Genomic DNA, 71315 nt, shown 5'->3' with positions numbered 1-71315 from the left:
GTCATAGAACTTCAGCTGAGCTATTTAAAATCTTAAAAGAGGATGTTGTTAAAGTGCTGCACTCATTATGCCAGCAAATTTGGAAAATTCAGCAGTGGTTGAAAAGGGCCAGTTTTCATTCCAATCCCAAAGAAAGGCAATGCCAAAGAATGTTCAAACTACAGCACAATTACACTCATTTTACATGCTAGCAAGGTAATGCTCAAAATCTTCCAAGCTAAGCTTCAACAACACGTGAACTGAGAACTTCCAGATGTACTAGCTAGACTTAGAAAAGGCAGAGGAACCAGAGATCAAACTGCCAATATCCGTTGGATCACAGAAAAAGCAAGGGAATTCCAGAAGAACATCTACTTCTGCTTCATTGACTACACTAAAGCCTTTGACTGTGTGGAGCATAACAACCTGCGGAAAATTCTTAAAGAGATGGGAATACCAGACCATCTTACTTGCCTCCTGAGAAATCTGTATGCAGGTCAAGGAGCAACAGTTAGAACCAGACATGGAACAATGGACTGGTTCAAATTGGGAAAGGAGTATGTCAAGGCTGTATATTGTCACCCTGCTTATTTAATTTATATGCAGAGTATATCATGCAAAATGCTGGACTGAATGAATCCCAGGGTGGAATCAAGATTGCCAGGAGAAATATCAACAACCTCAGATATGCAGATGACACCACCCTAATGACAGAAAGCAAAGAAGAACTAACAAGCCTTTTGATGAAAGTGAAAGAGGAGAGTGAAAAAGGTGGCTTAAAACTCAACATTCAAAAAATGAAGATCATGGCTCCCGGTCCCATCACCGCATGGCAAATAGTTGGGGAAAAACTGGATAGGGTGAAAGGTTTTATTTTCTTGGGCTCCAAAATCACAGCCATGAAATTAAAAGACACTTTCTCCTTGGAAAAAAAGCTATGACAAACCTAGACAATGTATTAAAAAGCAGAGACATTACTTTGCCAACAAAGGTTCGTCTAGTCAAAGCTATGGTTTTTCCAGTGGTCATGTATAGAGGTGAGAAATCGACCAGAAAGAAGGCTGGGCACTGAAGAATTTATGCTTTTTGAACTGTGGTGTTGGAGAAGACTCTTAAGAGTTCCTTGGACAGCAAGGAGATCAAACCAGTCAATCCTAAAGGAAATCAACCCTGAATATTTATTGGAAGGACTGATGCTGAAGCTGAAGCTGCAATGCTTTGGCCACCTGTTGGGAAGAGCTGACTCATTAGAAAATACCCTGATGCTGGGAAAGATCGAGGGCAAGAGGAGAAGGGGGTGACAGAGGATGAGATAGTTGGATGGCATCACTGACTCAATGGACATGAGTTTGAGCAAACTCTGGGAGATAGTGAAGTACAGGGAGCCTGGTGTGCTGTAGTCCATGGGGTCACAAAGAGTTAGACACAACTTAGCGACTGAACAACAACAACTTACCTCAGTATGTATGGTACACACACACACACATATATATATTTTTAAATTGGGATCTTGCTGTACTTTCCATTTAAAGCTTTACCATTGTTCACTTATTTAAAATGATACTTTAAGCAATTTCCTACAGCCTTAAATATAGTATTAATAGCTGAATATATTTAAATATAAATCGAAATTGAAAATATTACTTTACATTGAATAGCTACATTCCCATCATTTAGATACACCGTACTTTATTTAGCCAGGCACCTATGTGGGATGTTTTTTAGTCAGTTTTCACTAGGTGTAGCTGCAGTAACAACATATTCCCACATCTCAGGGACTCATAATCATCAAGGCTCATTTCTTGTCCTTCTTATATTTCCTTCACAGCGTAGTTGAGGCTTCGCCTCCTATGGGCTGGGTCGGCTGTGGCTCTAATTCTCTGTACAAGCCACAGGAACAGCCCCCGGGGACACGTCAGTTTTGTGGCAGAAGACAGAAGCGAGTGAGCAGGTGGAAATAAGCAATGGCTCTTAAAGTCTCTGCCGCAAGTTTTGACCCCACACAGGCCATTTGCAAAGGCAGTCATGGGGTCAAGGCCAAGGTCAAGGCCAAGTAGTGGGCGAGGCCACTACTCCTGCCAGAGAAGGCGCCACAGGTCACACGCAGTGGGTGGGGCTGTATAATCCTCTTCAGGAAGGGAGGGTGAATAATTGGGAACAATAATACAATTGTCTGCAGAGGTTCCCTGTTGAAACTATTAAAGCGCTTTTGAACTCTCTCTTTTTTTTTAATGATATTAAATCTCATGCAACTTTTGAAATTAAAATTTTATTTTAAACAAGGTCACACAGGTACATGTTTTTTTCAAAGTAAGCATGTACCTGTGTGACCTTGTTTTAATTTCAAAAGTTGCATAAGATTTAATATCATTTAAAAAAAAAAGGTTTGTAAAACAACCCCCCCCACCCCAAACAGCAGCTTCCTTTAGCCAAATTCCCACACCTCAATCAACCGAAAAAGAACTTTTCCCCAGTCTTACCACGTGCCAGGAATTGTGCTAAACAACTTACCCAGGGTATCTCAAGTTACCACAACCTCAGAAGGTAAATATTATTATTTATCTTCCTAGTGGAGAAGAAATTTAAGCTTGAGAAGTGATTTCTTCGGCCTGAGCAGCCACTTACCAGCAGAGGGCAGATTTGCGATTGGAACCCAGGTTACCGAACATCTGCAGCCGCGGTCCTGGAAGAACGGTCCTGGCCCGCAGCATCCGCCTCACCTGGGACCCTGTTAGAAACACTGGTTCCTTGGGCCCCACGCCAGCCCTGCGGGCTTAGAAACTCAGGGGTTACAATCGGCAGTTCGGTGACTCGGACACAGGAAGGGGCGTGTGCCCTGACCACCCCCGCAACGCCGGCTTCAGTGATGTGGGGGCCATTAAAAACACGACTTGGGAGCCGGACATAGGTGCCCCTGGCCCCCGTAGTCCTCCCCACTGCCCCCCACGCCCCCACCTCAGCCGGACGGCCGCGGATCTGAGCGAAGGGGCCGCTCCTCTTGCCCGGTTGAGGGGCGAGCGTGTCCAAGCCGGGCTGGGGGCCTGGCTGGTTGCCCTGGGAGGTCTCTGCAGCCCTGGCCCCGGGCCGGAGTTGCCTGAAGTCTGGTCTGGAACCGGAGCCCTTCGCATCTAGGAAGTAAATGGAGGGGGCGGGGGGTGGCGGGGAGAGGGGAAAGCCTACTAATGTCAGAAATTTCCAAATCAAGTTCATGGCTGAGCTTTATAGAGGGTATAAAGCTGAGCTTGCTTGCCTGGTTTCAGCTCCTCACCCCAACGCTGACGGGCTTCAGCTCATCCCTTCCCTGCCCCACACTCTTCCCACTCCACGCCTCACCCCCAGCCCATGCCACAGAGCTGGGGGGGCGGTGGGGGTGGAGAGCTGAGGGTCGTGGGTCAAGAACCCACCCTGTGGCTGCAAGGCTCCTCCTGTCTCTGTGGAACCCCGGAGGGTGGCTGCTCCCACAGTGGGGGCTGCGCTTGAGCTGGGGCTGCTACCTAATACCACCCTGGGCCCCTCATCCTGGGGGCACATAGCTAGTGCCCTCCCTCTCTTGGTCCTGCTGCTCCCCAGGGGCACTGCCAGGACACAGGAGATGGGTCCCTCTGCCCTCAGACCCACGGGTCTCCTCTCTCCCTTCCCCTTTCTGCCTGTCTCCCCCCCCCGCCCTCTGATGGTGGAGGGGGTACCTTGCCCTCCTTGGAGCCATTACTCTGCCCTTCTTCCTTTTCACTTCCTCAGCAAACCCTCCCAGGTTCTTCTAAGAAGGACCTTCAAGGGGAGAAAGGGCTCTGCCTGAGTAGGGACGCCGGGATTGGAATGGAAGGCAAATGTGGGAGATAGTCTGAAGGCTGAATCAACAGGACCTGGTGGCTGATGGATGTTGAAGACAGGGAGAAGTCAAAACCCAGGCAGCTGGGATAACAGGCCTCGTGCCCAGAGCCGGAGATGTGAAAAGTTTGTTCATATTCAAGGTGATGGGAGGACTCCAGCCAGTGGACAGGTCCAGAAGGCCATTGGGAAGAGCTGAGCCTGGATGCTGTTCATGGAAGAGATTAGGGAGCACTGGTGAGGACCACTCCTGGGGAGTGAGCGGATGAGCCTGCAGGGGGCAGGCAGAGGCTCAGGTCACAAGGTGGAGACGGCCCCACCTAAATAAATGGGACTGAGGCCGAGGAGGAGCAGGCAGGGAGGCTGGCATGCTTATAAATAGCTAGTGGGGACCAGCTGGCCCACAGCCCCATGCAGGCTGAGCAGGGCTTTCATCCGGAAAGGGATGCAGGCAGGCCTGGGAATCAGGCATCCATGTATCCAGGGAATCTGGTACATAATAGGTGCTCAGTGTGTGTGTTTCTAACTGTGAGGAACACATGAAAGACTGCAGTGTGTTAGTTTCCTGTGGCTGCCATAGCAGAGTAGCACAGGCTGGGTGGCTTAAACAACAGAAATTAACTTTCTTGCAGTTCTGAAAGCCGGAAGAGCGAAATCAAGTTGTCATCACGTTTGGTTGCTTCTGAGGCCTTCCCTCTCGGCTTGCAGATGGCCATCTCACTGTGTCTCTGCGTGGTCTTTCCTCTGTGTGCTAATCTTATCTTCTCATAACACCAGTCATATTGGATTAGGGCCTCCCGGTGACCTCATTGAAGCTTAACCATCTCTTCAAAGATCCTATCTCCACGTCTAGTCATGCTAACTGGGGGTTAGGATTTCAACAGGTGAAGTTTGTGGGGACACAATGCAGCCTGTAACAGGGAACAGTGCACATAGTTGGGGGCTTTCCAGGTGGTAAAGAAGCTGCTTGCCAGTGCAGGAGGCAATAGGAGACGCGGGTTCAATCCCTGGGTTGGGAAGATTCCCCTGGAGAAGGGAATGGCTACCCACTCCAGTATTCTTGCCTGGAGAATCCCATGGATAGAAGAGCCTGTCAGGGTGCAGTCCATAGGGTTGCAAAGAGTCAGACACAACTGAAGCAACTTAGCACGCCTGCACGGGGAGATAAAATATACACACTGAAGTAATTTTAAGAAATGGTGCACAGTTAATTGTTAAACTGTGTGCTAAAGAGAAACAAGAAAGTAAGACTGTATATAAAAAATGATTACACATGGAGATGCTGAATAAAAGGAAGTGGAATTCCCTGGTGGTCCAGTGGGTAGGACCCTACATGTCTACTGCAGGGGACCTGGGTTTGATCCCCTGCTGCTAAGTCACTTCAGTCGTGTCCGACTCTGTGCGACCCCATGGACAGCAGCCCACCAGGCTCCCCCGTCCCTGGGATTCTCCAGGCAAGAACACTGGAGTGGGTTGCCATTTCCTTCTCCAATGCATGAAAATGAAAAGTGAAAGTGAAGTTGCTCAGTAGTGTCCAACTCTTAGCGACCCCATGGACTGCAGCCTTCCAGGCTCCTCCGTCCATGGGAGTTTCCAAGCAAGAGTACTGGAGTGGGGTGCCAGGGCCTTCTCTAGTGCTAAAATCCCACATGCTTTGAAGTGCAGCCAAAAAAAAAGGTGGAGGAGATTTTCTCATGAGTCTCACTCAACAACTTCTCCTCAAGAGTAGCTCCTGTTTGGGAAATGTCATCATTTAGCTGGTCACTTGAGGGACTTCCCTGGTGGTCTAGGGGTTAGGACTCTGTGTTCCCATTGCAGGGGGCCTGGGTTTGATCCCCAGTAAGGGAATTAGATCGCACAAGCTGCAGTAAGAACCGGCCTGCCGCATCGAAGGTCCTGCACATGGCAACAGAGATCCCGCGTGCCGCAACTCAGACCTGGTGTAGCCAAAAAAGAAAAAGTTAAAAAACAAGGTCATTGGAAAAGCAAAGAATCCAGGGTCTGCGAGTGAGGAAAGAGGGGAAAAGAAGAAAGTATATGAAGTGGGCAGTCCGAGTCTCTGTCGCAGGTCCCAACCCAAATCCCTTCTGTCTCTTCCAGTCCAGACTCCACCTAGCAGCCAGAGTGATTGCTTAAATTTTAAGGCACTTCCTTTACAGAGTGGGAAAAAAAAAAAATCTAGCAGTGTAGCTGATAATATAGTGAAAAATAAGTCTCCCTCTAACTCCTACTTCCCACCCGCTCAGCCCAGAAATAATCTCTGGACTTGCCACCTGTGAAGCAGACCGCAGCGTTTTCCTGCTGAAGACGCCTCCCCGGGTCCCAGAGTCTGCTTTTGGACCCTGCCGTCCTTTCTGCCCTCGGTTCACTCTGCTGTCCTCCTGGCTCATAGGGGAGCCTTTCTGGCTTCCACTCAGTTACTGAGGGCAGTGCTCTATGGCCCTTCCCCTGCTGTTCTCTCTGCCTGGAATACTCTTCAGGGCTCAGTTCAGTTCCATCTTGTTCAGCAGCAAGTCTTTCTTTTTAAGTCCAACCCTGTTCACAGTATCAAGCCCTCCACCCTCCAGTCAGGGACCCAAACCCCTGCACCACTGAATTCCACCACTCTACTGTCAACCCCCAAGGACCCGATGGGGTCAGCCCCCTGTCAGAAGGTGTGAAGGGCTCCTGCCCGAACATGGATGAGCTTAGAAGCTGAGGGATCATTCATTTCTTGACTATGTATCAGGGGAATTCCCTGATGGTCCAGTGGTTAGGATGCTATGCTTCTACTACAAGGCCACCTGAGGTGAAGAGCCAACTCATTGCAAAACACCCTGATGCTGGGAAACATTGAAGGCAAAAGGAAAGAGGGGTGGCAGAGGATAAGATGGTTAGACAGCATCATTGATTCAATGAATATCCATTTGAACAAACTCCGGGAGACAGTGAAAGACAGAGAAGCCTGGTATGCTGCAGTCCATGGGGTCGCAAAGAGTCGGACACAACTGTGTGAGTGAACGAAACCAAACAAAACAAAACTGCAAGGGGCATGAGTTTGATCACTGATCAGGGAAATAAAATCCTGTAAAACAGGAGGCTGTATATTGTCACCCTGTTTATTTAACTTATATGCAGAGTACATCATGAGAAACGCTGGACTGGAAGAAGCACAAGCTGGAATCAAGATTGCCGGGAGAAATATCAATAACCTCAGATATGCAGATGATACCACCCTTACGGCAGAAAGTGAAGAGGAACTCAAAAGCCTCTTGATGAAAGTGAAAGTGGAGAGTGAAAAAGTTGGCTTAAAGCTCAATATTCAGAAAACGAAGATCATGGCATCCGGTCCCATCAGTTCATGGGAAATAGATGGGTAAACAGTGGAAACAGTGTCAGACTTTATTTTTGGGGGCTCCAAAATCACTGCAGATGGTGACTGCAGCCATGAAATTAATAGACGCTTACTCCTTGGAAGGAAAGTTATGACCAACCTAGATAGCATATTCAAAAGCAAAGACATTACTTTGCCAACAAAGGTTCGTCTAGTCAAGGCTATGGTTTTTCCTGTGGTCATGTATGGATGTCAGAGTTGGATGTGAAGAAAGCTGAGTGCCAAAGAATTGATGCTTTGGAACTGTGGTGTTGGAGAAGACTCTTGAGAGTCCTTTGGACTGCAAGGAGATCCAACCAGTCCATTCTGAAGGAGATCAGCCCTGGGATTTCTTTGGAAGGAATGATGCTAAAGCTGAAAGTCCAGTACTTTGGCCACCTCATGCGAAGAGTTGACTCATTGGAAAAGGCTCTGATGCTGGGAGGGATTGGGGGCAAGAGGAGAAGGGGACGACAGAGGATGAGATGGCTGGATAGCATCACTGACTCAATGAATGTGAGTCTGGGTGAACTCTGGGAGTTGGTGATGGACAAGGAGGCCTGGTGTGCTGCGATTCATGGGGTCGCAAAGGGTTGGACATGACTGAGTGACTGAACTGAACTGAAGACAGGAGGCACGACCAAAAAAAAATCAATATCAGATGCTGTCTCCTATGACCTGGTATCAGAAAGATACAAGAGAATGAGATCATCATGTTCTTCTGGAACCTGCAGACCAGATTGAGGAGATAGGCAATGAACAAGAAAACGAACCAATAAGATTATTCCAGGCTGCAGTTCCATGAAGGGCATAAATAGGGGATATAGCAGAAGGTTTGGGAGTGGAGGAGGGCATGCCAGAATGTGTGGTCAGGGAAGCCATCTCAGAGCCCTGAAAGATAAGAAGGTGCCAGGGAAGGAACCAGGGAGAGAAAGTTCTAGTAGAACAAACAGCATGTGCAAAGGCCCTAAGGTCTCAGAGAGTGGTCCAGCCAAGCACAGGGAAGGAAAAGGTGAACACAGCTGAGCGAAGCTGAGCTGCATGCTGACTTAAGCTGGGGTTTATTCTAAGAGCCTTAGGAGGATTTTCAGCAGGACAGTGGCGTGATCTGGTTTGATTTATGAGGAAGCCGGCTATGGGACCTGAACTTTGTGAGTCCTTTGAGTGGTTTCTGTAATTTTCCATTTGCAGTGTTGTCTTGGGATAGTGTTATTTTTGGTTTTCTGGCCAACTTCGTTAAACCAACAGCGGGATTTATTTTATGCATGTAGAGTAGCCGAGCAAGTCTCAGCAAATTTCCTACCTGCTTCTCTATGACCTTGGGGGTTGTATCTTCCAGGAGAGACACTTATACCCCCTGAATGGTAGACCCTTCATCCTTGACATTGCGCCATTCAGCACCTCTCCAACTTGCCTTCCACTGACAGCAGATGCATCAATCAGGGCTCTCCAGGAAAACAGAACCAACAGGAAATAAGTGATAGATAGGGAGGGAGGTGGATGGATGGATAGATGAGAGAGAGAAATAGAATGATAATGAAACCTTTAAGCCAGCCTGGACTCTTGCTCTGGGCAACTCTGTGTGTTTTGGGAGTACCAACTATCTTTTGCTTGAAAATGAAGGCATTTGACTGACACTGAGCAGGTCTGAATTTGGGAAAGAAGAAAATTCCAGGCACCCGTTTCCCAATCCAGGCCTAGAGGCTGGTGTGAGAAGGCGGATGGAGCCTGGACCTCTCCCTTCTGCTGTCTGACCCTCAGCATGTGCTCGGCGACTATCAGTGAGGTTCACGACCAAAGTGACCTGTGGGCCTCACAGGGCAGGAGATGCCGCACCACGTTGGTCCCTTTGGCTGTGGGGCCTCTAGAGGAGTTACTGGCTCCCTAGTTGCAAGTCTTGGCTGTGCAATCTTGGCTTTTTCCTAATCAGGTACTATAAGATCACAGTGAAGGGTCTGACTCTTCCCACAGAGTCTGCTGAACTCTGACCCCACAGCCCTTCATAACCTCCTGCTTCTCTGTCTTGGTGGTTTGTGTGGGCAGATGACACCCAGCCACAGAGACAGGCAAAATAAGCCCCAGGGGAAACAAAGACTCCCACACATCCTGCCTCGAATAAAGGGCAGAGGGAGGCCCTGCTTGTTGAATGGTCTCACCACTGTTCCCAGGCCTCAAAGTATGTGTGTGTGTTAGCATGTGTGTAAATCACAACAGGTTCATGCTAAGCATGCTGGGGGTTTGAAAGCCAGCTCTGTGACTAGTCTGGACTTTGGTTCAAGCCTGTGCCCTGGACAGTCAGTCAGGGGGCAGACCCCCCAGCTTAGTTCCCTATGGATGTAGCTCAGAATCAGCACCGTCCCGAGGGACCTTGACCTTCAATCTGAAGAGCATGATTGCTTTCGTTTGGGTTCCCTCAAAAGCAAACCTTGAGATGAGAATTGGGTAAAGTACTTTGTTTGCAATGTGATCCTCAAAAGCATGGGGTGGAAAATGAGACAACGAGAGGAAAGAAAATCACAGGTGTATATTAATAAGCCACTTCTGGCTTTGGGAAACTGGGGTTCAGTCCTAGTGGGAACCCTCTGAGAGGCTCTGTGGAACATGCCTTGGAGTTATTTCACCAGGGGGAAAGGAAGCTGTGCTGTATTTGTTATTTTTTTTTAAGTTTTATTAAGATATAACAGCCACACCATACAATTCACCTATTAAAAGTATACAACTCAGTGTTTAACAAAATTTTTTTACAGATATGTGCAACCATCACCATGGTCAATTTTAAAAGGTTTTCAGAGCCTCAAAAAGGAATCGCACTCATTTAACCCCTTTCTACCACACCCCACCTCAGCCTACGCAACTGTTAATCTACCTTCAGTGTATGTAGACTTGCCTATTCTGGCCATTTCACATGGATAGAATCATACAGTATGTGGGTTTTCGTAACTGGCTTCTTCCACTTTTCAAGGGTCAGTTGAGCTATACATAGCATGTATCTATACTCCAATCCTTTTTCATGGCTGAATAACATTCCGTTGTACATATATACCCATTTGTTTCTCCATTTGGGATGTGAATACCAGGAAGCAAGGCTCACTGGGGCCATCTTGGAGGCTGCCTATGAGATGGGGCATTTATTCATCCATTCCCACCATTGCACCGGAGAGTTGTTCCTGGGGAGATAAGTCCGTGACACTTCTGCCCCAAACCTGAACATCCTGAAGACACGTTCATGCAGAAGAACACCCTCAGGCAAAGATTCAGGAAACTGTCAGTGTGTAGTTGCTGTATTTGCAGATGTTTACAAGAGATAAGAGCAGGGTGCTGATTTGGTCTGTTATGGTGATCAAACCCATCCCACATCAGGTCTCCCGTATCCTCCTTCCTTGCTGAAAGGCCCACCACCACCCAACATTTGCCCTCATTCAAACATCCCTCCCCTCCCCTGCCTGACCATTCTCATCTGTTCCTCCCTTAGTTGGTCAACAGCTATTTCAGCAGATTCCATAGGCTTCTTTAAATACTTAATTGATTTTTTTTTTTGGTTTTATGATTATATAAGCAATACACATTGCTGAAAATACAAACAAACAAAAATATATTACTAGGAAGTAGAAGTCCCTTATAATCTCACTCTAGAAATGATCACTGTTGCTTGATTGACACATGTTCTTCAACAGTTTTCTGGGCATAAAAATCCCACCTAAGTGGGACTTCCCTGGTGGTCCACGGGTTAAGAATCTGCCTTCCAATGCAGGGGATGTGGGTTCAATCTCTGGTCGGGAAAATAAGATTCCATATATTGCAGGTCTACTGAGCCCTCGTGCCAAAACTAGAGAGCTTGCGTTCTCCAGCTAAGAGTTGACACAGCCAAAATAAATAAAACAGAAGACAAAATTCAAATTATTAAAAAAAATTTTTTTTAATCCCACCTACTTAAAAAAAATAAAGCGAAAAACACCTAGTCATTTACATGGCTGGGATCCAACCCTCCCTGCTATTATGTTCCTTACAGGTTTCTCTTGGCAACATATCTTGCCTGGGTGCCTCTCTAGGACAACATGTGTAGATTAGCCTCCGTTTTTCACATGCATGCACAGTGCTACTTAATATGCATGTCCCACCAATTGTTTTCCCATCCCCTATTGATGGAGAATTGATGCTTTTCAATGTGGTGTTGGAGAAGACTTGAGAGTCCCTTGCACTGCAAGGAGATCCAACCAGGCCATCCTAAAGAAAATCAGTCCTGAATATTCATTGGAAGGACTGATGTTGAAGCTGAAACTCCAATACTTTGGCCACCTGATGAGAAGAACTTACTCACTGGAAAAGACCCTGAGGCTGGGAAAGATTGAAGGTGGGAGGAGAAGGGGATGACAGAGGATGAGATGGTTGGATGGCACATGAGTTTGAGTAAACTCAGGGAGTTAGTGATGGACAGGGAGGCCTGGAGTGCTGCAATCCATAGGGTCACAAAGAGTCGGACACGACTGAATGACTGAACTGAACTGAACTGATTGACGGAGATAGCAGATGCCTTTGGGGCCCTCTGTCGTCTCCCCTAATGTAACTCTGATTTCAGCCTCACTGGGGAGGGAGGGGGGCCCCTGCTCAGGCACAGGCCTTGCCTTGTCCACTTTCTGGTCCAAGACCTCTGACACACAGGAGTCCTCGGGACTCTTGTACAAACACAATCAGGAAGTGCAGGGGGAGCCACGAGCTCCAGAGAAAGTCAGTTAGAAACCAGTTGTCTGGTCCTTCAGGCAGATGGCTCTGGGTAAAGGATACTTTACCCAGGACCCTCTGCTTTCAGGAGCTAAGATAATTTAGGTTGTCTCCAATTTTTCATTATTACAGACAAAGTTATAACAAGTAGCCTCTTACACTTATCTCAGTATTTGAGCTACTACTCTTTTCCATAAATTTTTGGAGGTAAAGTTGCAGGGCCGAAGGGATAAACCTCACTATTTGGTGGCTATAGCCAATTGGTCCTCCAGAAATGTTATGATTCTCATCTATGGTGGGTGAGGGAGACTGTTTCCCTCTCTCTGGGAGGCTAAGTGAAATGAGTAGGGTGTCCTGCCTGCCTCCTGGATAGAGGTAGGGAGGGGGCAGGGACAACTCAGAGTCAGGCTTGTGTGGGTTAGGAGGGGTTGACAAGATTGGTTACATACTGAGGGGGGTCCTTATTGTTGCTGTCAGCCACCCAGTCGTGCCCGACTCTGTGACCCCATAGACTGCAGCATGCCGGGCCTCCTTGTCCCTCACCATCTCCCAGAGTTTGTCCAAGTTCATGTTCACTGCATCGGTGATGCCATCCAGCCGTCTCATCCTCTGTCACTCTCTTCTCCTTCTGCCCTCAATCTTTCCCAGCCTCAGGGACTTTTCCAATGAGTCATCTGTTTGCATCAGATGACCAAAGTACTAGCTTTGTTTCCAAAGCAAGCCATTCAACATCACAGTAATCCAAGTCTATGCCCCTGCCACTGATGCCGAAGAAGCTGAAGTTGATCGGTTCTATGAAGACCTAGGTCGGGAAGATCTCCTGGAGAAGGAAATGGCAATCCACTCCAGTACTATTGCCTGGAAAATCCCATAGACAGAGGAGCCTGGTAGGCTACAGTCCATGGGGTTACTAAGAGTCGGACAGGACTGAGCGACTTCACTTCACTTCATGAAGACCTAGAAGACCTCCTAGAACTAATACCTGAAAAAGATGTTCTATTCATCATCCAGGACTAAAATGCGAAAGTAGGAAGTCAAGATATACCTGGAGTAACAGGCAAGTTTAGCCTTGAAGAACAAGATGAAAAAACAAAATGAAGAGGGGAACCCACCCAGTAAGTAAATATGCTGCAAACAGAAGACACATTTCTCACTCGGGGAAGGAGAAGGAGGGTGAATGCTGGGGCATTGGATTGGAATTACAGGTACTGATGTCAGTTTATGGTTTTCAATGTTTATTGATAGATATAAAAATATTGATTGTGCATATATGTGTATTGTATTTACTTATGTAAAATAGAAAATTATATTTCCTAGTTGGGCTCACTGAGAGGGCCTGGGGGCAGCAACACCCCAGTAGTAATGATCATACAAAATCTTTGTTTCTAAACCCCAGTCTTTGCTAAAAGGAACCAGATCTCCTTGGAAAATGGCTGATTTCAGACTGGTGCAGGGAAATACCTGATGAGCCTGTAATATCTTATTGTGCAAGAAAACACAGAAATGTTTATGATGAAGACGTGGAAAGGATATAGGAGGCAGCTTGATGAGGTTCCCACTGGCCAAATCTGGGATAATTTAAACATGACAAATAATGATAATGGATTATTGCTCATTGAATAAAATTAGAAATCCTGCATCCACACAGATATAAATAAAGAGTGAGAGGACAAATTTTTATCTTACAGTCTAGTGCAAACTAACCAAAGAAGGAATGATAGATAGAATTACCATTTGGCAACCAATAATTAATTTATCTAAGAATCATAGACGAATGCTAAAATTAGTGGGTGTTTGATGACAAATGGGATATTTACACAATCTCAAAGCACCCTCCGTGAAATACCAATTAATTCCCCCCCAAAAAGTAGTAGTTTTCCAGAGGAGAACCCTGGCAGATACCACGTTAATCAAGGGAATAAAATGATCATTTTCAGTAACAGGACCAATCAAAACTGGTGGCTGCCTCATAGGATGCAATGAAAAGAACAAATCTCCCTTTCTGTGATACTGCCACCCAAAATGTATAACCTGAATCTCTTATAAGGAAACATCAAGCCTTAATTGAAAGAAATCCTGCAAAAGAACTGGCCCGCGTGCTAAGTCACTTCAGTTGTGTCTGACTCTTTGTGACCCCAAGAACTGTAGCCTGCCAGGCTCCTCTGAACACGGAATTCTCTCTAGGCAAGAATACTGGAGTGGGATCCCATTCTCCAGGGGGTCTTCCTGACCCAGGGATCGAACCTGAGTCTCTTACATCTCCTGCATTGCAGGCAGGTTCTTTACCACTAGCACCGCCTGGGAAGCTCACAAACCAACTGACCTAGAATCTTCAAAAATGCCAAGGTTATGAAGTCAAGGGATGATTGAGGAACTACTGCAGGCTGGGACAACTGGCAGAACTTGAAAGCATTTGAGCTCTGGCCAGCAGGAAAGCCTCAGTGCCGGTCCTGATGTTGATGGCAAGGTTGTGGTGATATAGGAGAGGGTCTCCACTGGCAGGAAATAGGTAAGAAAGTATTTAGGGAGACTGAGCTTCAGGCCAGCAGCTTATTCTCAAAAGGTTCAGGATGTACTATGCTTGCAAAATTTTTCTGGAATGTATTCTGTCGTTAAAAATGCTGCATGTTCTCCAGAGTCTATAAGAATTATCTCACTTAATCCTCGCAGCAGCCACTTGATGGATGAGAGGAATGAGGCCCTGGGACTCACACAGGCAGTTGGGGCAGTGGGGGATTCAGCCAGGCCTGCACTCTTTTTAGGTCTTTCAGTGAGGAATGTGGTCTGTCAGGATCAGGGCTTTGCAGGGGGAGTGAGAAGCAGGGGGAGAGAGAGCCAATGATGCCCTCCTCACAGAAATAATACTTAACCCTTTAAGCGCCCAGAAGACCATGCTGTCAGGTGTGATGGGTCCTATGCCTGCTTGGGGACCATATAGTGGGCAGGATCTGGTCCAGGCTCCTGGTCAGAGGCCCCTGTGTGCCCCTGGTGGGCTTTGGGCAGAGGGTGCCCTTCCATCCTGACCCCTGCACCAGGATCAGGAGGGCAGAAGCTGCCATACCTGGAGGCGAGCAGTGCAGAACAGGTGCGTGGCTCCTGGCTTCTCACACAGGGCCTGGGAAACTTGGGTGTGCAGCAGGGGCAACACAGGGGAAGGCATAACAGTTGGGGTGACAAAATGTCAGCGATATGGAGGGGCCTCGGGGGCCCCTCGGGGGCCCCTTGGGGGCACAGGGTACGTGACCAACTGGAGGGCATTTCTGTGTCCAAGTTTTCCTGAGCTGTCCTTTGAAGGCTTCTGACCAGACTAACCATGACCCTGATGATGGCTTGAACAAAGGGCTTGAGCAGAGACAAGCTATCAGGTTTAAGAAAGGAACTGCCTTTTAAAATGGAAAAAAAATAAATCTACAACTAAGATGCTTACTCCTTGGTAGAAAAGCTATGACAAACCTAGATAGCATATTAAAAAGCAGAGACATTACTTTGCTGACAAAGGTCTATCTAGTGAAAGTTATGGTTTTTCCAGTAGTCATGTATGGATGTGAAAGTTGGACCATAAAGAAGGCTGAGCACCGAAGAATTAATGTTTTCGAACTGTGGTACTGGAGAAGACTCTTGAGAATCCCTTGGACTGCAATGAGATCAAACCAGTCAATCTTAAAGGAAATTAACCCCGAATATTCATTGGAAGGACTGATGCTGAAGCTGAAGCTCCAATACTTTGGCCACCTGCTTCAAAGAACTGACTCACTGGAAAAGACCCTGATGCTGGGAAAGGTTGAGGACAAGAGGAGAAGGGGATGACAGAGGATGAGATGGTTGGATGGCATCACCAACTCAATGGACAAGAGTTTGAGCAAACCCCAGAAGATGATGAAGCATAGGGAAGTCTGGTGTGCTGCAGTTCACTGGGGTCAAAAAGAGTCAGACATGCCTTAACAACTGAACAACAAAAATAAGACCCGACGTAGCTAATAAATAAATATTTTAAAAATACAGTAAAATGAAAAATACATCTATATATATATATTATAGGATGAATGAATGCTGAAAAAAAGTCTTTTGATCAGAAAACAACCAATTACCCTAATCTGCTCCCTGGAGATAACCACAGTCAGCTTCAGAATTGAGTACTGTTCAGTGCCTGGGATGGATCCCGTCTGCTTCGTTCCCCAGGGGCATACGTGTCCCCATTCTACAGACGAGGAGACTGAGGTTGGTGGAGCGAATGGACTTACTTACCCCAGGTCACCGAGCTGGTCCACAGCCTCTCCTTGCCGTCGCTGCAGCCAGCCTCCCTCATTACAGAGGAGGCCCTGCCCACTTCCTGCTGGGGGCCTGGTGCAGTGGGGGCTGGGGTCCTCCTGGGTCCTCTGGGGCCCGGTGAGGTTGGAAACCTTTCCTGTGGCAGGGGTTCAGCCTGACTGAAGTGGTTATGCCCTAATAAAGCCCTGCTGATTGCAGCCCACTCTTCCCGACCTTGTTTACAGTGCCTGCACACAAACACACTTGAGAAATTTCTGGGAACTTGAGAGCTTTCTCAGGAAGGCAGGATCCCAGAGAGACCACCTGAAGGTGGAGAGTGACTCCCGATGGGGCCTGCCTCCAGTCCGTAGCTTCTGTGTCCTTCCCTTTCACTCTCCGCGAGCCCCTCTTGCCAGGGAACAAAGAGAGAAACCTCTTTATTATTTTCTCTCAGTGCCTTGGAAAAAAAATATTAAAAATCGCTTCCTTTGTGTTCAGAAACTGTACCAAGTTTCCGAGACATGCACCTACCCTGATTTATTTGAAAAACAGTTATCAAAAGCTGGCTGAGCGCCTTCCTGGAAACTCCGCATCCTTTATTTCATTTAATCTCCATAATAACCTTATGAAGCAGGTCTGTTGTCATTCCCATTTTCCAGATGAAGAAACTGAGGCATAGAGAGCATAAGCATCATATCTCCAACAGCCAAAGGATGAAGATAAAATAACTTGTGTCCCTGGAAATGCATCTAACAATCTCTCTGAGCTGGGACCACATGTTATAACCCCTTGGAAGGCATCAAGCCCTAACTAGGGAATGTTCGAATTTTTACCAAAAGTTCCAGAGTGAACTGGGTACCAACACTCTGGAGAAAGGCACTCAGTGGCCTGGCTTGTCCCCACGGAACAACTATCCCTGGGCTAGAGGGTGCCAGGCTAGCTCATGGCAGCTGGTGCCCCAAGGAGTTCAGAGCCTTAAAGAACCCTGATGTACCCAGGTAGCTCTTGGAGAAAACTCGTAGCCCAGTGAGGGAAAGGCAAATGGGCTTCAGAAGGGGAAGTAGGACTTTGTGGGTGGCGCTAGTGGTAAAGAACCTGCCTGCCAATGCGGGAGACATAAGAGATGGGGGTTCGATCCCTGGCTTGGGAAGATCCCCTGGAGGAGGGCATGGCTACCCACTCCAGTATTCTTGCCTGGAGAATCCCATGGACAGAGGAGCCTGGTGGGCTACAGTCCATGGGGTTGCCAAGAGTCAGACATGACTGAAGCGATTTAGCAGGCGCACCTGGAAGATTCCACATGCTGCAGGGCAACTAATGCCACAACCAGAGAAGCCAGTGAGCTGCAACTAAGGCCTGACATGGTCAAATAAATAATAAATAAATAAATATTTTTGTAAAAAAGGAGGGGAACTGCAGCAGATGTGTTTATACAAATCTAGTCTCTGAGAGGGTAAATATACATATGAACTTTTTTTTTTAAGTTCTTGAAATTTGACCTGCTTTAAAAACGGGAGAGCCAGGCTCAGAACTGCAGAATAAAAGGGAAAGTTTTTACTCAGATAAACTTAGAGTCAAATCCCAGCTTCAGCACTTAGCTGGGGGACCTTGGGCAAGTTATTTAACATTGTGGGCTCCCTGTTTTCACGTATTAAAAGCCAATTCATTATAATCTCCGCCTCAAGGCAGCTGGGAGGAGAACTGACATTCTCTTCTTGAGGGAAGGCTGTTTATAAGTCTGCTATTTTTGAGTCCAAATGAACTAATAAAAAGGGTTAAACTTTCAGTTCCCAGATGTGCTTCCCTCTAATAGGAGTGTGACCTGGGCCTTCCTATTTGAATAACTGGAATTTCTTATCTTCTTGGCAGACACATGTTCTCCTGGGTATCGTTTTCCAAAAAGGTTACGTCGACACTTGTGAGCTGGGACAAGCCACTCAGGCCCAGCAGCAGGCTGCTGGGCTGCCAGCCCCTCTCTCTCATGCTGGTGAAGAGCCCTTGAACCCCTGGCTGGCAGATAGTAGTACTAGTGTTAGTTGCTCAGTTGTGTCCGACTCTTTGCAACCCCACAGACTGTAGCCCGCCCTCCATGTAGGCTCCTCTGTCCACAGGATTCTTCAGGCAAGAATACTCGAATGGGTTGCCATTTCCTTCTCCAGGGGATCTTCCCAACCCAGGGATTGAATCCAAGTCTCCTGAGTCTCCTGCATTGGCAGGCGGATTCCTGAGCTTCCTGGGAAGCCCTGGCTGGCAGATTTGTTGTTCAGTTGCTAAGTCGCCTCCTACTCTTTGCGACCCCATGGACTGTAGCCTGCCAGGCTCCTCTGTCCATGGGATGATCCTGGCAGGAATACTGGAGTGGGTTGCCATTTCCTTACGTGTGTGCTTTGTTTGGCTGCTTGGCACCTGTACTGTCTGCCAGGAGCTATGGCTGCCCCATTGTGTGGGGAATCCTTTCTCCACTGCAGAGGGCCTGAAGGCTCCCCTTCCCAAACAGTGAGAGTGCTGGGTCAGGATCCAACTTCACAGCATCCGGCGTGTCACCCTGGGTAGGGGTCCATCAAGTGCCTCAAAGAAGTAGGGATGGGGTCCCAGCCTGGGACTCATGTTGCCACACTACCAGCCCTTTCAGCTGCAAGAGGTCTTCAGCTACCTGGTCTTCAGGAAATCATGCTTAAATTAGCCAGAGCCAGTTTTGATATTTGCAAACCAAGATCCTCACCTGGCACAGGAGCCCATATCACTTGCTACAAGAATTTATATTTTTACCAAAAAATGTACTGTACTTACACCACCACAAGTCATGGTTAATCCAAGAGAGGGGTTTAAACTTTATTTTTATTTGTTTAGAGATTTTGACTTGGAGCAGTAGTTTACCATTGACTGCTGTCAATCTTCACTGTAGTTTTAAAGAAGAACTGTAAATGACGGTGCTATCCAAGTCAAATAAATGCATGCCTGCCTCACAGCGAAGTTGTAGCTCTCCGTTATATATATATTTTAATCAGTTTTCAACATTTTGTGGATGTTGACTACCTGAGGTTTATTTTTAGATGTGCTATTAACATTTTGTTAAATTCAGAGGGTTCCTTAGAAGTTTTATGTATAAATTGTAAAATAAAAATTAAAGCTTTGTTTCATTAAAAAAAAAAGAAGAATTTCAACCATAGAATAATCTTCTAGCATCCTGCCTTGAAGTGCGCAGACTCCTGGCCATCTTTAACTTTGCGACAACTGTGCCCACACTGATGCCTAGCTCCCCACCACACGCTCCCAGCGTCCTGTTTTGTACCCTTCCCCGAGTCTAACGACTGCTGGTGGCTACACCCAGCACTTCTCACCTTGTGATAACCTTAGAAAGACTCACCCATCTGCACGAACAATTGTCATTTTTTCACTACTTCTGGGTTCTTTCATTTATTTCCTCCAACTTAACGGTATTTCCTTTGTCGTCCTGAGCCTATTTTTTGTTGTTTTGGCACTTGACTATTTACTGCTTTTGTGTCTACTGGCTGTGGAAGCAGTCTGCCTTGGGAATGGCAATAATTGGGAAGAAAAGTAAAGTGGTTATCAGACCAGCTAGAAGTGGTCCGCTTTCTATAATCACAATGTTGAGTGGCAAGATACTACTCCTCCCAGGCTGACTGTTCCCTCTACACTCACCGCTTGGTACGCCACTGCCTCTGGGAAGATAGTCCCATGGAACTGATATTCATGGAACATGTTGAAATTGAACCAGAACTGAAGTATTAAGTGGTAAAGATTTGCGACTGACTCTCATACAGTCCAGAAAAATTGCATATACACATGCACACACAGGGCTTCCCTGGTGGCTCAGACGGTAAAGAACCCACCTGCAATGCAGGAGACCTGGGTTCAGTCCCTGGGTTGGGAAGGTCTCCTGAAAGAGGGCATGGCAACCCACTCCAGTTTTCTTGTCTAGAGAATCCCATGGACAGAGGAGCCTGGTGGGCTATACAGTCCATGGGGTCACAGAGAGTCAGACAGGACTAAGTGACTAAGCACACAGACACACCTACACACACACACACACACACACACACACACACACACACACACAGAAAAGGATGCAAGAAATGTAAAATTTTAACATTTGGTGAATCAGTGTGGAGGATGTATAGGAATTCTTGATTCTATTCTTTCAACTTGTCTGTAAGTGTGAAATTGTGCCAATATTAAAAGCTAAAAGGGAGAGACTTCCCTGGTGGTCCAGTGGTTAAGACTCCACCTGCCAATGGAGGGGACAAGGGTTCAATCCCTGGTCCGGAAAGTTTCCACATTCTGCAGAACCTGAGAGTCGCAGCTACTGAAGCTTGAGCATTCCAGGGCCCTTACTCTGCAACAAGAGAAGCCACTGCAATGAGAAGCCTGTGCTCCGCAACAGAGGAGCCCCCACCTGCCACAACTAGAGAAAGCCTGCACAGCAACGAAGACCCAGCACAGCCACACGTAAATAAATAGAAACTAAAAGGAAAAGAAAAACTCTAATGCAGACACAGCAAACCATGGTGAACTAATGAATTCCCAAGTCTGACTTCATTCACTGGCAGAGCTTTGGTTCTGAACTAACCGTGGGCATTCCTAAAGGGGACAATCTAAGGAGTAGTCTCTATAGTGCCTCTTAACAATGGTGTGTTAGCTAGGAAGGTGTGTGGCACACACGCACACACATACCCTGAGGAGGCATGAGGGACACACAGGCTCAGGATGAGAGAGGTCCAGGCTTTTTTCTGGTCCTCTTGCTGTGTGACTGTGGCCACAAGTGGAGGTTGAGGCCTGAGGCACCAGTCAGGGGCTGGGGGAGGAGGTGGGTGACCCTCTGGGTGTCAGTTCCTCGGGGACCTGACAGCCTGGGGTAGCTCAGAAACCAGCTGCCTGGCCCTTGGGTGGCAAAGGCCAGACGGCCTCAAGCAGATCTCTCCACGGACAGGAGAGGTGGAGGTCTCCGAGGTCCAGCTGCAGGGCCCAGCCTGCTTGAGCTGTGGTCATGCTCCGCCCAGTTTCGTCTTCTCCTTCCCTCCCGCTGGGGCCAGCTCTCCGGCCACAGCTGTCTGGGGACCTGTCCCTCCCAACCGGAAGAACGATGCACCCCCAGCCCTGACCCCTGGCAGTTTTCCAGTATCTCCCAGAGAATTCTGAGCAGAGTTATGAACACCATTTCTTGAGTGGCTCAGTCCTAAGTGTTTTAACCCATGTTATTGAGCTTAATGGGCTTCCCTGATGACCCAGATGGTAAAGAATCTGTCTGCAGAGTGGGAGACCTGGGTTCAATTCCTGGGTAGGGAAGATCCAACCCACTCCAGTATTCTTGCCTGGAGCATCCCATGGACAGAGGAGCCTGGTGGGCTACCGTCCATGGGGTTGCAAAAGAGTCGGACACGACTGAGTGACTAAACAACAACTCTGGCAGAGAGCCCAGGTGGATGGGGTGGGTGGTGGGTTGGGGGTTCTCATCCAGGCCCCACTGTCCCCTGCCTTCTTTTACCCTCTCGTTTCATGAGAGTGAATCAGTTTCTGTAAGAGGAGTCAGGCCTGGTGGTGTGTAGAGTGTGGGTGACTATTGAAGCCACGCAGCTTCCTAAGATGCATTCCAGACTCCGATCATGGGGCCCAGACCTTTCCTCTCTCCCAGACATGGCCTACTCAGGCCCAGCTGAGCAAACCAGGTGGAAAAGGCTGTAACCTGCGGAGGCACCCAGCTGAGTCTGGACTGTCCTGCTGCAACATTCGCTCTTCCCAGCTCTCCCTGTTTACTGAGCCTGATTACTGGTGGCTCCTGGGCTGTCCTCACTGCCTGGGCTTCAGAACAGCCCCTCCATCCAGTCCAGTGCCTCAGGGTCCCCAGGCTCACCTCATCCTCCTCGTCTCATCCCCAGGGGGCAGGAAAGCAGGGTGGAGGTGGGGGTTTCTGGGCCTTCCAGGAGTCCCCAGGGTGAGGAAGGCTACGGGACTTGTCACAGGCCTCAGGCCCAGCGAGCCCTGTGGATGGGTCAGAACCTGGGAGGCGGGCCCACCAGCTCCTAGAAGTCCCAGGGGCACTCCTCTGGCAGAACTGCTGTTGTGTGGAGGTGGACCCTTAGCACCCAAGCCTTGGTAGATGTCTACCATCCAAGCTCCTGAGACTGAGATACACACCCAGAGAACCTGACAAACGTTTAGTCCAGGCCTCAGCCCTGCGGGACTCCCAGACAGACAAGGCCCTGGGGAAGCCACCTCAGGACGGGGTGGGAGGCAGTGGATGTCAGGGGGTTCTGATGGGACATGCTGCTGTGGAGGTCTCGAGCCCTGGCCCAGAGGCTGGGACACCCAGGGCCCTTTGAATAATGCTACAGCCATGATGGCCACTGGGCCTTCTCCTTTTGGAGGGCATCATTTTAGCCTCACGTGGTCTTTGATGGCTGCTAACGCTGTGAATGGTGGGGTGGCAGATGATGAGATGGTTAGATAGCATCACTGACTCAATGGACATGAATTTGAGCAAACTCCAGGAGACAGTGGAGGACAGAGGAGCCTGGCCTGCTGCAGTCCATGGGGTTGCAAAGAGATGAACATGACTGAACAACAGCAACAATGCTATGAAAGACGCAGCCAGCTGTAGGAATTCCTAATGGGTAGGAGCCATTCTGCCTCTCTAGGCAGAAATAGGGCTTCCCAGGTGGCACCAGTGGTAAAAAAAAAAAACCCACTTGCCAATGCAGGTAGACATAAGAGATGCGTGTTCAATTCCTGGATCAGGAAGATCCCCTGGAGGAGGGCGTGGCAACCCACTCCAGTATTCTTTCCTGAAGAATCCCATGGACAAAGGAACCTGGCAGGCTATATAGTCCATGGGGTTGCACAGAGTCAGACATGACCGAGTGACTTAGCATGCACGCACACAAGGCAGAGATAAGGTCCTTCCCCATCCTCTTCTGGGCTCTGAGCACCTCCAGAGGGTCCACAGTGGGTTTCAGGCTGCTCAAGAGTCTGAGTGAAGTGGTAGTCGTGTGTGTGAGTCGTGTGTGTTCCAGTAAGGTGGGTAGGGCTCGACAAAGATCATCTCATGTTAAGTGCTGTGACCCCATGGTAGGCTGTTCCCAGTGATGCCCTCTGCCCCTCACTGCTCATCTGATGTGACTGCAGCCCCGATCTTGAAGGCACCAGCCAGGCTCATGCATCTGAGCCTGAGTAGCTAACTATCAGGGATACACCAGAATCCTTTCATGGGGACCCTGTGTCTCTTCGCTGCCTGCAACCTCCCTGAGCCTGGGGCTGTGTTTACGTGTGGAGTTCCTGGGAAGACAGCCTGGGGGCCAGGGGCTAACTCCCAGTATCCAAGGCCAAACAGTGACTCATGGGAAGGAGGTGGCGGTGGGGGCAGAGAGAGTCTAAGGGTAGAACGTCTCGCCTCCAGTTGTCATTAAGCAGAGATAATCCCACTCAAATCCCACTGACATTCTTGAGTGCTGGCCGTGTGCCAGCCCCATGCGAAATCTTCACCGTCATGTCTCATGGTGGGCACAGGATCGTGGCAAGGGTGGTACAGAGGGTCTGTGTCTCTTCCCTTCACACAGCTCACAGCCTTCCTGGGGCCTGGGGCTTTGTGCTTAACCCTTCCCAGTGCTTCTCACAGTGTGCTTCTGGGGCCAGGGTTCCTCTGGGTCAAATCTGAGGATTTCTGGATCTAGCCCAGACTAAGGAAATCAGACCCTGGGAAGAGGCCCAGGAGCCAGCATTTCCGCCTGTGAGATCCATGTTGCTAAACTCCAGAGCGAGTTCCTTCAGCTAAGGAGCTGGCTGGAGGAGGGGGGCTGAGCCCAGGAGGTGCTCCCTGCTGGGTTTACCAGTGCGCAGTTTGAAGGAGCAGGACGAGACCCCGGGATCCACGGCTCTTCTCACTCTACAGTTTTCTCCCTCCTGTGGACACCCTGTGGTAGGCTGAGAAGAGCAGGCGGAACATCTGAATGGCAGAGAGCTAGTTGGGGTATCTGGGGTGGGAGAATATGCTTATGGGGGTGTGGGCTGGTGCGCAGGGGTAGGGGGACCAGGAAGGCAAGCGGGAGTGGGGAGGTCCAATACCAGGCTAGACTCTGGTGTTCTTATTCAGAAGGGAGTGTTGGGCCCTACAGAAGGTTTCCAAGGAGTGGAATGCTATTGTGGGGATGTTCAGGAAGATGGCTGGGCGGTGGGAGGCCACACTAGAGGGACAGTGGAGGTTCTTACAGCAGTCCTCGGGGAGGGGGCACAGCCAAGACCTGGACTTAGGGGCTGGAGGACCCAAAGGCAGAGGGGGTGAAGGGGGAGGGGGTGGAGACTGCTGTCCAGGGACTGAGATAGACAGAAGGGGAGGAATCCCATGTGAAGCCTAGGAGCCTGGGATGAGACCCTTTGAGGCTTGTTGATTTGGAGGGGCTGGTGGGATGTCCTTGGGGGTAAGTTTGAAAGGCAGGGCTGGAGAAGGTGGGATCTGGAAGGACACTGTAAGAAGGGTTATGCGAAGAGTCAGCATGCTGGAACACGGGGACAGAGATGTGAGACCCTGATCACTCCAGTGGCATCTCTCTGAGGCTCAGTTTGCTCATCTATAAAATGCGTTGCTGTGAGGGTTCCGGTGTTCCTGGAAGCGTCCCCCATCAAACACTTGGAAACACAATCGCTACAGTCTGTGGCGTCCGGTGGGACCCCCAGATAAGTGTGTCAGGGTTCAGCCGTTGAGGGGGGCTAAACTGGGCTGAGGGGACGCCACTGCCCCCTGTTGGCTGTCTGGGCCAGAGCGCCCCTGGCCCCCGACGGGCGGGGCGACCTGCGGGCTGCTAGCGGGCTGGCCGCCTCCAGACTGCCAGTCGGCCCGCTCTGGCGCCGCGTCCGTCAGTCGATCAGTGCGAGGACGCCCGGCCAGTGCTCGGCGCGTGGGCTCCCGGCCCCTGGGATCTCGCGGGGCGCAGGCGGCATGGTAGGTGCGCGGGATGTGGGCGCGGCGGGGAGGGCGCGCCCGCAGGGTCGCCCCAGAGCGGTAGGGATCGCAGGGCCAGTTGAGACGCGTTCCCCGCCACCCCGCTCTCCGGAGGACTCGCAGTCTCCTTGGGTATATCTGTCTTTTCGCCGGCCTTGCGCGCCGCGAGGCATGGGGGGCTCTGGTGCGGCGACCTTTCCCCGGGTTCGCAGGAGCCTCTCTCGAACCCGGGTCGGCGCCTGCGCGTTCTCAGCTCATCGCTGCGGTCCCGGCTTAGCTCTCGCAGCAACCCGGGTAGGGAGGCCGGGGGAGGCAGGGGCGGGAGGAACTTTTGAGGGGATAAAGATGCCCCTCCATCCCAAAATGCGGGGATTCGGTGTCAGAGAGGCAGGAAGGCTGGGGGAGGTTTCTGGGTGGAGACTTTGGTGAGAAGATACTCGGGGTGAAGAATACTTGGGATTTAGGGGAGAGAAGGACCTGAAAAAGAAAGTTGAACGGTGGGTACACAGGTACGTGGGCAAGGGAAGCCCCGAACCCGCATCTGAGGAGATGAAATGGAGCTGGAGCGAGGATCCAGGGAGAGGATCCAGAAACCAAGCCGGAAAATCGGCGGTTGCTCAGAAGGGAGGGGAGGTGGTGGTGGCCGGTTTGAGGAACAGGCTCAGGTGGGCAGCTCCCAGTCTTCGCAACAAGCCACAGGACCAGAGGAATCCCGTTCAGCCCCTGCCCCATGTCCCTTTGACTGTCCTTCATTTGCTGGGTGAGAAGTAAGGATCATGTCACTATGCATTGGAGTTGAGCACCTGAAATTTATCAGGCATGTTCCTGAGAACTTAATTCTCTCATTTACTCTTCCCAGAAACTAGCTAGGAGGTAGGCTGTATCTACTTACCCATTTTACAGATGAGGAGACTGAGGCACAGTGAGGGCCTGTCACAGAAGAGGATGGCGGACCTGGCACTTGATCCCCAGTCAGTCTGTTTAGCTTCATAGCCAGGGTCCTTAGCTACTCTATCTGCCTGCTATGTCACTTCAGTCGTGTCTGACTCTGTGAGACCATATGGATTGTAGCCTGCCAGGTTCCTCTGTCCAAGGGATTTCCCAGGCAAGAATACTGGACTGGGTTGACATTTTCTCCTCTAGGGGATCTTCCCAACCCAGGGATCGAACCTGAGTCTCTTATGTCTCCTGCAGTGGCAGGAGGGTTCTTTACCACTAGTGCCACGTGGGAAGCCCCACTCTCTCTGGTGGGCTGGCAAAGAGATGGGGGGCCAGAGGGAGGAGAGTGAACCTCAGAACTGGCAGCATCAAAGGTATCAAATACTTGGACTTCAAACGGTTAGGGAATAGAAAACAGAAGTAAGCACTAACTTTTGGATCAGCATTATAGTTTTGGGCCCTTTCACTCCCTTGCTTGATGCCCAGTGACCCAGTCCTCCCAGCAAGGTCATGTAATCAGGCCCTTTTGTGTGTCAGGCAGACAGTGTGCTAATACCTTTCATGGATTAAATTTCTGGATCCTTGTAATAAGGGAACAGCCACAGAGAGGTTACCATGCAAATAGTCCCACAGTTCGAAATTGGTGAGGCTAGATTTGAATCCAAGCAGGTGTTTCCAGAACCCTTCCTTGCTCATCAGGACCAACTGATACTGTGCACTGTGCCCATTTTACAGGTGCCCAAACTGAGTGTCTCTCCCAAAGTCCATGGCTTGGAAGAGTAGAGACTGAAAGGGACTGCCGATGGCATAGCACGTGCTTGAGAGTTTCCATCACTAACCAAAGGTTTCAGTAGCTTGTGAAATTAAAAATTGAAGTTCCGGGGCTTCCCTGGTCGTCTAGAGGTTAAGAATCCGCTTGCCAATGCAAGGGACCCAGGTTTGACCCCTGGGCTGGGAGGTTCCCACATGGTGCAGAGCAACTAAGCCCATGCACCACAACTACTGAGCCTACCAGACACAATTACTGAAGCCCACTCACGTAGAGCCTGTGCTCGGCAGCAAGAGAAGCCATTGCAATGAGAAGCCTGAGCCCCGCAACAAAGAGTGGCCCCCGCTTCCTGAAACTAAGAGAAAGCCCATTGCACAGCAGTGAAGACCCAGCATGGCCAAAAGAAAATAAATAAATAAATCTTTAACAAATTGAAGTCCCACTTTTTAAAAAATCATTTTTAAGATGTATATTTTGGGGAGAATTCTTTAAAATTTTTTATTTATTTGGCTGCATTGGGTCTTAGTTGCAGCACTCAGGATTTTTGTTGCTGCGTACAGAATCTAGTCCCCTGAGCAGGAATCGAACCTGGGCCCCCTGCATTGGGAGCACAGAGTGTCAGCCATTGGATCATCAGGGAAGTCCCTAAGATGTACATTTTTAAGATGAAATTGTGATGGGTCTTACAATGGATGGCAGAGTTTTCCTTTCTCAGTGGCACAAAAAATAATGGCCCTCTTTGTGTCAACGGCACCTTTAGCTGGTATTAGGATAGAGCCAGGTTCCCTGAGTGACTTTCTGGGTGTCTCTCTCTTCCGTTTCACAGGTTCCTCTCTGTTTCAACTGCTCCATCCTCCCTGGAGACAGGTCCCTGGGTGCAAGGAGCCCGTTGTCCTGCAATGGCAGCAGGGCTCTGGGGCCCTTTGACCCCCAGGACTTGAACCTGACCGATGAAGAGCTTAGGCTCAAGTACCTGGGGCCCCAGCAGACGGAGCTGTTCGTGCCCATCTGTGTCACCTACCTGCTGATCTTCGCGGTGGGCGCGGTGGGCAACGCGCTGACCTGCACGGTCATCCTGCGCCACAGGGCCATGCGCACACCCACCAACTACTACCTCTTCAGCCTGGCCGTGTCGGACCTACTGGTGCTGCTCGTGGGCCTGCCCTTGGAGCTCTACGAGATGCAGAATAACTACCCGTTCTTGCTGGGCGCCGGCGGCTGCTACTTCCGCACGCTGCTCTTTGAGACCGTCTGCCTGGCCTCGGTGCTCAACGTCACCGCCCTGAGCGTCGAGCGCTACGTGGCCGTGGTGCACCCGCTGCGGGCCAGGTCGGTGGTGACGCACGCCCACGTGCGCCGCGTACTCGCAGCCATCTGGGGCCTAGCTGTGCTCTGCTCTCTGCCCAACACCAGCCTGCACGGCATCCGGCAGCTAGATGTGCCCTGCCGGGGCCTGGTGCCCAGCTCCACTGTGTGCACCCTGGTGCGCCCGAAAGCCATCTACAACCTGGTGGTGCAGGCCACCGCGGTGCTCTTCTTCTGCCTGCCCATGGCCACCATCAGCGTGCTCTACCTGCTCATCGGCCTGCGACTGCGGCGTGAGAGACAGCTGATCCCCAGGCAGGAGGCCAAGGGCAGGGCCAGGACAAGCGACAGCCGCAGGCTGCGGGGGCTGCAGGATCGGGGTCGGACACAGGTGACCAAGATGCTGTGTAAGTGTTGCTGCTGGGAAGGGGGACTGAGCCAGGCGCTAGGCATGGAGCTGGGGGTTTCTGGGGCCTGGGGAAAGGGGTTGAATGTTTGGGTTTACGATGGGGGATTAGCGTGAGGGGGAGTAACCCCACCCCCATCCCCGTGTGTGCATGCTTATGTGTGCATACTCTTTTAGATTAACTTGTGAGAAATTGACACGAAGGATAAATGTGAATGGTTCATAGCAGGATCGGCTGCATAATCTGTGGAGCCCAATGCAAAATGAAAATTCAGGGTTCCCTGTTAAAAAAATGATTAAGAACCTTAAGACAGCAACAGTAGAGCTGCTGTCTTGACTGTTTTAAGGTCAGGGCTTGGTGCAAATGCACAGATATCACCATGAAGCTGGCTCATGGGACCAAAGGCAGACAGGGCAGAAGCTGGGCTCCAGGATGACGGAGCTGTTCATGGGCTCTGGACCCCCAGGTCTCTTATCTTTGCTCCCAAATATGTCTTGGTTCTGTCCTTCCCTGAGCAGCCTGGGGGCATGACCTCAGACACAGAGTTCTCCTTTCCTGCAGAACTAACTGTCCTCTTCCCTTAGTGGCAGTTGAAAATCCCAGGGAAGGATTCTCATTTGGTGGGCTTAGGTCATGGCTTGCCACAGGGCCAGAGTGGCAGGATGCTGAGGTGAGCAGCCCTCATAGATCCACATGGTGGGATCAGGGGGAGCAAAATTCCCAAAAGAAGGGGATGGGGGTGCTGGAAAGGCAAGGTGATGAATTTCCTGCATGCCATGTCTGTGGCTCATTGGGGACCACACAAGTGACCATGATCTAAAAGAGGTTGTGGGACTTCCCTGTGGTCCAGTGGCTAGGACTCTGCACTCCCAATGCTGGGAGCGCAAGTTTGACCCCTGGTCTGGGAACTAAGATCCTGCATGCCACACAGTACAGCCAAAAAAAAAAATAGTGAGAGAAAAAAGAGTTCATTAGAGGCATGTTTGTGAGGGTCTATGTGATCAGGACAGTGGGGGCTGGGGCTGGCTAGGGCACACTCAGCTGGCTTGAGACTCTGGATCTTACTGTGGTCCTATGCATGCTAAGTCGCTTCAGTCGTGTCCAACTCTGTGTGACCCTATGGACTGTCGCCTGTCAGGCTCCTCTGTTCATGGGATTCTCCAGGAAAGAGTACTGGAGTGGGTTGCCATGCCCTCTTCCAGGACCTGACAGCTTCTACACACTCCTATAACACAGGACTCCTAAACAAATAGTTAATACCATCCCCCTAAGTTGTGGGTGTCAATTGATCTAACAGTTGTGTAATAATCTGATGGCCCTAGGCCTAACACTTTCTCATATACAGTGGTCCTGGGGAAAACAGGCAAACTGATGCTAACCCAGTCGTTGATTCTCTCCCCACCCTGCCCTATTCCACAGGGTCTGAATCAGGTAGGTGGGGTGGGCCAGGACAGGATGGGGCTGGTGAGACTTTGGTCAAAGCGAAGGGATTTTATCCAGCGAACTGGGGACTGCCCTGCTTCCACAGAGGGACTCACTCCTCTCACCCCCAAGAACAATGTCCCAGATCCCACAGTCACTTGTGCCGCCTCCTAAGGTGGACCCGACCTGGAGCTGTGTGCTCACCCCTGCACTAGAGACCACCTGCCCCTGCTGCCTCCTACTTCCCTGCCCACTAGGGCCGAGTCTCTGCCTCTGGGGTGGCTCTTACCCTGGGAAAGTGGGGTGTTTCCTTAAGGCCACCTTGCTTGCTGGCCTGGGGCTCTGGTTTTCTTCTCTCTCCTGTCTTCACTTTCTGAGGACCAACTATGCACCAGGCCATGTGCTGGGGATGTTGTAAGCCATGTTCTGACTGAAATCCCAGATTATAAGGAAGGCCACAGAGGGCCGTAAGAGGGGGAGACACTGCGGGGGAAGGATCGTGAGCTGGAGAAGCAAACACGGGGAACAAGGGACAGAAATCAAGGCAGATCTGATGGCAGAGACCCAAGGAAGGGCAAGGTTAAGAGCAGGGCTGGAGGGACGCTCTGGAGAAAGAGTGAAGGCTTGGCTGCTTGTCCTGCCTTTTTTCTGGGGGTGGGATGGGACCTTTCAAAGAAAGGGGAGTTCGTGAAGGAAGGATACTGAGCTGAGCCCAGGAGAGCTGGGGGCTGGGGCTTTGAAGGCTTCTAGGGCCAAGGCAGGCAAGTGGGTGTGTGTGTGGGTGTGTGTCTGTGTATGTGGGCCGGTGTTCATCTCCCTTCCCCTCCAGTGAGAGTGTGTGTGTGTGTGTGTGTGTGTGTGTGTGTATGGGGTATGGGGGCCGATGTTCAGTGTGTGTGTGTGTGTGTGTATGTATGGGTGCCAGTGTTCATCGTGTGTGTGTGTGTGTGTGTATGGGGGCTGGTGTTCATCGTGTGTGTGTGTGTGTGTGTGTGTGTGTGTATGGAGGCCGGTGTTCATCGTGTGTGTGTGTGTGTGTGTGTGTGTGTATGGGGGCCAGTGTTCTTCGTGTGTGTGTTGGGGGGACTGGTGTTCAGTGTGTGTGTATGTGTATGGGGGCCGGTGTTCATCTCCCTTTCCCTCCATGACCTCCCCGTCTACTGTCCTCTGACCACAGGCCCCATTCTCCTGCTCTCCCTGCTTATGCATCAGCAGGCATGGCCCCCGAGTGTCACCAGAGGGGTCCTTAGCCGCACTGTGTCACACACTCAGTTCCAGTTCCACGGCGAGAGAACCGGACCAGGCCAGGCTTGGCTCGGGTGTCCACGGCTGGTCCAGGGCACAGCCCACTGGTCAGTCAGCGGCAGTGGCATGAGAGTAGCCTCTCCTAAAGGCGCACGGCCAGGGCAGACAGAGTTCCAGAAGCTTCCAGCTGGACTGTGGGCATGGGTGGCCTGTGGGAGAGGCACGGAGGTGAGAACAGGCGCCCTCTCTGCCCGCAGTTGTACTGGTCGTGGTGTTCGGGATCTGCTGGGCCCCATTCCACATCGACCGCCTCATGTGGAGCTTCGTGTCCCGCTGGACCGAGGGCCTGCTCCTGGCCTTCCAGTACGTGCACGTCATCTCTGGAGTCTTCTTCTACCTCAGCTCGGCCGCCAACCCTGTGCTCTACAGCCTCATGTCCACCCGCTTCCGGGACGCCTTCCGGGAGGCCATGTGCCCGGGGACCCAGTGCCGTGGCCACAGAGCCCACCACAGCTCCTACAGCCTCAGCAGGGTGACCGTGGGCAGCATCCTGGGTGACACGGGCTCCCCGGGCAGCCAGGCCCAGCCTCTGGCTGAGAACAGTAGCCCAGGGGGCCAGCAAGGGACGCACCCCTCCTGAGAGGAGCCTCATGCCGCTTCACCCCAAGGGGCCAGAAGGTCACACCCAGCTTTGGGGGGCCACACCTGCCTCTTCTGCAGGCTATCCTCTGTCCCCCTACCCCACTTCAACCTAGTAACTCTGACTAGCACCTGACTACTGCCCCCACACATGTATTGGAAGGATTATAAGGTTGCTGTCTGCTCTCCAGGCCCCCAGGCCTCCTGGTACAGCCCTGCCCTGGTAGGAACATCATGTCTGGTTAACTGGGCACGGCAAGACTCCATCTGGGGGTTCCCCCACCCACCCCCAGTTTCTGAAGTGTTTCCGGGGCGGCCCTCCCTTTCCATTTCTTGCTGAGCTTCCGGTTCTGGTCCACTCTGCCCCTTCTAGCTCTTGGTGCACCTGGGAACCTGCGACCTTCCTCTGACCCAACCACTCCCCGGCCCCCAGTTGACTTATTCTGCTCTGGGATTTCCACCTGGTGGAGCCACTAGGTGGCAGGTGTGCCTGGGATCCAGGGGACCTGCTTCCAATCTCAGCTGTGCTGCCACCTCCTGTGCAGCCCCCACTCTCCCTGCTGTCCCCCACCCCCACCCGGCATCAAGCAAATTGCCTCTCCTTACATGCCTGGGTCCCTTATTTGCAAAACAAGAGGCCCTGACACTCTGGAGCATCGCACTTTGGCACTTCAGCTGGTTTTCTGTGTGGGTGCAGAAGTCACTGCTGGTAACAGATACCCTCAGATTAACAAGGCGGAAATTACCCTTCACATCCTCATTATCTTCAACCCTTACTCCTGCCCTGACCCCTACAAGCTCCCCACCCCACCTCCTCCAGAGCCACCCAAAGAACGCTCTTTGATTGTCCTAGAGAAGGTGAGACTTAGCACCGACTGAGGAACCACATGTGTGAGCAGAGGCCCCTGCCTGCCTCCATTCTCACCTCCTCACATGCTGGCTTGGGGGCCTGAGATGAGCGGAGCGTTGGGCCTGACTGGCCAGAGAATCTCTGGGGACAAGAGACATGGGCCACCCAAGGACAAAGGGTGCCCCGTGAGGACTGCCTGGGGCTCAGTGAAGTGAGAAGAGGGTGCATGTGTGCTCAGTCGTTTCTGACTCTGAGACCCCACAGACTGTAGCCCACCAGGCTCTTCTGTTCATGGGATTCTCCAGGCAAGAATACTGGAGTGGGTTGCCACGCCCTCCTCCAGGGGATCTTTCTGACCCAGGGATCGAACCGGTGTCTCCTGCATCTCCTGCACTGCAGGCAAATTCTTTCCTGCCCAGCCACTAAGAAAGCCCTGAGGTAAGAAGAGAGATGGAGTAAGTCCTGAAATGAAGCTCCATCCTGAGTCCCCATGGATAGCTGGGTGCTCAGCCAGGACTCAGTTCATGGCCAGAACTTGTCCTGCTACAGCGCCTGGCCCGTTCTCCTCCTGAGGGGGAACTGCGGCAGAAGGAACCGTGGCCTCCCTGGCGAGGGGCTGTAGGGCCCCTGGGTGCTACGGGACTCTCCCTGCAGACTCTCCCCAGCTCAGGCCCCCGGCCCCCTGACTGCAAAGTGGAGGAGATTGTACAAAATGTTCTGGGTTTTTTGAAATTCAATTGTAAAAACAATACTCATTTTAGAAAATTGGAAATTACAAATGAGTGAAAACGAAAGCAATTTAAAGTAATTGCTAGGGGATGGGGGGAGGGGGAAATAGTTGTTTAATGGGTACAGGGTTTCAGTTTGAAAGTTCTGGAGATTGGTTGCAAACCAATGTGAATATACTTGAATAATATTGAATTATACACTTAAATGGTTAAGATGGTAAATTGTATATGTATTTTATTACAGTTTTTTTTTTTTTAAAGGAAGAATTAAGCCTAAAGGAAAAGAAAAAAAGAAAGTCACCTGTAGCTTTACTCTCCAGAGGTAACCACCATATATTAGACAGGATGGGCAAATTTGAGAAGGGAGCTTGTGTAAAGAGGCTGTGCAGAGCCATGAGGACCCAATGTCGTCTCTGAAATGAGCTCCCTGGAGGCCTTGGGGTGGCGTCGGGGGAGGTGGAGCCTGCCGTTGTTCCCACAGACTAACTGGACTCCCTGGAGCCTCTCTTAAGTGATAGTCAGAGCTGACGTGCTCCTGAGGCTTTGGTCAGCATTTGTGAAGGGCCAACTATGGGCAGAGAAGCCCTGGGCAGATGGGGGAACATAGGGGAGATAAGTTATCAAAAGACCTGGGCTCTTAGTGTAAATTCGATGTATGTCTCTTGAGTGTCTCCATAGCACATCAATGGGTAGGTCCCATTTCCATTTATCATGAGTTACCATGGAAAGTGGAAACAGCAGTTCCGGGCTCAGCCCTTGAGAAACGAGTGGAGGTAGAAAGGCCAGCCAGCAAGATCCCAGTCTGTCCTGGATGCAGCATCTTCTGCAGCTTGCTCTGCTCTTCTGCACGGTCAGGGTGGTAGGGGAGGTGGGGTGTGAGGCAGCATTGCCAAGTGCCCAGTGCTACTCCCAGGATAGGAGTGCTGGCTCCTCTGGGGCTCAAGTCACCTCATGTCCTGGCTACAGTCATACACATCCCTCCTCCTCCATGTTCAAGAGGCTGGGCCCTCTCTGCTTCCTGTCTCCTCCTTTCCTGCCGTGATCCTGGGTGATGCTGAAACCCACGTGGACAGCCCTCTGCGACCCTGGCGTCTCCTCCTGGTCTTTCCTACAGCTTTGGACACTCTTCTCCACCCCAGCCTTTTGGTCCTGTGGTCACCTCCTCACTCCTAGGACCTCCAGGAGCGTTTCCACTTCTGGAAGTGGGAGCTCTTGACCATGATTGCCTCCTTCCAGCTCTTTTGCTCTATAAGTCATAGTTATTCTTTAAACATGTCTAACCTTCCCGGTTCTCAGCTGCTCTTCTTTCTCCCAGTCCATCAGTTGCCTCTGCTCTTCACTTCCTTTCCGAGGGTCCTAGATCCCACGGTTCATCATACACAACCCTCTCTGAAAGTACTTCTGAAGGCCAAGGCAATCACCGTTTCCTTCTCAGAAAAAAAGTTTTATTTTCTTTGGGAACTCACCAAGATGGGTGTCATAAACAAAGCTGCATTTGCCCACCCTTCCTTTTGTTAAAGTATCTGCTCAGGAAATATAAAGTATGCAGCACTTCGCATCCACTGTTCTGTAGACAGATGGCATTTCCAAATGAGTCCTGCTGTCCGGGAGCCCATCTCATTTCATACACTTCTCAGTGTCTCCTTCTTCCTCATTCTTGTCTTCTAACAGATCCACCAGGCGTTCTTTGTCCCAAGTCTTCCCTGTAGAGAGGAGCTGCCTTCTTGGAGGGCTCCCTAGTATTTGCATTATCAACTAATTTGAGGGGAATCCCTCAGTGTGTGACTTGGTGGGAGACCAAGCCCAGGCTCCTACTATGAATACAGAAACTGAAAGTGTTCTGGACACGGCATCACTGACATCACTGTGACCCATGACTTACACTCAGACAGCCGGAGGGTCCCACGTTGGCAGCAAGTGATGCTAAGACCCACGACCCAGGGCAGCAGTGCTAACAGCAGCATCCCATCCAGGCTGCCCCTGGGGCTCCAGTTGCCCAGCCTGCCTTGGCTTCTGCCCATTTGCTCTGCCAGGTTTTCCAAGAGCTATTGTTATGAGCTCCCAAGAGCCTTTCAATAAATTCCTTTTCTGCTTAAGTTGGTCAGAGTTGTTTGCCATTGTTTGTAAACCAAGAACCTTAGCAGATCCATCCACCCCTGCTGTGAAGGGTACAGACTCTGTTTGTTCTACTAGTGGTTGTCTTTACATATTCTTAAGATAAGCAGATATCATCGTTAATTGTTCTAAAACCCCAAACTGCAGTCTGTAATACTTAATCATTCTCCTTCTCACTCTATTTTTAAAACACTTTTTTTTAAGAGGCAAGAACGATGAGGACAGGCTTAAGGAATTTGATCCTAGAAACACATTTACATTTTCTAAGCACTGTAGTATGCTTCTTCTGACAAAGCAATAGGGTTTAGGTGGTGAGCAAGGACTCTGGTCAGGCTGCCTGGGTTTGAATCCTGACTCAAAAGTCAGACGGGACTTCCGTGGTTGGTGATCCAGTGGCTAAGACTCTTTGCTCCCCAGGCAGGGGCCTGGGTTCAATCCCTGGTCAGGAAATAAGGTTCCACATGCTACAACTAAAGATCCTGCATGCCACAATCGAAGATTCCATGTACCTCAACTAAGACCCAGTGCAGTCTAATTAATTAATTTAAAAAAGTCAATCTGGCATTAGGCCAAAGTCAGTCTGGATTGGAAGATACATTTCAAAGAAACGGTGTGCAACCTGCCTGCACACATATGAGACTCAGAGGCCAGCACTGACTGCTGTATCCTTCCGGTGTCCAGGCCTGTAAGTCTACGAGGTTTAGTTTGAGGATGGTGGTTACTCCATGTCCCCTTGTGTGGCCTCTTTAAGTGCAACAGCTCAGCTTCACCTTCTTTCAAGCTTCTGCACAGGCAGAGGGGGATAGTTGGGGGGCTGCTCAGGAAGAGAGGCCACAGCCCAACTGGGGGACAGTGGGGATTCAGGGAAGGCTGTACCTGGCTGGCTAAGAGTTCCCTGACTCCGGAGAGGTGGTTACAAGCTAGGACTAGACTGGAGGGCCAGGAAGCTGCTGCCAAATTTTCTGGAACATCTACAAGAGCACCTGGGATCTTCATTTTTTTTAATATTTTTGGTTTTTATGGCCATGCCTTGTAGCATGTGGGATCAGTTCCCCAACCAGGAATCAAACTTGCATCCCCTGCACTGGAAGCTCCGAGTCAGGGAAGTCCCTACCTGGGATCTTTTAATCTAACATTCAAGTACCTTCATCAGCTCTAAGCAACGTGGGCCTCATTCATTCAGCTAAGTACTGAGTACCATGTGCCAGGCACTGCCTAAAGCTGAGGACAGGGGGTGGGCATACAGGCACTGGAATACAAGGGTTCTGACAGCTGGAACTCTGGGGGCACAGAAGACAGGCACCTGCCCCAGTGGAGGGAGGGCTTCCAGGAGGAGGCGAAGCTGCTCAACTCTCAAAAGTCGTGGGAGAAGGGGGCTGACTGGCCCCTGAACTGTGACCAGGAAACAGTGGAGCATCTATAGTGACAGTTCCACCAGAACAGAATTCATAGGAGGAGGAGGGGGGGACCCTAAATTAAACAGGGGGAGGAATGGACACTGGACAGGCAAAAACAATAGCAAAGCTGACTGCAGTCCAAGTTCTTTGCTCTCATTCTCTGGACTCTCCCTGGCTGCTCTTCCTGGAAATTTGGACTTGAAACATTCCCTCCAGTCTGTTTCCTTGTCTGTCTGGCCTTCAGGCACAGGCAGGATTATTTTTGTTCCCATTTTATTAAATTTGGGGAAAAAATGAATTACACAAATAATTACTTCTATTCCCCACACCTAAATTAATCACTATTAACATTTTGCAATTTGATCTCTGTCATTTTCCGGACATATACTCTCCCTCATCAATGAATAATATTGGGTTGGCCAAAAAGTTCCTTGGGGTTTTTCCATAGGATTTTACGGAAAAACCTAAGGAACATTTTGGCCAACCCAAAAGATTGTTTTCAGTCATTTGCTTTATAAGAGAACTACCTAGAACCATCTGGTAGAAGCTCCATGGTTATGATGGATGCATGAAGCTGACACTGCCCAAACTGTCTAAACAGTGTTACCATCACTAGAAGTGGTCACTTCAGTTCAGTTCAGTTCAGTCGCTCAGTCGTGTCCGACTCTTTGCGACCCCATGAATTGCAGCACACCAGGCCTCCCTGTCCATCACCAACTCCTGGAGTTCACTCAAAGTCACGTCCATTGATTCAGTGATGCCATCCAGCCATCTCATTCTCTCTCATTCCCTTCTCCTCCTGCCCCCAATCCCTCCCAGCATCAGGGTCTTTTCCAGTGAGTCAGCTCTTCGCATCAGGTGGCCAAAGTATTGGAGTTTCAGTTTCAACATCAGTCCTTCCAATGAATATTCAGGACTGATCTCCTTTAGGATGGACTGGTTGGACCTCCTTGCAGTCCGAGGGACTCTCAAGAGTCTTCTTCAACACCACAGTTCAAAAGTTATCAATTCTTTGGAGCTCAGCTTTTTTTATAGTCCAACTCTCACATCCAAACATGACCACTGGGAAAACCATAGCCTTGACTAGATGGACCTTTCTTGACAACGTAATGTCTCTGCTTTTTAATATGCTGTCTAGGTTGGTCATAACTTTCCTTCCAAGGAGTAAGCATCTTTTAATTTCATGGCTGCAATTACCATCTGCAGGAGCCCAGAAAAATTAAGTCAGCCACTGTTTCCCCATCTATTTGCCATAAAGTGATGGGACCGGATGCCATGATTTTCATTTTCTGAATGCTGAGCTTTAAGCCAACTTTTTCACTCTCCTCTTTCACTTTCATCAAGAGGCTCTTTAGTTCTTCTTCACTTTCTGCCATAAGGGTGGTGTCATCTGCATATCTGAGGTTATTGATATTTCTCCTGGCAATCTTGATTCCAGCTTGTATTTCTTCCAGCCCAGCGTTTCCCATGATGTACTCTGCATAGAAGTTAAATAAGCAGGGTGACAATATACAGCCTTGACGTACTCCTTTTCCTGTTTGGAACCAGTCTGTTGTTCCATTTCCAGTTCTAACTGTTGCTTCCTGACCTGCATATAGGTTTCTCAAGAGGCAGGTCAGGTGGTCTGGTATTCCCATCTCTTTCAGAATTTTCCACGGTTTATTGTGATCCACGGAGAAGGCAATGGCACCCCACTCCAGTACTGTTGCCCGGAAAATCCCATGGATGGAGGAGCCTGGTAGGCTGCAGTCCATGGGGTCGCTAAGAGTCAGACACGACTGAGAGACTTCACTTTCACTTTCCACTTTCATGCATTGGAGAAGGAAATGGCAACCCACTCCAGTGTTCTTGCCTGGAGAATCCCATGGACGGAAAAGCCTGGTAGGCTGCAGTCTATGGGGTCGCACAGAGTCGGACACGACTGAAGCGACTTAGCAGCAGTAGCAGCAGCATTGTGATCCACACAGTCAAAGGCTTTGCCATAGTCAATAAAGCAGAAATAGATGTTTTTCTGGAACTCTCTTGCTTTTTTGATGATCCAGCGGATGTTGGCAATTTGATCTCTGGTTCCTCTGCCTTTTCTAAAACCAGCTTGAACATGTGGAAGTTCACGGTTCATATATTGCTGAAGCCTGGCTTGGAGAATTTTGAGCATTACTTTACTAGCGTGTGAGATGAGTGCAATTGTGCGGTAGTAGAGCATTCTTTGGCATTGCCTTTCTTTGGGGCTGGAATGAAAACTGACCTTTTCCAGTCCTGTGGCCACTGCTGAGTTTTCCAAATGTGCTGGCATATTGAGTGCAGCACTTTCACAGCATCATCTTTCAGGATTTGAAATAGCTCCACTGGAATTCCATCACCTCCACTAGCTTTGTTGGTAGTGATGCTTTCTAAGGCCCACTTGACTTCACATTCCAGGATGTCTGGCTCTAGGTGAGTGATCACACCATCATGATTATCTTGATCATGAAGATCTTTTTTGTATAGTTCTTCTGTGTATTCTTGCCACCTCTTCTTAATATCTTCTGCTTCTGTTAGGTCCATACCATTTCTGTCCTTTATCGAGCCCATCTTTGCATGAAATGTTCCCTTGGTATCTCTCATTTTTTGAAGAGATCTCTAGTCTTTCCCATTCTGTTGTTTTCCTCTGTTTCTTTGCACTGATTGCTGAAGATGGCTTTCTTATCTCTTTTTGCTATTCTTTGGAACTCTGCATTCAGATGCTTTTATCTTTCCTTTTCTCCTTTGCTTTTCGCTTCTCTTTTCACAGCTCTTTGTAAGGCCTCCCCAGACAGCCATTTTGCTTTTTTGCATTTCTTTTCCATGGGGATGGTCTTGATCCCTGTCTCCTGTACAATGTCACGAACCTCAGTCCATAGTTCATCAGGCACTCTATCTATCAGATCTAGGCCCTTAAATCTATTTCTCACTTCCACTGTATAATCATAAGGGATTTGATTTAGGTCATACCTGAATGGTCTAGTGGTTTTCCCTACTTTCTTCAATTTAAGTCTGAATTTGGCAATAAGGAGTTCCTGATCTGAGCCACAGTCAGCTCCCAGTCTTGTTTCACTTAACCAGATGTTAAGTGCCTCCTGCTGCTGCTACTGCTGCTAAGTCACTTCAGTCATGTCCGACTCTGTGAGACCCCTAGAGGGATGAAAAAGAAGTACACCAACCCTAAGTCTTGCAAAAAAAACCCCCAAAACAACCAACTCCTCCCCCTTACCCCACAGAAGCTGAAACGAAGCCTGCAGATCTAACTGGCAGTTTACAAGATTGCTGAGGATTGTGGAGTCTGCTCAAGACACCTCAACGATGCAGGCCAAATCCAGTATAAGGACAAATTCTGTAAGAATTTGAAGAAGCCTTGGTTTCTTCAACAAATAAATAGTATTTAAAAGGGAGTTTCTGGGACTTCCCTGGTGGTACAGTGGATAGGAATCTGCCTGCCAATGCAGGAAAGCATGGGTTTGATCCCTGGTCCAGAAGGATTGCACATACCATGGAGCAACTAGGCCTGGGCACCACAACTGCTGAAGCCCACACGCCCAGAGCACGTGCGCAACAGGAGAAACCACCTCAAGGAGAAGCCCGTGCACTGCAACCAAGAGTAGCCCCCACTTGTAGCAACAAAGACTCAAAGATAAAATCAAAGGGGGTTTCTGTTAGAGGAAGAAAAGACGTATCAACCAAATGTAATGCGTGGAAATGTTTGAATCCTAATTCAAACATGCTAAGGGTAGAAAGGCACTTCTGAGACAAAAAACTAAACACAGACTAGATATTGCTCTTGTTGTTTAGTTGCTTAGTCATGTCCAACTCTTTGTGACCCCAGACTGCAGCACCCAGGCTCCTCTGTCCATGGGATTTCCCAGGCAAGAATACTGGAGTAATCCTGACAGCATGTAGCAGTATTTAATAAAGTGTTTATAGGCAAAATAATAGGATGCCTGGAATTCATATTAAAATACTCAAGCAAAAAAAATTTTAAAAGGAGAGGAAAAAAGTGGGGCAAGGAGTAGCTGAAAAAAGAGTGGCAAAAATATTGAAGTGGTTGAGGTGATGGGTAAAAGGGGATGCAGTATATATTCTACTTAATAATGTATGTTTGAAAATGTCCATAAGATTTTGTTTGAAAAATGTATTTGGCTGTGCCTGGTCTTAGTTGCAGCATATGGACTCTTTGTGGCATGTAGGATCTCGTTCCCTGATCAGGAATCAAACCTAGGCCATCTGCATTGGGAGGACGGAGTCTTAGTTCCTGGACCACCAGGGAATTCCCCATAATAAATTTTAAACTTGCAATAAAGACTCACTTTGTGTTTTCCTCAGTGTGATCCCTGATCTCTAGGTGAGAAAAGTGGAATTCCTAAATTTAAGGAGAATTTTCACCTCAACAAGAAATTGCCAAATTTTTCTCCAGGTGTTTGTAATGAAGGGATTCAGGATATTATACCCCAAAATAAGCCCCTTGGCAGGCTGGATATTTTAAGCCAACTGGAAAAACAGCAGTGCAGAAAGGACTCCCTGACCTTCCCCTGAAGCAGGTCATAAAACCCTCACATGAGAGGTGCCCTCCCTCTGCCCAGAGGGAAGGAGTATGTTTTCTCCAAGACTGAGGAACACCAAGAGGAATCTGAACACAGAGGCCTTGCTGTTTCCGCTAGTGACACACTTATACTCCTTTCCATCCTATCACATTTTGTCACACCCTCCACTCTTCATCAAATGTAGCAAAACACTCAGGTCTAAGCAATTCTTCAGGTCATTTCCTTATGAAGGCTCCTGGTCACATCAAACTTAAATAAATCTATATTCTTTTATCTTGTTAATCTGCCTTTTGTTACAGGGTCCTAGCTAAAAATTTTGATAGGTAGATATTTTTCCTCCTCTTACAGTAACAACTTGCCTTCTCACCAGTTTTCCCACAATCCTTAAACACTTGTTGATATTTTAATTTCTGTTAATTTGATGGATAAAATGGTATCGTATAATTGTTTTAAATGATGTTTTCCTGGTGGTTGTACCTCTTCATTCTTTTTATACTACCTACATTTCTCCTGAAAGCTACGTTTCATATCCTTTGCCCATTATTTCCTTGCCTTTTTCTTATAGTTTTTCATCTGTTGTTGTTTAGTTGCTCAGTTGTATCCAACTCTTTGTGACCCCATGGACTGTAACCTGCCAGGATCCTTTGTCCATGGGATTTCCCAAGCAGAAATACTGAAGCGGTTTGCCATTTCCTTCTCCAGGGGATCTTCCTGACCCAGGAATCAAACCAGTATCTCTTGCTTGGCAGGCAGATTCTTTACCACTGAGCCACCTGGGAAGCTCATAGTTTTGTCATATTCTGATACTCAATTTTTATTATGTTACAAGTATTGCTTCCCAATTTGTTCCTCATATTTAAAATTTTTTATGCAAGCTATCTTGCATCCAAAGTTTTAAACTGTAACGTGACCAAATCCGTCATAATTTTTTTGCCGTCATAATTTAGCTGTCTTGAGTGACACCCACATCCCAAGTTTTTATGCAGATGACACCACCCTTATGGCAGAAAGTGAAGAGGAACTAAAAAGCCTCTTGATGAAAGTGAAAGAGGAGAGTGAAAAAGCTGGCTTAAAACTCAACATTCAGAAAACTAAGATCATGGCAGCCAGTCCCAGCACTTCATGGCAAATAGATGGGGAAACAAAGGAAATAGTGAGAGACTTTTTGGTTTTTTTTGGCTCCAAAATCACTGCAGATGGTAACTGCAGCCATGAAATTAAAAGACACTTGCTCCTTGGAAGAAAAGCTGTGACCAACCTAGACAGCATATTGAAAGCAGAGACATTACTTTATCAACAAAGGTCCATATAGTCAAAGCTATGGTTTTTCCAGTAGTCATGTATGGGTGTGAGAGTTGGATCACAAAGAAAGCTGAGAGCCGAAGAATTGATGCTTTTGAACTGTGGTGTTGGAGAAGACTCTTGAGAGTCCCTTGGACTGCAAGGAGATCCAATCAGTCCATCCTAAAGGAAATCAGTCCTGAATATTCATTGGAAGGACTGATGTTGAAGCTGAAACTCCAATACTTTGGCCACCTGATGCAAAGAATTGACTCCTTGGAAAAGACCCTGATGCTGGGAAAGATTGAAGGCAGGAGAAGGGGATAACAGAGGATGAGATGGTTGGATGGATGGCATTACCGACTCGATGGACATGAATCTGAGTAAGCTCGGGGAGTTGGTGACGGACAGGGAAGCTTGCTGTGCTACAGTCCATGGGGTCACATAGAGTTGGACAAGACTGAGCAACTGATCTGAACTGATCATGAATTTTAATAAGAATGCTTAATTTTTTGCCACCAAATGTTTATCTTACATTTTCACACATACAGTTTATCTAAAATAATATGGTATTTTCTTCCTTTAGTCAGTTTGACCTTGACTTACTTGAAACATCTTGCATTTCAGAGATAAATACTATTGGTCAACATTCTTTTACTATCTTCAGTCAAGTTGTTGTTGTTGTTTAGTCACCAAGTACCAAATCTAAAATATGTAGGCAAGTCTTTCTTCAGTTCAGTTCAGTCGCTCAGTTGTGTCCAACTCTTTGTGACCCCATGAATTGCAGCACAGGCCTCCCTGTCTATCACCAACTCCGGAGTTCACTCAAAGTCACGTCCATTGATTCAGTGATGCCATCCAGCCATCTCATCCTCTGTCGTCCCCTTCTCCTCCCCAATCCCTCCCAGCATCAGAGTCTTTTCAATGAGTCAACTCTTCGCATGAGGTGGCCAAAGTACTGGAATTTCAGCTTTAGCATCATTCCTTCCAAAGAACATCCAGGACTGATCTTCTTTAGGATGGACTGGTTGGATCTCCTTGCAGTCCAAGGGACTCTCAAGAGTCTTCTCCAACACCACAGTTCAAAAGCATCAGTTCTTCGGCGCTCAGCTTTCTTCACAGTCCAACTCTCACATCCATACATGACTACTGGAAAAACCATAGCCTTGACTAGACGGACCTTTGTTGGCAAAGTAATGTCTCTGCTTTTGAATATGCTATCTAGGTTGGTCATAACTTTCCTTCCAAGGAGTAAGCGTCTTTTAATCTCATGGCTGCAATCACCATCTGCAGTGATTTTGGAGCCCAAAAAAATAAAGTCTGACAGTTTCCCCATCTATTTCCCATGAAATGATGGGACCAGATGCCATGATCTTAGTTTTCTGAATGTTGAGCTTTCTTTTTCCCCTAATTTGGGACTTTCTGAAGCTAGGACAAGGGCAGGGTCCCTTATCCAGGGCCATGCCTTCTCACTCCCCAAAACACACATGTGACTCAAGGCTCTCTTTTTAAAATCCCAATGTGGGTATAATTCCTAAAATTTTGATCTGTTACTACAGGGCCTAATGGTGCAAATGACTGTTGAGAAAGCACATATTAAAGATGGCTTAAAGAAACTAGGAGATCATATTAAGCAACTGAGGATGTAAATCAATGGCCTTGGATGAGTTCCTTAACCTCTGTGTGCCTCAATTTCCCTAAATGTAAAATGAAACCAGCTCCAATACTTTGGCCACCTGATGCGAAGAGCTGACTCATTTGAAAAGACCCTGATGCTGGGAAAGATTGAGGGCAGGAGGAGAAGGGGATGACAGAGGATGAGATGGTTGGATGGCAACACCGACTCAATGGACATGGGTTTGGGTGGACTCTGGGAGTTGGTGATGGACAGGGAGGCCTGGCGTGCTTCGGTTCATGGGGTTGCAAAGAGTAGGAGGCAACTGAACTGAAGATTCTGAGTCACAGATTTGTTTTGAAAAGCCCATGATAAACTATATGAAAAGCAACCAGTACAATGCCTGGCACACATACAGGTATTAATGTTTTAGCTGTGATCATTACTGAAACAGAGCAGAATGCTATGGTCCTTGCCCTCCATGTCCTCTGCCTGCCTTTTGTCTGTGGAAAAACTTTAGACAAAGAATAATTTTAATCAGAAAAATGAGAAAATGCAGAAACAAAGGAAAACAGTCAAGGAGACCAAATAATAATAGCTTAGTCATTAAGCAAAGTCAAGGACCTTTAGCTTCTTCTCAAGGGCTATAGATTAATATTTGAGCCACATCTTGTGAGCCATCTTATAAATACTGAAACCCCTCCACCAGCTGGAGGAAGTTAACTACATGATGCCCATGATATAAGCTGCCACAATTTCAAGAACTGGTTTCATCGAAACAGTAACTGACCCTGGAACTAAAGATTACTTAAAACACTGAAGATGACCACGGCCAGACTAACAACCAATTCGAAGATGACTGTCTCCGTTTCTATGTGTAAGCCCCTCCTTGTCTATAAAACCTATTGCCCCCTGACTGCTTGTGGGGGCTAGTGAGGGTGGTGAGAGGGAGGTGCCCGGAGAGGTGGGAAAGGGTGGGGTACGGTGCGGGGCGGGGCCGGCGGTCAGCCTTTGGGTATCTGCCTCCTCCTCCTCCCTGGCTTGCCAGCATCCAAAATAAAGCAAGCTTTTCTTTCCACAAACCTTGCCTCTTCATTGGCTTTTGGGCAGCAAGCAGAACCCTACTTTTGGTTACATTACTGTCACTAACTGCTTTGAAGGCAGCTTCAGACGCTGGTGGGCAGCGAGGGGAAATTCTCCAGGATCAAGAGGCCAACTGCCAGTTTGTGGTCTCCACTCCGCCTCGCGTTAGGGTCCTGCCTCCTTCTAGGCTTGAAAAAGGCGGATAATAACGACCACGCCGCAGTGACTAGGTGGCTGCCTAACCGGATTAACGGACGTGAGCTCCTGGAACTTCTCCCCTGGCTCACCAGCCCGCAAAGAGTGGCTGTTTCTATGAGCCGTGTTTGCTTTCCACAGCTCCACCAACAGTAAGTGCCTAGCTTGTGGCCGCCGCCAGGTCCCCGCACGTATGGGAACCTTCGCTTACTCTACTCCGCTTACCACACGCCCTGCTGTCCTCAACGGCAGCGGCGGCGGCAACTTTGAACTCACGCCGGGTGACCGACGGACCATTCACCTGTGTAAACGGCCCGACAAGACCAAATGGCCCCCTGCGCGCAGGCGCAGTACGTGGCAACCCCCCACCCCACGCCCGCGGGCTGGTGACCCCGCCCCGAGTCTTGCTAGCCGCCCGCCCCTCCCAGGGCGGCTGGGGAGGGGCGTAAAGGCAGCATCGGCTCTGATTGCGCAAGGCCTAGTCACGAGGGCGCCATTTTCTTCCCGGCTGTATGCCGCTAGGGTCTAGCGTGTGGAGCGGTGCCTGGGAGCGTTCTCTTGGCTAGTCTGCAGCTGCGGTGTGCGGCAGCATCTTCCGGGGCGCGCAGTCCCAGCTGGCCGCGCCTGGAAGCCCTCCAGGCTCAGTGGGCGGGGCCCCACACCGGCGTTCGTTTTAAGGCGAGGAGAACGGGTCTGTGACTACCCTGTGCGGATTAATTTTGAAAGTGATGGTTAAGGGTCCTGGCTTGAGACTCCTGTATTTATGTTGTTAATTTTGATGGGAGTCCAGCTGGAAGCTGCTCCAGTTAACAATGAGTTCTCAAGTCTGGAGAGGTAAAGGAACTTGAAATGTAGGCTGATTTTGTTCCGCTATGGGGGCTTCCATTTGAGCAGTCGGTAATGAAGTTAACAAATTTTTAAGAACATCCAAGTTGTCTGAAAACGTGTGGTAAAGGGAGCAGAATGAGAGGAAAGGGGAGGAATTCCTTTTTTATCTTGAGGAGTTTCCGTTTCTGCTGCTGCTGCTGCTAAGTTGCTTCAATCGTGTCCGACTCTGTGCGACCCCATAGACGGCAGCCCACCAGGCTCCCCTGTCCCTGGGATTCACAAGGCAAGAACATGAGTGGGTTGCCATTTTCTTCTCCAATGCATGATAGTGAAAAGTGAAAGGGAAGTCGCTCCGTTTCTAGATGGTGGCAAAGGAGAGAGAGTTTGGGAGACCTAACCTACAAACATATACCAAAAATAATCTTTGCAATGCATTTTGATATTAGCTGGTGTGAGTTAAAGATTCCGAATGAAAATAACTAGGGTGAGGCCTAACACAGATTTATTCCAAATGGAAACAACGCAAATATTAGAGGCAAGAGGTATATAGCATGAAATGTTGAAGGCCCTGTGATATGCTTGATAGTCTTGTCCTTTTTAAGAAGGAACACAGATGAAGGTGAAACTGAAGAAAATGAGTCTTTCCCCAAAGGAGATAGAAGATGGGGAGGATGAGATGTCAGAAGATAAGGACAGTGGCAGTAGAGATGAGGAATCTATATGTACAGTGTGGAGCAGAGTAACATTAATTTTAACAGTCAAAATCCAGAGTAAAGCACTTAAACTGCACTATTTAATTTAAAAAGTGGTTTTATGAGCACTTCCAACTAGTTTCACAAGCCCACTGTAAACTCCGTACCAAAATCTAACAAAGTCATTTTTAAAAAATTGGAGACCACTCTTAGGAGCATTGGAGAAGGCAATGGCACCCCACTCCAGTATTCTTGCCTGGAAAATCCCATGGACGGAGGAGCCTGCTGGGCTCCAGTCCATGGGGTCGCTAAGAGTCCACACGACTGAGCGACTTCACTTTCACTTTTCACTTTGATGCATTGGAGAAGGAAATGGCAACCCACTCCAGTGTTCTTGCCTGGAGAATCCCAGGGACGTTGGAGCCTGATGGACTGCCATCATGGAGTCACACAGAGTTGGACATGACTGAAGCGACTTAGCAGCAGCAGCAGCTTAGGAGCATAGATGCAAAAATTCCAAACAAAATGTTAGCAAGTTGAGCATCAGTGTTATGTAAAATGGATGATGCATTGTGACTAAGTGCGGTTTATTTGGTGTTATTTGTTTGAAAAGTGATAGTGATTACCTAGAGATACTGGTTTGAAAGACAGTTTCTTGGTTCTTAAAATTGCTTCCTTAAATTCCATTAGTTTGCATGCCCATCAAACATAATGTTTCCATATTTATCCTTTTGGCATGTATTTAGGTCCCTAGAATGGTCTGCTTCTGGCTAGGTGAAAGTCGCTCAGTTGTGTTCAACTCCTTGTGACGCCATGGACTAAACAGTCCATGGAATTCTCCAGGCCAGAATACTGAAGCGGGTCACCTTTCCCTTCTCCAGGGGATCTTCCCAACCCAGGGATTGAATCCAGGTCTCCTGCATTGCAGGCGAATTCTTTACTAGTTGAGCCACAAGGGAGCCTCTTCATTAATATTTGAACATAGATAGGTTAAGTTGGGTCTAGAAGAATTGAGGTGGGTGACTGGGTACATAGCTAAAGAATATTGAACGCCTCCTCTGTGCAGCCACTGTGTTAGGACTTGATACACTATCTCATTTCATCCTTACAGTGACCTTGTTAGGTAGACTGAATAGGGTTAGTGAATGGAAAGTAAATTATCCAGGGGGGAGGGGGATGGTTGAAATAGGTGAATGGGATTAAGAGGTAGAAACTACTAGTTATAAAATAAGAAAGTCACAGGGGTACAGCACAGGGAATATAGTCAATAATATTGTAATAACTTCATATGGTGTATAATCTGTAAAAATATGAAATCACTGCATTGTACTCAGATGGTAAAGAATCAGCCTGCAATACAGGAGACCTGGGTTCAATTCCTGGGTTGGGAAGATCCCCTGGAGAAGGGCATGGCAACCTACTCCAGTATTCTTGCTTAGTGGGCTACAGTCCATGGGGTTGCAAAGAGTCAGACAGGACTGAGCAAGTAAGCACAGCAAGCACTGTGTTGTACACCTGAAACTAACATGATACTGTATGGTAATGTCAGTACCTCAAAAAAAAGTAAATTATCCATACACACCTTTGATTGTAATTGAAAACACATTAAATGTGTACTCAGGAGACTTCCCTGGCAGTCCAGTGGTTAATACAGGAGGTGCAGGTTTGAACCCTGGTTGGTGAGATGCTCCCACATGCCTTGTGCCCCAAAAACCAAAACACTAAAAAAAAAAGAAACAATGTTGTAACAAGTTCAATAAAGACTTTTAAATGGTCCACATAAAAAAGTCTTTAAAAAAAATATGTGTATTCATTTGCTAGTCTTTTGATGTGGGTCACTGTGGCAGGAGTTTATTTTCTCTGTATAAAGTATACCCAGAGTGTATCTTCTGCAAGGCCTTGTCTTTAAAATTTGTTTCTTTAAGGCAAAGCAAAACTGAAAAAAACAACCCAAGAAAGCAATTTGAATAGACTCCTACATCTACATTTTTACAGTTTTTTCCATTCTTTTATGGTTGCTCACCCACACCTAATTTGACTGCAGTTTTTAAGCATTATCAAGTGTGTCCAAAGCGTTCAAATTTGTTTTCATAGATTCAGTAACTTTTTGGATTAATTTGATTGGTTTATATGAAATTTATTATGTAATTGAAACTGCAATACACTGGTCATATACAAGCTTTCAAGCAAAGATAGCTGAAGCTTATTAAAGATTATTTCTGCTCATGGGGGACAGAAATGCCCAGGTGTACTGAGTATGGCATACGTGCTTTGCATCTCCCAGCTATCAAGTTAGTAACTCTTGTTTGGAATTGAGATGGTCATTTAATCCTTTCACAGACGTAGCTTGGTGTGACATAGTTAAGTGGACAAAGATAGGAGAGCAACTCCTGTTCTGTGGTGTCCCCAGTACGGTGCATTAACTCTCTATACCAGTCAGAGCCAAAAAATTTCCTGATGAACGTAACTTTTGTTTTGAAACCCAGACTGTATTAGCTCAGAGGAAAATAGGAGTAGTCACATTATACTTTCCTTAAACTGAAATGCACGTGATATGATTCTAGACTGTTCACACTGGCAACCCTTGGTCATTCCTGTTTAAAATGTGTTGCCTGGAACAGTTTGCTTTGATGGGTGCAGCATATGGTCCCTTTCACATGCTTTCCCTGATCCCATGTCATTCCTATGCCAGGTGAACTGGTCCTTCATCTTATGCCTATAAATTTTGTTCATAACCAGTAATGCTAATCACATAGTTACTCATCTCTTCCTGTGATGTGGGTTCAGATCTGTATGTGTAATCAGTTATGTTTTATGTTTTGCTGGGTCTGCCATGATATCACAGATGTATGGATGGCTGAAAAAACCAGAAATTTACTTTCTTACAGTTCAGGAGGCCAGACAGCAAAGATCAAGCTGTTGGCAGATTGGTTACTTCTGTGGCACCTCTCCTTGGCATGTAGATATCTGACCTTTGGCTGTGTTTTCACAAGGTCATCTACTGCCCATAGTTCTTCATTTTTGTGTATGGTGAGTCTTCATTCAGTGTTCTGCTAAAATTTTCATCTTTAGTCATTGAGTTTTGTAATACCATGCCCGATTTTTAGTGGCTCTGGATGGGAATTGGTGGTGTGATTGGGAAGCACGAGGTCCACCTTCGGGGGCCTGGCTCTCATTCTTGTGTATATTTCAGGTGCCAGTGTGGGGCCCTCTCTTGTGTTTTGCAGAGCTCAGCATGTCTGACTCTTTGTAACCCTATGGTTGGACTGTAGGCCCCCAGGCTTCTCTGTCCATGGGATTCTCCAGGCAAGAATACTGGAGTACTCCAGAGGATCTTCCCGACTAAGGGATGGAAACTGCGTCTCCTGCATCTCCTGCGTTGCAGGTGGATTCTTCACTGCTGAGCCACCAGGGAAGCCCCCCTTTAGTGTTTTACTTGTGTGCGGAGATTTGGGACTCCACAGGCACGTGGCGCCACTTAGACAGTAGTTGATTTGGTGTGTTTTCTTAGGCGGTATCTTGCGTAGGTTTTAGAAATCTAGATCCTTTCCTGTAGAGATTCTGATTTGAAAGTTGTAAGTGAAGTCCCAAGAATCCCCCCCCGCCCCTTTTTTTTTTTCTTAGACAAGCATGCCAGGTGATCCTGGGGCTGGGAGCTCTTTTACTGCACAAATTCATCCTGGAGAAATCAGCATGGATGCTAACACATGGGCCTGAGCAGACTTTGCACTTGCTGACTCTGCAGTGTGACTGCCACCTCCTGGCCACAGGGGAGATACCTCTTTATTGTTGCTCTTCCTCTAGCTCAGTTGGTAAAGAATCCACCTGCAGTGCAGGAGACCCTGGTTCGATTCCTGGGTCGGGAAGATCTGCTGGAGAAGGAATAGGCTACCCATTCCAGTATTCTTGAGTTTCCCTTGTGGCTCAACTGGTAAAGAATCTGCCTGTAGTGAGGGAGACGTGGGTTCAATCCCTGGGTTGGGAAGATCCCCTGGAGAAGGAAAAGGCTACCCACTCCAGTATTCTGGCCTGGAGAATTCCATGGACAGTCCATGGGGTTGCAAAGAGTCGGACTCAACTCTCACTTTCACTTTTTCACTTTCCTCCTCCTGGTTGTTGTCTTTCAGAAGAATAGTAGGAAGATTGCTACCGCTCCAGGAAATAAGAAAAAAAAAGTTTCTCAGTCCCGTTTGCTGAGAAGTTAATATCACCATGCAGAAAGGGGCCAAGTTTCCAAAAGACAGGAGGATTGCCAAGCTCGAGGACCATGAGAAGAGGGCTGAGGACTCGGGGGAGGATGAAGGTAAAAACTGTGAGTTGGATCAGTGTGAGGGAGGTAAACAGACCCTTCTTGGGGCGTCCTGCTGGTGACTACAGTGCCATGGCACATGCCTCTTGGAGGGCCTCTGTGGAAACACCACCCTTCGCACCCCTGGCCGATTCCCCAGACTTGGTTTGAGGAGTCCCAGTGGACATTAGGCTTCTTCTCTCCACATGAACAGATTCAGAGTTTTATCTTTGAATACTGTATATTATTTGTTTCTCTCTTTTTGCTTGTAAACCAAGCAGGTTAATTGTCCCCTAGATTTGACTCTCAGTGATTCTTTTATCCTAATGGCATCTGTGTAACATTTTAAATGGTATTGCTTCCAAAGCAGTAATTCTCAGCATTGGTATTAAAATACAGTGGCAGTACATTTTTAATTATTTCAAAATAAAAGGTTGAAATGACAATGAATTTTTTTGTCTTAGATGTGTGTATATAGTCAGACTTACGAGCAGTTACTCCCAAAGATGAATTTGTTATTTTCATTCTCAGCAAGTCTGTGCAGTAGTAATTGATTAGGTGCGTTTTCATTTAGATTCTAGAAAAGAAACCTTGTGGCCTATACGGGCCAAGGGGAGATGAGCCTTTCCCTGGGGGTGGAGGAAAATGATCAGGATCATGAGGATGACGACAAAGGCTGAGAGGAAGAGGAAGGTCAGAAAGACTGAAACCACATTGCAGGTGGATTCTTTACCAGGTGAGCCACCAGGGAAGATCCTGGTATGGACTGCAGCATACCAGGGTTCCCTGTTCTTCACTGTCCCCCAGAGTTTGCTCAAATTCATGCCCATTGAGTCGGTGATGCTGTCTAACCATCTCACCCTCTGTCACCCTCTTCTTCTTTTGCTTTCAGTCTTTCCCAGCATCATACCATAGCCTGGATCCGCTCCCATGGCTCGGACCACAGAGAGTTCTGTGCTTTATTTGATGAGTTAGATGCCCAATATGGAAGTGTGTTCTGCTCCACAGGACTGAAGTGGCTGAGTCGTGGTGTAGTCATAAGGCAGTTTTTGGAAATGGTGGAAGAAATTGACTTTTTGATGTCCTCTGGAGGAGAATCTGTGCCTCAGCTCACGAGTAGAGATTGGGTCAGAGACCTCGCCTTTTTGGTTGTCATTGTGACACATCTAAACATGTTGGCTATTTCTCTAGAAAGGCATTCACAGGTGCTGGCACAACTGTATGATTCGGTTGACTCATTCCTGGTGAAATTGTGTCTTTGGGAGACTCATTTGGCACAGAGCAACCTGGCCCACTTTCCTATGCTGGAGTTAGTTTCTGAAAATGAAAATGATGGCCTGCACTACATACCTCAAATTAAAGAGTTGAAGACTAAATTCCAAAAAAGATTCTCCGATTTCACACTTTATGAGAATGAACTAATACTGTTCAGTTCCCCTTTCTCAATTAGGATTCATAATGTGAATGAAGAGCTACAAATGGAAGTTAGTGAATTGCATTGCGATACCAACCTGAAAGCCAAATACCACGATGCTGAGATTCCAGAATTCTACAGATATCTTGGGAATGGTTACCCTAAATATAAACACCATTGTGCAGAGATTCTGTCCATGTTTGGAAGTACTTATGTTTGTTTGTTTTTTTTTTTTTTGGAAGTACTTATGTTTGTAAGCAGCTATTCTCTGCTGTGAAACTAAAGAAAACCTAAATGTGGCTCCCAGTTAAAGGATTTAAGGATGAATTCTCTGCTGTGTGTTGCAACACAAGGTCCACAGCCTGATGTTGACTGACATCTTGTGGCATAATAAAGGAATGTCAGATTTTGAATTTCAAATCTGAAGAGTAATAATTTTTGGAACTTTGAACAGTTATTTCTATTTCCAAATTATATTTTTTTTCAATGTCAAATTTAAAGTGCAATCTCTGGCATTGCATATTTGTACCTTATAGGATATAAAAATAACATTTGATTATATCCTGGCAAGTTTATTTTCTTCTATACTTCGCCTTTCTAGCACTTAGACTATTCAAATTGATAAACCTCTGCCCTAAAGGCAGCCATACTTTCCTTAAAGGTACTTGTGAAGCAGGGATGTGAACCAGGGAGTCCGCTGGAAGAACAGAATGTTTAGACACCTTGTGCAACCCTGCCCATAGGAAGACGGACATACCAAACCGGCCGAGGGGCTCAGGCCAGTGTGCACCGATAGGCCTTCACCAGGGTAGATTCTCTGGGCACCACATGAGCCACAAGGCTGATGTCCAGGGGTGGGATTCCTCTTCCATTCTGCCAGGCTCTGAGAAGGCCAGAGAGCCACCCTGTCGTCCAGGGAAGGAGAGGCAAATGGCATCAATGACCCTCAGGACAGCCTCCCAGCGGAGGTCTTGGCCACTAAGGAGGAGAAACTCAGCTGGACAGTCACCATGGAGCAAAGGGGGATGGAGGCTTTAGGACAGATCTAAACCCATGGCTCCAGTCTTGGCTGGGCCATCAGTGCTCTCCAGAAGTCTTCCATTTCTCTTGTCCTCATGACCCCCTCTTCTCCCCTGAAGCCAGAGCATTCTTCTCTCACTCTCGTTTGGTAACATCACCTACTAAATAAAGCCCTAATAGAACCCCTCCCCTCCCATCACCTGTACACTTTGTGGGTCTGCAGCCTCCTCGCCTCCTAAGGTGCCTTCCTCCTGCCCCTGACTGATCTCCACCCCTCACTGCACCCCAGTCTCCACCCCCTGCCTCTTTAGGGCTTTCCTCCATCCTCTACCTTTCTGTATTTCTGAGATTTTTGGTGGTACTGGCTCCTTCCACCAAAATTAGACATGACCACGGAGGACTTCCCTGGTGGTCCTGTGGCTAAGACTCCACATTCCCAATGCCAGGGACCCTAGTGTGGGGTCTTCTAAGCTCATTCACTGTTCGTTGTGGTTCAGCTGCTAGGTCGTGTCCAACTCTTTTGTTACCCCATGGGCTCTAGCCTGTCCGACTTCTCTGTCCGTGGGATTTCCCAAGCAGGAGTACTGGAGTGGATTGCCGTTTCCTCCTCCAGGAAGGCATGGTCTCTGAGAGTTGTTTGTACACCCACGTTCACAATGACTAAAATCCAAGTGTCTCTCAATGGATTGATGAATAAGCAAAATGTGGTTTATACATACGATGGAATATTAGTCATCCTTAAAAAAGGAAGAAAATTCTGACACATACTACAAATTGATGAACCTGAGAACATTATGCTAAGTGAAATAAACCAGACTCAAAAAAAAAAAAGCAAAAACCCAGTGTGATTTTACTTATTTGAGATGCTTAGAGTAGTCAAAAATCATAGAAGCAGGAAGTTGAACAGTGATTGCCAGGTCTGTGGGGCGGGAGGCTGGGGAGTTCTTGTTTCATGGGTATAGAGTTTCAGCTTTATAAGATGAAAAGAGTTCTGTGGATATATGGTAGTGTTAATTGCATAACATGAACATATTTTATAACATCGAACTGTGCACTGAAAAAAATTAAGACGGTAAACTTTGTTTTGTGTATTTTACCACACACACACAAAAAAAATCGAAGGAAGAAACTCCCAAACTTCTCACCTAACATGGGACCACAGAGCCCCATGTAATAGGGGCTCCCCTGTCTCTCTGACCTCCACTTCACTCCCCACGGCTGAGCTTTCTTTATAGTCCAACTCTCACATCCATACATGACCACTGGAAAAACCGTAGTGTTGACCAGACGGACCTTTGTTGGCAGAGTAATGTCTCTGCTTTTTAATGTGCTGACACTGTTATTACCAGGGTATTTGCCAAGTGGTGGTTTTCAGGTTTCCTCATTTTACATTTATGGGTTAGAGTCTACCATGAGAAAGGATTTTTCCTCCACCCTCCTTTATTTTATTTATTTTTTACTTTATTTTTTTTTAGCCACACCACTCGGCTTGTGGGACTCTTAGTTCCCTGACCAGGGATTGAACCTGGGCCCTCACAGTGAAAGCATGGAATCCTAACCACTGAACTGCCAGGGAATTCCGCTGCCTTTATTTATTTATTTCTTCACTCATTCAAATATTTATATTGATGTGGATCCGCAGATTCTTATTTTATTCTGTAGGTTCTTATTCTATGGATTATCATCCATTACTAGCATTGTTTTGTCTGTTGTATTGTCCCTGGTTTGGCATGGGGACGGGACATTCAGGTTGCCTCCTTGGGTCTACTGATATGTCCCAGTATGCCCCCCATTATTCTTTGAGCTCTTCCTTTCCTTCCCACCCCATAAGATGTTGGCGGCTCGTCTTGTACTTTCCTTGCCACAGCCCTGGAAATAGCCATTTCTCTGAGGAGTCTTGGTGCCTGTTATTGGAGAATGGCTTTAGACGCCAAGATCTAGGAGCTGGGTGAGTTCACTGGTGTTGGGCAATATGAGTTGCAAGCCATCTCAGTTGTCAGAGTTAGGAAGCATATATGCACACACATTCTCATCCAAAGCTATTTCTATATCTTATCAATATATATTTTTGAAAACCATGAGTTCACACTGGTGCCCCCAGTTCCAGTTCAACACCATGGTGTTCATTTTAGCCTACCCTCATTCCTTCTTTACTCTTTTTATTTGGCTATGCTGGGTCTTCATTGCTTTGCATGGCTTCCTCTTGCTGCTTTCAGCAGGCGCTCTTCTTGCGGTGCGAGGGCTTCTTACTGTGGTGGCTTCTCTTGTGAAGCACACACAGCTCCAGGTGCGTGGGCTTCAGCAGTAGCAGTGTGTGGGCTTAGAGCTTGTGGCTCGAGGATTCTAGAGCTTGGGCACAGTGGTTGTGGCACATGGGCTTAGCTGCTCCAAAGCATGCAGGATCTTAGTTCCCGGACCAGGGATCGAACCTGTGTGCTCTACCTTGGCAGGTGGATTCTTTATCTACTGTACCACCAGGGAGGTGCCTTCTTCCTTATTTCTAACTTGTTTCTTTGACAGTGAGAAATCTGGCTTTTATTAGTCACCATGTATTTACTTACTTGCTTAGTGCTAAAATACACATAAGCAGTTTCTGGATTTTTAACTCAGCTCTGTGAAAAACAAACCTGCTACTTAGAGTGCATGCTGTTCTGTTTTTCCCCAGAGTATATGGTCAAATACTCTTTTCTGAAGTCGTTCAGCTGAGTGTCCCCCAGTGTCCTCAGTGTCGTGATGGTCTCCGTTGTTGCACAGTTGGGCTCTTTTGTTTCTGTTTATATTCCACTTTGGGTCGTCTCCACTCCCCTATTCCCAACTGCCTGTTGATTAAAATTTTGTTTAATTTTTGCAACACAGTAATGATTCTAAGAATCGGAACTGGAACTTCCCTCGTGGTCTAGCAGTCTACTTCCATCTTAGGGAGCGCGGGCTCCATCCATGGTCAGGGAACCAAGATCCCACAGGCCACACAGCATGGCCCTAAAGTAATAACAACAAAGTCGGAACTACACAGAGACACACAGAGAAGTGTCACTCCCCATATGCCTTCTCCCTGGCCCCGTTCTTCACACCCTGCCCCTTCCACAAGTAAGCAATCTCGCTGGTTTCTGGTTTAGCTGCATTTATTACCGTATTTCTTTTTGCACATGTGTATAATTTCTAGTTCCCCTTCTGTACATGATAGGTAATAAATAGATCACTTTTGCATTTTGCTTTTTTCACTTTGCAGTTTCTTAGCAACCATTAGTAAACATTTTGGGCCATTATGTTATGACCCTGCTTACTCACCAACAGTTCATTTCGACAGTGTCCCCATCTTAGAAGGGGCTGTGGAGAGAGGTCAGGCTGGAGAGGCAGGCAGGGTCAGATCCTGGCCAAGGAGGTTGCTTGCTGCCCTCATGAAGTGGTACAGGATGGACTGGGATGAGGCCAGGGCCAGGGCCAGGGTGAGGAGACAAGAAGACCAGACAGGAGACCCTGCAGTGGCATTGGCCTGGACCAAGGCAGAAAAGATGGAGGGAAGGGGGAAACTGGGGAGGGCGACATCCGGAGATGTGGGGACAGCAGATAGAGGCACAGAGGCAAGGATGCCTCGTGGATTTCTAGCTTGGTGACAAACCAGAGAATCTGGTTTGAGGGAACCTGAGAGCCTCGTTGAGTTTCAGGCAGAGTTTGTTAGAGAGCCATGGTAGGGGGTGTGTGACATCACAGAGAACGGCGCTTTATTTATTGTTATTTATTTCTCTGGACATGCCATCTGGCTTGTGGGATCCCAGTTTCCTCACCAAGGATTGAACCCAGGCCCTTGGCAGTGAAAGCATGGAAGCCAGGGAATTCTGGGTGGTGCTTAACGATGGCTGCACATGGAATACCAAGAAATGAGAGTCAGAAACGGGTGTGAGAGCTTCTCTGGTGCTCCAGTGATGAAGACTCCAAGCTTCCAAGGCAGGGGGCTCAGGTTCGATCCCTGATTGGGGAACTAAGATCCTCCATGCCGTGAGCGTAGCCAAAAAACAAAACAAGAGTGTGGCATGATGTTAAATGAATGAAGGCAGACCCAAAAGGCTACCGGCTGTATGATTCTACTTATATGACATTCTGGAAAAGGTGAAATAAGAGAGACAGGAAATGGATCGGTGGTTGCCGGGGGCTGGAGTGAGGGCCTGGGAGAAATCTTGGGGGTGTGGAAATACTCTGGATTATATGTGCACATGTGACTGCATGTGTTTACTAAAACTCATTGAACTGTGCATCGGAAAGGGTGAGTTTCACTGTGTGTAAATTACACCTCAATAAGTGACTTTCTAACAAAGTGGAAGGAAGCCTAGGGGACCCTGATGGTTGTGGGGCAGTGAGTGAGGAGTGTTCAGAGGAGAGAGAGGGCCCCTGAACTGAGCCCTGAGACACTATGGAATGGAGGAATTGAGTGTCAGATACCAGAGGGGACAAGTAAGACGAGGCCCACAACCAGGCCATTGATGACCTTGACCAGAGAGGACTTTTCTATCCCATGTGGGGTTCCATCCTCCCCACGTGGGTCTCCATCCTCCATACCTGGGATCCCCATCCTCCTCCCCACTTGGGGTCCCCATCCTCCCCCTGTAGGTCCCCGTCTTCCCCATGTGGGGTCTCTGTCTTCCCCCGTAGGGTCCCTGTCTTCCCCCTTGGAGTCCTTGTCCTCCCCCGTGGGGTTCCTGCCCTCCCCACATGGGGTCCCCGCCCTCCCCATGTGGGGTCACCAGCCTTCCCCCTTGTCCTCGTCCTCCCCCCTGGGGTCCTCATCCTCCCATGTAGGGTCCCTGTCTTCCCCTTAGTCTCTGTCCTCCCCACTAGGGTCCCTGTCCTCACCATGTAGGATCCCTGCCTTCCCCTTAGAGTCTCCGCCCTCCCCACATGGGGTCCCCGCTCTCCCCACATAGGGTCTCTGTCCTTCCCCCTTGGGGTCCTTGTCCTCCCCCCTGGGGTCCCTGTCTTCCCCATGTAGGGTCCCTGTCTTCCCCTTAGGGTCTCCATCCTCCCCTGTGGGGTCCCAGCCCTCCCCACGTGGGGTCTCCGCCCTTTCCCCTTGGGGTCCCGGTCTCCCCCCTTGGGATCTTCATCCTCCCCACTTTGGGCCCTTACACTTTCTGGGCTTCCCAGCAGACAGTGAGCTGAGGAGACCAGCACAATCAGGAGCCCCGGGAAGGCTGATGGAAGGCATAGCAAGGGGAAAGGCCCAGCCCGTCTCTGGGAAGTAGCAGTGAGTCCTGCCACCCAGCACTATAATTTAGGGCCTACCGCAAAGTGAAAGTGAGGGCTCCTGTTCAACAGTTAGTAAGACTCCAAGGCGGCAGGGCTGAAACCAGTCCCAGGGCCCTTCTAAGTGTGGGTGGCATGCTCATGAAGCTGGCCCTGCTGCCATCTGAGAGCTGGGTTCCCAAAAAGGCACAGGAGACCACAGGTTCTGGCTGAAGAGGCCCAGCTTGGCTCTCTGCAGCTGCGGCTCCCAGGCTCTACCAGAACGAGGACATGCCTCAGGACTGCCATCTGCTGGTCTTATCTGGCCATTGCAGCTCCTTTCAGAGAAAAGGACCTTGGGAGGAACAGGAAAAGCGGCTTGATCACCAAGTGACTCAGCTCTTACTTTCACTGAAAAGAAAACAGCCCTGGAGGGGATATTCTGCCCAGGTCGCATTGGCCACAGCACAGAACTGTCGTGCTTGAACCTGTAAAGTAGAGCTGATATACCCCCATGCAGATGAGGAAAGGAAATTAAGAATTTGAGGGACTTCCTGGTAGTTCCATGGCTAAAACTCTGCACTCCCAATGCAGGGGGCTTGGGAGTGCGTTGCCATTTCCTCCTCTAGGGGATCTTCCCAACCCAGGATCGAACCAGAGTCTCACATCCCTCCTGCATTGGCAGGTGGATTCTTTATCAGTAGCGCCACTTGGGAAGCCCTCTGGTCAGGGGTGATCTTGTGCTAAGTCGCTCAGTTGTGTCCGACTCTTTGTGACCTTAGAGCCTGTAGCCTCCCAGGCTCCTCTGTCCATGGGGTTCTCCAGTTACGAATACTAGAGTGGGTTGCCATTCCCTCCTCCAGGGGGATCTTCCCGACCCAGGGATCGAACCTGCGTTACTTACGTCTGGTCAGGGAACTAGATGCCAGATGCTGCAACCGAGAGTTGGAATGTGGAACAATGACAACAAAAAAAGGTGCCACAACTAAGAGATCCCTATGCTGTATGAAGATCAGGGATCCCGCGTGCCGCAACGGAGACCCAGCACAGCCAAATAAATAATAAAAAGAAAAAGAGAATTTGACTTTCTTGGCTATTGTGGTTGTCTCCTATGACCCTTCTCTTGTCTGGGCACTTCCCTAATGGTTCTTTGGGTATGAACTGGGCCTGGGGCTGGGACGGGTGGCCCAGGCCCTCATAGAGCAGCGTCAGCCCAAGAGTGGGCCTCGAACCCAAGGACAGTGGAGGGGACTTCTTTTTGGCTGCGGCTGCTGGAAAAGATGTTTCCTAGCTCCTTCTGGACTAAGATGTGTAGACATGGGGGTCACTGCTTGAACTGCAAAAAGAGGTTTTGCCACCAGGATGAAAGTTGCTCTGAGAATGAAACTGACATGGAGAAATGGGGAAAGAAAGAGCAAGAAGCAAGTATAGGATGACATCTTTGAGCTGCTGGGTCAAGCCAGTCCTGAAGAGCTGAGAGTCAGGGTAGCCAGCACTCTGTAGTACTGAGGGCCAGTGAATCTTCTTGCATATTTAAACAGTTCTGAGCAGCTGCTTATGAGGAAACGTGTCTAATGCAAAAGTCCCTCGAACCTCCATCTGTGTCTAGCCCCATCTGTGATGATCACAAGACCTTAAGCCCCTCAGTCTCCTGAGTGTTCAAAGGCACCAGGCCCCTCTTTCAGGGCTCCTCTCCCCAGGGCCTTTGCACAGGCTACTATGCCTGCCCAGGGCACTCTCCCTTCCCCATCTAGCTGACAGACTCCATGGATGCTTAAGGTCCCAGCCCAGAAGGCATCTCCTCAGCGAGGCTCTTCCTAACTCTGATTGACTCTAGAAACACGTGCTGAGTTTCCGCTCTGCCAGATACCAGGTTAGGCCCCTCCCCCTGCCCTGCCCCCACACCATCACCCCCCCAGCCACATAGGGGACTCCTGGAGATGTTGCAGTGTGAATCAGAGGGTCATGTATATGTCCTCAGAGGAAGAGACCTGGACCTGGAAGTGGGAGTGTGACTGGGTGAGTCTCCAGTAAGACTGGAAAGCTGGGTCAGGGAGTTGGAAGAGCACAGAAGTGGTGAGGAGGGTTAGGGTTCTAGATATATTGTGATGTCAACTGACTTTCTGTGCTTGCCAAGCTCGTTTCTTTACTTATTTATTTGGTTGTGCCAGGTCTTAGTTGCAGCATGTGGAATCTTTGTGTGTGTGTGTGTGTGTGTGTGTGTTAGTCGCTCAGTCGTGTCTAACTCTTTTCGACCTCATCGACTGTAGCCCACCAGGCTCCTCTGTTCATGAGATTTTCCAGGCAAGAATATTGGAGTGGGTTGTCAGTTCCTTCTCCAAGGGGATCTTCCCAACCTAGGATCAAACTCGGGTCTTCCATGTTGCAGGCAGATTCTTTACCATCTGAGCCACCAGTGGTGGCAATTGAACTCTTAGTTGCGGCAGGCAGGATCTAGTTCTCTAATCAGAGACGGAACCCCGGGCCCCCCTGCACTGGGAGTGTGGTGTCTTAGCCTCTGGGCCACGAGGGAAGTCCCAAGCAACCTGCTGATTCAGCTTCCATAGTAGATCTGCAAATAAGCTGGTGCTGACCCAGTGAGAGCTGTATTTCTTCCCAGCTTATATTTACAGGTTAGCATATTTTTATATGGACTGTTAAATTGTGATAAAATTCACATACCATAATACTTACTCTCTTAAAGTGTACAGTTCAGTGGGGTGGGTTTTTTGTTTATTTGTTTTTGGGATCTTCACAAAGTTGTGTGACCATCACAACTATCTAATTCTAGAACATTTTTGTGACCTCAGAAGAGACCCTATACCATCAGCAGTCCCCTCCCCATTTCCTTTTTCCCTTAGTCCCTGGAAACTACTTATTTCCTGTCTCTAAAGATTTGCTAATGTTGGATATTTCGTATGAATGGAAACATAAAGTACGTGGTATTTTGCATCTTCTTTTACTTAATATATTTTCAAAATTCATCCATATTGTAGCATAGATAAGTACTTTCTCTTTATTGCTAAATTACATGCCCATATCTGGAGAGAACACATTTCATTCATCCATTCATTAGCTGTTAGGCATTTAGGCTGTTTTCTTTTTTTTTTCGGTAGGAATAATGCTGCTATGAACAGTCTGGTGTATGGTTTTTTTAAAATACTTATTTGGCTTCATTGGATCTAATTGCATCAAGGGGGTCTTTTGTGGCATGTGTGATCTTAGTTCTCTGACCAGGAATTGAACCCGCATCTCCTGCATTGCAAAGAGAATTCTCAACTCCTGGACCACCAGGAAAGTTCCTCATGTGTGAGTTTTTGTATGAACATTTTCTTTCTTTCTTTCACCTTTCCTTCCTTCTTTTCATTTTGGTTGTGCTGTGTGGCTTGCCAGGCTCTCAGTTCTCCAACCAGGGATTGAACCCGGGCAATGCAGTGAAAGCCTGGAATCCTAACCACTAGGCCACCAGGGAACTCCTGACATCACTGTCATTTCTCTAGGCTAAATGCACCTAGGACTGCATTGGCTGAATTATGTGGTAACTCTGTGTTTAACCATTTGAGGAACTACCAGACAGTTTTCCAGAGCAGCTGCACCATTTTACACTCCCATCAGTAGTATACTAGTCCTCCAATTTCTCCACATCCTCACCATTTCATTTTATTATTTGACTTTTTGATTACTGCCATCCCAGTGGGTGTGAAGATGTATCTTCTTGTGCTTTCGATGTGCGTTTCCTTGATGGCTAATGACGTTGAGCGTCTCTTCATTACTCAGTATTTGTCATATCTCTTTGGAGAATGTTTATTCAAACCCTCTGCTCGTTTTTTAACTGGGTGTTTTGTTTTCATTTTTGTTGTTGAGTTATAGGAATTCTTTGTGCATTCCTGATGTTAATCCCTTATCAGATGTATGATTAGCAAATATTTTCTCGCAGTATATATTATTATCTTTTCACTTTCTTGATGGTGTCCTTTGCAACACAAAAGTTTTTTTTTTAATTTTTTTTATTTTGCTGAAGTCCAGTGTGTCTCTTTTTTCTTTTGTAACTTATGCCTTTGGTGTTGTATCTAGGAAACCCTTGCCTCCCGTAAGATCAGGAAGATTTTTGCTTACATTGTCTTCTTCAAGTTTACAGTTGTAACATTTGTTGATCCATTTTGACTTAATCTTTGTCAGTGGTAGGAGACAGGCATCCAATTTCATTCTGTTGCACGTGGATATCCAGTTGTCCCCGCACCATTTGTTGAAGAGATTGTTTCCCCATTGATTTATCCTGGCACCTTTGTCAGAATCAATTGACCGTAAAAGCAAGGATTTATTTCTGGACTTTCAGATTTATCCCTCTGATTTATGTGTCTGTTCTTAATGCCAATATCACATAGTCTTGACTACTGTAGCTTTGTAGTAAGTTTTGAGATGAAAAAGTGTGTCTACCATCTTTGTTCTTTTCCAAGACTGTTTTGACTATTCTGGGTCTCTTGAAGTTTTGTATGAATTTTAGGATCAGCTCGTCAACTTCTACAGAGCAGGCAGGTAGTATTTTGATAGGGATTGTGTTGAATTTGGGGAATATTGCCATCTTAACAAAATTAAGATTTCCAATCCATGAACACAGGATTTCTTTCAGTGTAGTTTTCAGTGTACAAGTCTTTTACTCTTGTTAAACTTATTCCTACAGGTTTTTTTTTTTTTTGCCATGAGGCATGTGGGATCTTAGTTCCCTGACCAGGGATCAAACACAGGCCCCCTACATTGGAAGCAAGGAGTCTTAACCACTGGACTGCCAGGAAAATCCTCATTAAGCTTATTCCTAAGTGGTTTATTCCTTTTGATGCTAGTGTAAACAGAATTGTTTTAATTCCATTTTTGATTGTTCATTGTTATTGTATAGGAAATATAACTGATTTTTGCACATTGGTCTTGTATCCTGCAATCTTGCTGAACTTTTCATTAGCTCTGTTAGTGTTTTTATGAATTCCGTTGGATTTTACATACATAAGATCATGTCATTTGAACATAGAGATAGTTTTACTTCTTCCTTTTCAAACTGGATGACTTTTTTTCTCCCCAAAATCACCCTGGATATAACGTCCAGTATAATGTTGAATAGAAGTGGTGAGAGCAGACATCTTTGTTTTGTCCCTAATCTTAAGGGGAAAAACTTTCAGTCTTTCACCACGGAGTATGATGTTAGCTGTGGGTTTTGTGTAGATGCCCATTATCAGATTGAGGAAGTACCCTTCTGTTTCTTTGCTGAGTGTTTTTATCGTGAAAGGGTTTGGACTTTGTGAAATGCTTTTCCTGTGCTATTTGAAGTGAGCCCAGTATATGGTTTCTGTCCTTTATGGTTAATATATTTTTTAAAGGCAGGTAGAGAAATAGGAACCAGGAGAATGGGAGACAGGAGACAGGGAGACTTTTTACTGTGTATTCTTTTCTATTTTTTTGGTTTCCTGCATGTATTTTTTATTCACAAATGAAATTCTCTTTTAGAAAACTATGGCAACATAAGCCCGACGTGAAGTCCATCATCCTGAACACTTTAAAGCCTGCAGTTCAGCAGCGTCAGGTGTGTGCACATTGTTATGCAAACTGTGGAACCTTTTCATCTTGCAAAACTGAAACTATACCATTCACAAACAACAGCTCCCAGCTGCCCCTCCTCCTGGCCCCGGCAACCACCTTTCTACTTCCTGTATCTGTGAGTTTGACTCCTCTGTGCTGTGCTCTGCTCTGCTGTGCTTAGTCACTCAGTTGTGTCTGACCTTTTGGGGACCCCACGGACTGTAGCCTGCCAGGCTTTGCTGCTGTCCATGGGATTCTCCAGGGAAGAATACTGGAGTGGGTTGCCATGCCCTCCTCCAGGGGATCTTCCCAACCCAGGGATCGAACCCAGGTCTGCCACGTTGCAGTCAGATTCTTTACTGTCTTAGCCACCAGGGAATAAGCCCTTGATTACTCAAGATACCTCATATAGTGAAATCATACAGTATTTGCTTTTTGTGACTCACTTATTAGCATAATATCTTTAACGTTTATCCATGTCATAGCATGCATTAAAATTTCCTTTCATTTTGTTTATCTATTCACTCGCTGATGGACATTTGGGACCTTAGGCTATTATAATAGCTAAACGTGGCTGTTGAAAAGAGTGTGCAAAAGTTTTTCAGACCCTGCTTTCAATTCTTTTGGATACATACCCAGCAGGGTTATTGCTGGATCATAGGGCCGTTCTGTTTCTAATTTTTTGAGGGCCATTGTTTTCCATGATGGCTGCACTAGTTTACATTTATAGCAGCAGTGCACAGGGTTCTAGATTTCTCCACCTCTTTACTTGTACTTGTTGTTTTCTGTTTTTTTTTTTTTAATAGCAGTCATCCTAATATACATGAAGTATAAATTATCTTTTAAAATTTCCGGTTTCTGAATCTACAAAACTGAGATCCAGACCCTCCACTATTTTCAATCTCACCGTCTTTCAATCCTCCACACAAGGCAGGGCCCTAGATCTAGGTTTGACTCTCCCAGATCCAGGAGGACAACTGGAGGAATGGATAGGAATAGAGGTGGTGACCCAGTAGGGGACAGTGGGGATTCAGGAAAGGCAGGGCTTAGATAAGGTGGCCACAGACTGAGGTTAGACTGAAGGGCCTGGAAGCAGCTGCCTTATTCTCTGGAGTATCTGCGATCTCCACACTCTGAAATACCCATGAGAATTCCTGAGTACTCTCTGGCTAATCCCAAGTTCCTCCAACAGCTCTAACCTATGTGAACAGCATTCACAGAATCAACATTTACTGAACACCAACTGTTTGCTGACATTGCGGAGCCCAGGGTTCAAAGAATGAATTCCATACAACCTCAAAAAGCTCACTGCTGAGTAGGGAAACAGAAATGGAAGCAAACTGTGCTTCCACAAGCTCTGTGACAGATGGTGCTAAGAAGTTTCCGAGCTAGTCTGCAGATAACAGGGGTCTCTCCAGGAAGAGGTGGCTGAGTGTGGAAGGTTGACCAGGAGGCAGAGGTGAGGAGAGGTAGTCTCAGGGGAAGGCATGCAAGAAGGATGCATGTGGGACAGCCCAGAGGGCCCACTCGCGGAAGGTCAGTGGTCCAGCTGGCTGAAGCCTGGAGCTCACAGTTGAGTATAGGACCAGGACCTGGGTGACACACTTTAGTCCCTTCTCTGCAGCAGAAAGTGGGCTTTCAATGGTGGGATTGTAACAGGAGGGAAAGGGGCAGGGCACAACTTTTGAAAGAATGACATAACCCAAGGACACAACATAAACTGATCAGAATCAAATAGGACCACGATGGCAGACAAGACTAGACCTTGATCCCCAATCAGCAAGTAAAATGACACACCCAGAGCTGCCATGACAGTTCCAAGGCACTGTTAAAAGACCAAGGAGTGGGTGGTGACCCCAATCCTAGAAATCTCCGCCCCTCTCCAAAAGAGTTGGAACAGTCCTCCCACTCATTCAGATCAGTTCAGTCGCTCAGTCGTGTCGGACTCTTTGCGACCCCATGAATCACAGCACGCCAGGCCTCCCTGTCCATCACCAACTCCCAGAGTTCACTCAGACTCACGTCCATCAAGTCAGTGATGCCATCCAGCCATCTCATCCTCTGTCGTCCCCTTCTCCTCCTGCCCCCAATCCCCCCCAGCATCAGAGTCTTTTCCAATGAGTCAACTCTTCGCATGAGGTGGCCAAAGTACTGGAGTTTCAGCTTTAGCATCATTCCTTCCAAAGAAATCCCAGGGCTGATCTCCTTCAGAATGGACTGGTTGGATCTCCTTGCAGTCCAAGGGACTGTCAAGAGTCTTCTCCAACACCACAGTTCAAAAGCATCAATTCTTCGGCACTCAGCCTTCTTCACAGTCCAACTCTCACATCCATACATGACCACAGGAAAAACCATAGCCTTGACTAGACGAACCTTTGTTGGCAAAGTAATGTCTCTGCTTTTCAATGTGCTATCTAGGTTGGTCATAACTTTCCTTCCAAGGAGTAAGCGTCTTTTAATTTCATAGCTGCAGTCACCATCTGCAGTGATTTTGGAGCCCAGAAAAATAAAGTCTGACACTGTTTCCACTGTTTCCCCATCTCTTTCCCATGAAGTGGTGGGTCCGGATGCCATGATCTTCATTTTCTGAATGTTGAGCTTTAAGCCAACTTTTTCACTCTCCACTTTCACTTTCATCAAGAGGCTTTTGAGTTCCTCTTCACTTTCTGCCATAAGGGTGGTGTCATCTGCATATTGATATTTCTCCTGGCAATCTTGATTCCAGTTTGTGTTTCTTCCAGTCCAGCGTTTCTCATGATGTACTCTGCATATAAGTTAAATAAACAGGGTGATAATATACAGCGTTGACGAACTCCCTTTCCTATTTGGAACCAATCTGTTGTTCCATGTCCAGTTCTAACTGTTGCTTCCTGACCCGCATACAAATTTCTCAAGAGGCAGATCAGGTGGTCTGGTATTCCCATCTCTTGAAGAATTTTCCACAGTTTATTGTGATCCACACAGTCAAAGGCTTTGGCATAGTCAATAAAGCAGAAATAGATGTTTTTCTGGAACTCTGCGCTTTGCTGGAGCAGCCGTGAAGAGATACCCCACGCCCAAGGTAAGAGAAACCCAAGTAAGACGGTAGGTGTTGCAAGAGGGCATCAGAGGGCAAACACACTGAAACCATACTCACAGAAAACTAGTCAATCTAATCACACTAGGACCACCTTGTCTAACTCAATGAAACTAAGCCATGCCTGTGGGGCAACCCAAGACGGGCGGGTCATGGTGGAGAGATTTGACAGAATGTGGTCCACTGGAGAAGGGAATGGCAAACCACTTCAGTATTCTTGCCTTGAGAACCCCATGAACAGTATGAAAAGGCAAAATGATAGGATACTGAAAGAGGAACTCCCCAGGTCAGTAGGGGCCCAATATGCTACTGGAGATCAGTGGAGAAATAACTCCAGAAAGAATGAAGGGATGGAGCCAAAACAAAAACAATACCCAGCTGTGGATGTGACTGGTGATAGACGCAAGGTCCGATGCTGTAAAGAGCAATATTGCATAGGAACCTGGAATGTCAGGTCCATGAATCAAGGCAAATTGGAAGTGGTCAAACAAGAGATGGCAAGAGTGAATGTTGACATTCTAGGAATCGGCAAACTGAAATGGACTGGAATGGGTGAATTTAACTCAGATGACCATTATATCTACTACTGTGGGCAGGACTCCCTCAGAAGAAACGGAGTGGCCATCATGGTCAACAAAAGAGTCCGAAATGCAGTACTTGGATGCAATCTCAAAAACAACAGAATAATCTTGTTCGTTTCCAAGGCAAACCATTCAATATCACAGTAATCTGAGTCTATGCCCCAACCAGTAACGCTGAAGAAGCTGAAGTTGAACGGTTCTTTGAAGACCTACAAGACCTTTTAGAACTAACACCCAAAAAAGATGTCCTTTTCATTATAGGGGACTGGAATGCAAAAGTAGGAAGTCAAGAAACACCTGGAGTAACAGGCAAATTTGGCCTTGGAATATGCAATGAAGTAGGGCAAAGACTAATAGAGTTTTGCCAAGAAAATGCACTGGTCATAACAAACACCCTCTTCCAACAACACAAGAGAAGACTCTATACATGGACATCACCAGATGGTCAACACTGAAATCAGATTGATTATATTCTTTGCAGCCAAAGATGGAGAAGCTCTATATAGTCAGCAAAAACAAGACCAGAAGCTGATTGTGGCTCAGACCATGAACTCCTTATTGCCAAATTCAGACTTAAATTGAAGAAAGTAGGGAAAACCACTAGACCAGTAAGGTATGACCTAAATCAAATCCCTTATGATTATACAGTGGAAGTGAGAAATAGATTTAAGGGCCTAGATCTGATAGATAGAGTGCCTGATGAACTATGGAATGAGGTTCGTGACATTGTGCAGGAGACAGGGATCAAGACCATTCCCATAGAAAAGATAGTTAAATAGTGGACATTTATCAATAGGCCTGTGGTCATATCCCGATAAACATAATGGAATTTACAATTTTGCTCTGTTACAGAGATAATTAGCATATTCTTTTAGGCGATGGGAGAGTCCAAGTACAAGTCCTGAGGCTCTTTTATCTGGGGCGGGGGGGGGTCTGGTTTTCCATTGGTATGCCATTTCTATAGAGAGCGGGCACAAAGTTCAGAGTCCATTGGGAGGGTGAACATGCGTGTAGCCTAATGTTCGCAGCCTGGCCTAAGATGGAGTCCAGCTCTGTCTGTTTCCTCCTTCAGGTTGAAGTCCCAAGCAGGGTTTTGGCTGGGTTCGAGTCCCAGCCACGTGGGTTCAAGTCCCAAGCAGAGTTTTGGCTGGGTTTGAGTCCCAGCCATGTGAGTACGAGTCCCATACTGGGTTTTGGCTGGGTTTGAGTCCAAACCATGTGGGTTCAAGTCCCAATCTGTGGTAAATGGTTTCAGGCTGAGGCACTGGAGGGTCACCCTGTTGCCTAGAAGTCATTGCAATCTTTTAATTATTAGAATATGCTTGGGTCCATTGATTAAAAAAAATACTGATGTGGCTACAGATAGAGTAAGTTACAGGGGAGAGACAGGTGTCAGAGAGGCCAGTTCAGAATTGCTGCTTTAATCCAAGCAGGATGATGAAGCCTGAAATAAGAGAGAAGCAGAGGGAAAAGTAGGGGGAGGACTCCAAAGACCCCTGAGGGCCAGGCTGTGGGAAGCCCCTGCCTTGGGAGAGAGCAGTCTAAGACACCGCCTCTGACCCGGGAGGACTGGTTGCTGTGTCTTATTTACGGAGGTACGCAAGGTGGCAGTTCAGAGTGGAGGAAGAAACTGACTTTGTAACCCTTGGAATTTGAAGATGTATAGGACACCAAAGGGAGCTGCCTGGAGTCCCGGAGGAAGGTGGCTCCTGCAGAGACCCTGTTTGGGTGCCATCATGGGGGCAGTCATCCCTGAAAGGTGGAGCGTAAACCAGAGAGGGTGCCCCAAGCAGAGGGCAGGACGTGGGGGTATAGACAGAAGAGAGTTGAGGTCACGAGGCCAAAGAGCTCATCTAGGGAGAGAGCATGGAGGGAGCAGACAGAAGGTAGGCAAAGAGGAAGGAGGCAGCCGAGAAGTCCCAGGGAAGATGTGGTCAAGAGAAAGAGGTCCAGGAAGCTAAGGTCAGAAAGTGTCCTTTGGGCTGGGCCCCAAGAGGGTGCCTGGTCCTCCCAAGGAAGAGTGCTGGAGGCCCTGCAGGGTCTGGCAGCAACTCTTCTCCATTCTTGGTGGAAATTAGTTCCTATAAAGGACCAAGGAAGGGAAGGATACTGAAATGAAAGGTGTGGCTGATGAGTAGGAGTAGGCCAATTATGGAGTAGGGCCCAGGAGGCGGGTGGGAGGGGCTCCTGGCCCCAGGGAAAGGTGTTGTTTTAGAGAAGGATTCTAGCTTCCCTTGGGCCTTGAGGGTGGAGAGCCAGGGCCTAAGGCTGTTGTAAATGAGAAAGTAGAATGCCCTGGGGGAGGGTCTGTTTTTCTCCAGGAAGTAGAAGGTGGGGTGACTGTGGAAGGGGAAGGGTGAGGAGCCTTCTGGGAGAAGAGACTCGGAACAGATGCTGGAGAGGTGGGAACGCGAGCTCCTGGGGGACTTCCTAGGCAGCTGCTGAGGGTGGAACAGTTGGAGATCCCCGACCTGTGTCATCACAAGATTTCTCCCCAGTGTGGTCAACCTCTGGGATGTAGGAGACGGGAGAGCTGACTGGGGGCCTGAACTGCCAGCCCTCCTCCATCAGGCTCAGAGGCCTCCTGGTCCCTGTGTGGTTGGGGACCTGAGGGCTGACCCCCGAGTTGGCGGATGAAGCTTCGCAGGCTCTTGGGAAGACAAATGCTGGGTCTTTTGACTCAGGTCTCTGAGCCCCACAGGCAGTAGAGGCATAAGTTGCCTTGAGCATGAAAACATTGGCCTAAATGCCAAGCAAGGCCTGGCAGGGGAGGAAGCCCTTAGGATCCCTCTTCAGAAATCTGGCTGAAAGTTCTGGAAAGCATCTCGAGGCCTCAGGGATGCCCCAGAAGATAGAAGCAGGCCGGGTTGGTCAAGGGAACCTGGTCATCTTCACAGCCTCATAGCAGACACCCCAGGCCTCTGGGCTCCGGCAGGCTTGAGCACTGGACTTCAGGCTGTGAATTGTTCTCCTGGCAAAGAGAGGTGCCCACTGGTCCTCTGGGAAGCT

General features: G+C 48.1%; 1 protein-coding gene across 2 annotated transcripts; it reads left to right on the top strand.

Moving 5' to 3' along the window:
• The first annotated feature begins 24983 nt into the window (after window positions 1–24983).
• NMUR1 (neuromedin U receptor 1) lies at window positions 24984–53264 on the top strand. 2 transcript variants are annotated; one of them, XM_059879309.1, is made up of 6 exons: window positions 24984–25079; window positions 27614–28499; window positions 31424–46313; window positions 51270–51445; window positions 52005–52166; window positions 52323–53264. In XM_059879309.1, exons 1-3 carry the CDS (start codon window positions 25077–25079, stop codon window positions 31804–31806), a joined length of 1272 nt encoding a protein of 423 aa, XP_059735292.1. In that variant the 5' UTR covers window positions 24984–25076; the 3' UTR covers window positions 31807–46313; window positions 51270–51445; window positions 52005–52166; window positions 52323–53264. The 2 variants fall into 2 exon arrangements, with proteins under 2 accessions (XP_059735292.1, XP_059735290.1); XM_059879307.1 differs by having other exon boundaries at window positions 31424–50172.
• The last annotated feature ends 18051 nt before the right edge of the window (window positions 53265–71315 follow it).

Source organism: Bos taurus, chromosome 2 (genome assembly GCF_002263795.3).
Source record: "Bos taurus isolate L1 Dominette 01449 registration number 42190680 breed Hereford chromosome 2, ARS-UCD2.0, whole genome shotgun sequence".
In the NCBI taxonomy this organism is placed as follows: domain Eukaryota; kingdom Metazoa; phylum Chordata; class Mammalia; order Artiodactyla; family Bovidae; genus Bos; species Bos taurus.
Note: the sequence above shows the minus strand (reverse complement) of the source record. Positions and strands in the feature narration are given on the sequence as shown.

Bases quoted from the DNA above. Each gene is read 5' to 3' on its own strand.
- NMUR1 (XM_059879309.1), top strand. The intron at 28,500-31,423 runs GTAAGTGTTGCT...CTCTGCCCGCAG, and splicing joins ACAGGTGACCAAGATGCTGT to TTGTACTGGTCGTGGTGTTC.